This window comes from Solanum dulcamara, chromosome 4 (assembly GCF_947179165.1).
Source record: "Solanum dulcamara chromosome 4, daSolDulc1.2, whole genome shotgun sequence".
Lineage (NCBI taxonomy): Eukaryota > Viridiplantae > Streptophyta > Magnoliopsida > Solanales > Solanaceae > Solanum > Solanum dulcamara.
Genome location: NC_077240.1, coordinates 31596436 through 31668524, shown reverse-complemented (window position 1 = coordinate 31668524; position 72089 = coordinate 31596436). Strand labels below are relative to the sequence as shown.

The following is a 72089-nucleotide window of genomic DNA, read 5'->3' as shown; positions in this document are numbered from 1 at the left end:
AAAAACTCATAAAATGTCCCCTACAAACCCTGAGTTTTCAAGTCCAAGTCTACCCCCAAGGAGGAACACCACGGACTGTGGTGCCCTTCATGAGTCGTGGTGGGTCTCGTGGTGGTCATCCTTCCAATATGCTTTTCAAAAAATTTCAAAGTCCCTCACCACAGAGGGGACCACGGACCATGCTGCCTTTAACGGTTCGTGGTGATGGCCCATTATGGGTTCCGAATTATGTTTTAATGAGGTTTATTTTAGTCTTTTCCCTAGATCTCATTAATGAATGTGGGGGGTTTTAGGGACTAAATTCATACTTATTAACTACCCAAAGTCTTCTAACTATCCTATTCTCTCCATAATTCCCAAAATAATAAAACTATTTCTCTCAAGTCTTCTCTCAAGGTCTTCTTCTTCTTCCACAAGTAATTCAAGGGTTCTTCAAGGTCATGCTTTCAATATATACAATTTAGTAATCATCAAGGTTAAGTTATATGAGGACTGATCCATGGGTTCCTTTCACCCATAGAAGAGTCCCAATGTTTTCTTCAAAGATCTTCTTAAATTTTGTTGGTTTCTAACCCTAGTTTTGATGAATTGGATTGGTCTGTTTCAATTTTGTTTTTAGTTGTTATCAATGACCATTCTAAGAATGTTTTTACATTAATTGCATTATTTCAATTTGAATTATGAATGTCCATCCATTGAACTATTTTAATTATGATCATGAAGTTCAAAGATGAGTTACATGAATTTTGATTATGAAGTTCTATGATTTTCAAAGAAAAACTTTTATGAATGAAGTTGAGATTTATGATTTAATCATGAAATTTATGATGATGATCAATTATGATCCAAGAAAGTTATTATGGTGTGATAAGGATAATTCTCATTTAATTGTTATGGATTTTTACGAATAACTAAAGTTAATGAGCTACACTTATGATTATTTTCATAATAATATTTTGATGTTTTTAATGAATTCCGTTAGGATATTGACTAAGTACCGAGAGGACTTGTAGGTAGGGTTCGGTCCGGTAACGTAGTTAGTTACCCAAGGGAATCCTAGTAGCAACCTAAAGTCCCAAACTATGTTTCTCCCGTAGGTTGCCTTCATAGCTTAGCTAGTGGATCCACATATAGCTCACAAAGTTAAAGTTATTCTCACGTAGTCTACCTTGGCAAGTAGCCGCTCTCTTCTCGATATGGGATTTACATCAGATTCTATGTTATAGCTCGCATGGGATTAAGATTTCGGTTAAACGTCTTATCCCACACAGTTTCAATTGAGTTATGAGTTCTTGTAATGAATATAAGACTATTTTGATGCATTGACCAATGAAATGAATGTTTTTAATGTTTTCATGATTTTATATAAGTTTTAAAAGATATTGGTCTTGCATCCCATGATTCATGTTGATTATACCCTATGTTTATTATTCATGCATATCTCACATACTTAGTAACTTCTATGTACTAACGAATATTTTGCATACATTGTCTCATAATATAGGGACAGACGATGTTCATCCTATTTGTGGCTAGAGTTGACTTAGCATTCTCAAGTTATCATTGGTAAGTCCTCATTTCTCGAGAATGAGAATTATTTTATGTTGGTCATTTTAAATTTTCTCTTATGATTCGATTGATTTAGGATCTTTTCCTAAAGCCCCCATTAAGTATAGAGTTAGAGGCATGTTAAGACGTTGAAAGTAATGTAGTCCATGTTGGACATTGCTCTGAGTATTCCTTAGACTTTCATTGCTAAGTTGTTTCTTTCCCTTCATTTTATTATGTTTAATTGCATTATCTATGCTATGTATGTTAAGATAGCTTTGTTGAAATCCTTCGAGTTTTCGATCATCATGTATGGCTAGGTCCTAGGTTGGGTCGTGACATAAGAGAAGTGAGATAGTCACATGATGCAATGAAAATAAAGTGTCTTATCCTCGAAGCTTGAGAACTCATCAATAATGAAAGTATACAAGCTCAACTCTACTCACGAATAGGAGGTGTGCGATGATCGTCCGTCCCTACATTATGATACAATATAGGCAAAACGTATACATTAGTACATAGAATGTACTAAGTATGTGAGAAGTATGCATAAAGAATAAACATAGGACATAATCAATATGAATTATGAGATACAAGAACAATATCTTAAAACATGAATAAAACCATGAGAACATTAAAACATCATAATCATTGGTCAATGCATCAAAACATCATCATTATATAAAGATTTATAGCTTTTATTTAACTGGTGTGGGATAGGACCTTACTTAAGACCACGTGAGCTATTAATGGAATTCGATGATCTCCACATTGAGAAGGGGGAGGCAATCTTGTCAGGGCATACTCCTTTATGGTACTCTCTTTAACTAGGCTATATGTGGATCCACTAGCTTCGTCATACTGGCATGCTTAAACCTATGTGGAAAATGTAGTTTGGGACTAAAGGTTGCTACTAGAATTCCCTTGGATAGCTACAATGGCTACCAGACCGAACCCAACCTAAAAGTCCTCTCTATGCTAAGACATTATCCCAATAGAACTTTCATGAAAATATAGTCATTAACATCATTCGGAAAGATAATAAGAAATATCAATTCATCTTTATAAAATAACAAAAGAGTAGCTCATCTATTAACTTCATCATGAATGTGTGAGGAAATTGCCATAAAAACCTTTAACTTCTTTAACATGGTTGTGCAAGAATGGTCCTTATTGTACCATAAATTCTTTGCTTATAGCATCATTAAATAAACTTTCATAACTTTTCGCTTAAAAGCATATTTGAACATCATTTCTAAAGCTTTAATTGAAATGACTTGAAAATCATGATCATAACTCATAAATCATACTTGAAACTAGCATATAGCAAAGGTCTTTGAAATTCTTATTAAAATCATGCAATGTAATGTGAATTATCCATAATTAGGCTAATAACATTAAAATATATCATAATTAAGAAGACCCAATACAAATCATGAAATTTGGGCTTTTAGAAGAATAAATCATAAGAGAATTTGAGAGGAAACCTGGGATTTCATGAGTGAAAGGGCCCAAGGATGAATCCCCATATACTTTGACCTTTAGAAGCCCTAAATTGCAAGAAATAAAATCTTGACCTTGACATATGGTAAGACCCCGAAAGTTGAAAAGTTAAAAACCAAAGATAAATCTTCTAAATATTGACTTGACCCAAGTTTACAATCGTCTCTAAGAGTCGTAGAGGTTTCTATGACCCGTAGAAATAAGTCGTAGAGGGAGTCTTGGTAGTTTATTATGACCAATCTCAGAGGAAGGTCCTAGACTCAATTTGATGAGCCATAGACGACCTATAGAAACAACTCGTAGATAGACTTCAGAGGGTAAGTTTCAGAAGTCCCTTAAGGTCAAGTCTACGACTTGATAGGACGGTTAGTATAAGATGTTATGAGTCATACCTATGACTCATAACAAAACTTCAGACACCTATATTTTTGTAGGTTTTGGATACTGTAGAAAGAGTCAAATTTATGGCCCGTAGGAGAGTTGACAAGTCGTAATAATGACTCGTTTGTAAACTTCAGAGACCTGATATTTCAGGCCTTTTCTAAAGCCTGCAGGATGAGTCATTTTGACGACTCATCATTTCTTCTACGACCCGTAGAAAGGGGTCTTGTAGAGTTAAGTTTCAGACTTAATGAGGGTTAGTTACATCATTTCCCAAGTTCGGTTCAATGAACCTAGATACTTTTATGGCCAAGTTAAAAGTCTATATATATTCAATTCTTCAAATTCCCCTCCAATTCAATTCATTCTTGAAAATTTCTCCAAGGCAAGACCAAGGAATTCTCTCAAGGTTTCTTTTTCAATCTACAAGCTAGGGTTCCAGATTTCTTCAAGGTTCTTCTTTAATTCTTAGTGAATTCAGTCAAGGTATGTGGGGATTTATTCGTGGGTTTCTTTCACCCATGAAGTCCCAAAGTTTTTTCAAAGTTTTTATTCAATTTTAATTGATTATGAACCCTAGTTTTGATGAATTGCATTGGGCTGATTTAATTCTAATTTTAGATATTACCAATGACCATTATAAGCATGTTTTCATATGAATTACATGATTTTGAGATGAAATATGAATGTCCATGCATAAAGCTATTTCTAAGTTATGATTATGAAGTTAAAGATGATTTTCATGAATAGATCATGAGTTCAATGATTTTCAATGAAAGTTTCATGATTTAAAGTTGAGATTCTTGATTTTATGATGATGATCAAAGTTAAGATCAAAGATGTTATTATGGTGTGATAAGTAAAATTCTCACACAATCATGTTATAAGATGGTGATAAGGACAATTCTCACCGAAGTTATGAATTCTTATGAATCACTAAGTTAATGAGTTATTCCTAATATATTTGAAGACGGATCGATAGGCAGTTACTATCTTTCCCTATTATGTTATGATCATGTTTTTATGAGGTTTTTGTGGAGATATTGACTAAGCACCGAGATGGCTTCTAGGTGGGTTTCGTTCTGGTAATGCAGTTGGTTACCTAAGAAAATCCTAGTAGCAACCTAAAGTCCCAAACTACATTGCCCACATAGGATTGCCTTCATGGCCTAGCTAGTAGATCCACATATAACACAGTTGAGTTGAGTTGAGATGAGTAACATGATGGAGTATACCCTGCCAAGGTAGCCTCCCCCTTCTCGATGTGGGGATCATCGGATTCCATGTAATAGCTCGCATGGTCTTAGATGTCGGTTAAATGTATTATCCTACACAAGTTAAATTTCAAGTTATGAGTTCATGATAAAGTTTTATGATATTCATTGACCATGAGTTTCATATGTTTTCAAATGCTTTTAAGCCTTGCTTATACTCATTATGATTGGTCATGCATCTTATGGCATATTATTCATATTCTTATTAATTGTTCATGCATACCTCACATACTTAGTTCATTCAAATGTACTAACATATATTTTGCCTATATTATCTCATAATGCAGGGGCGGATGACACACACGACCATCCTATTTGTGGCTAGAGTTTCCCTAGATTCTCAAGGAGTTGGTGAATCCTCATTCTATCGAGGACATGACTTTTATGCTTGTTGTTTACTTCATTTTCTTCTATTGTTAGGGTGATCTAGTAGCTTATCCTAAGCTTCCATCAAAGATTAGACTAGAGGCATGTTTAGACGATTTATGATGTAATCTGTTTTGGACATCTATTGAGTTGTTTTCACTTAGTCTCATTCCCTTGTGATGATTACTTTCGCTTATCTTTATTATGTTTATTTACCTTATGTATGCGATGTATGTCAAGGTGTCTTGGTTGGGTTCCCTCACATCTCAATCACCATATTGTGGCTTGGCCCTAGTTCGGGTCGTGACACATATTCAATACTAGTTCTATAACCACTCTAATACATTAACTTGAAACCCTTAACAAGAAGTCACCCATAACTTACTGCAATAACTCACATAAATACAACCACACATTCAAGCCTATCATTCTAACCACTTTATGGCTCCTTTGGAGTCAACATCGCTTAAGAACTTTCATGTATACCTAGCATATCTTATCTACATTTGCATTAACTCCTACCAAAAAGGCATACCAATATACTTTTACCTATCTTTTGCACACAACAAGATCTCTTCTTGCTCTTCCTCCACGTCTATAACCTTAAATTGAATAAGCAAACCACAATTATCATAATAACAAACACCCACTCTCTCCTCATATTCCATAACTCATCTACTACCTTCAAACTTTTCTATCAATACTATAAAGAAAGGATCACTGAAATATTGAGAGTATGGCTTTACTCAATATCGTTTCCCTTAAGCCATCTACATTGGGAATACATAATCGACCTTGATATCTCAAAACACCATCTCCCCCTTGGGAGAAAGCCTTAATAGCTTTTTCATGATTATTTTCTTTAACTCAACCAAAGTAGGATCATGATCTTGATTAGATTTAACATCTGTCATAAGAGACGATTCAAAACCATTTTGCATAATAACGCCACCCTTATCGAAGTCAACCAATCTAACACCCAAATGAGCTAATCTGTGTATATCTCAAACCAACATCCTTTTTCTCATCGTCAACATGGGCAACACTTACACATAGACAATCTACTAAGAGAGTAAGCTACCACATTCATTTTTCTTGGATGGTAAGCTATCACATTCATTTTTCTTGGATGGTCCAACACTCTCAGATCATAATCCTTCAAATGATCCTTTAACTCTTTCAATCCTACTAGGTCCATTCAATAAGGAGGAATAGATATAGGTTGGGTATCAAGGAGATGGTTGATACCAAATTTTATTTCCCTTTCGATAGGAACAAGATTATCGACTCTCAGAATAGGGCTGATGGTTGTTTCTCAATCAGGCATGTATGTGCTGAGCCAACGGGGATGGGGAAAACTTCCAGAAAGTCATTAACAATTGAAACTGACTCTAGAGTAGGAGCTTCAAAATTAGTATCTCTAACCTAAACTAGGTGATAAATGCAACCTTTTGAAATCAATTTTTGTGCTTTAAAGCATGAGATGAATTGACCCTTAAAATGGAATTACTACCTTTCCATTCTCGGACTGACTTATTTGGAAACTAAAACTTAACCACACTGGTTCTACAATAAATAGAAGCATAACATGCATGAACCCAATTCATATTAAAAATAACATCAAAATTGGTCATATAAAGATCTACAAGATCAACTAAGGCGATTTTATGAAAAATTGAAACTGGACAGTTTTTATAGACTCTTTTAGCCATAATTGAATCACCAATAGGAGTATAGACCAAAAAAGTCTCTACCAAGATCTCGGGACTAACAATGAATCTCATAGCAAGATGAGGAGTAACAAATGATAGAGTAGCACCTGGATGTAATAATTCATAAACATCAAAGTCAAAGACTTTCAACATACCGGATGAAATACCCTACTAGGTCAGGCAAACTAAAGAATCACTAGGCTCAACCTACTGACGAATATCTCTTCCCTTCCTAGAAGGCACTAGACAGTCCCTCTTCTTATGTTCACTCTTGCACAACCACAACAAATTTTTGTACCGGCCAAGCACTCTCTTGGATGATTCCTACTGCACAAGTAGCACAAGGGGTAGGATTTTTCCTTTCCATCCGCTCCCTGGAATATAAGCCAGATGTTTCCCTCTTTGACATCCTATGACGATTAAAGTCATTTCCTCCCTTAACATTTCTTTTTCTCAACCTTTTACTTTTTAAAAAAATTCATGCTCAAAGGAGTTACTATTTTTTGATTCAATTATGCAGTCACCGCTTGATCCAATAACAAGATGGCATTACAGAACTCTATATTGGAGATCCCGGCACTTAAAAGAGGGTTAACCGGAGCGAAAAGGCTACCATATTGATCAATCTTCTGATGGTCCTCTCCTTGATGATACATATTTTGAAACGCGTAGGACACGAGTTAGAAGGAATTCTTATAGAGTTCAACTCTATTGCACGATAAGATAATGAAAAAAAGTGATGTTTTTCCTAAAACTCCTCATAGCTTCCTGTTCATAGATGTGGCGCACTTCACACCGATAAATAAGACTCTACTTCAAGCAGTATGTTAGACTCCCTAGGACTCTTAAATCTTTTGTTCTGATACCAAGTTTGTCATGGCCCATGTAAGGCCCAAGCCGTGACACGACGATTAGAATCTTAGATGACCCCAACCAATCCTCTTAGTATATCCTTCATGAGCATACATTAGGTAAATAAGCAAATAATCTAAATCATAAACACGGAAGAAAAGTCTCAATAAAAGATCATAAGTCTCAAAAGTCGGGATGAAAGAAAAAATATACTCTATAATATACAACATGCCTCTACTAACTAGATGGGGGCATAAGACAAGCTCCTAACTCACCCATGACAATATAAGAGAAGTGAGATAGTCATATGACGCAATGAAAATAAAGTGTCTTGTCCTCAAAGCATGAGGACTCACAAACAATAGAACTATACAAGCTCAAATCTACTCAGGAATAGGAGGTGCGCGATGATCGTCCGTCCCTACATTATGATACAATGTAGGCAAAAAGTGTGTGTTAGTATATGGAATGCACTAAGTATGTGAGAAGTATGAATAAATAATATACATGGGACATAATCAATATGAATCATGAAATACAAGACCAATATCTTAAAACATAAAAAAAACATGAGAACATTAAAACATCATAATCATTGGTCAATACATCAAAACGTCATCAATATAAAGCTTTATTAACTTTTATTTAATTGGTGTGGGATAGGGCCTTAACCAACAATTAAAACCATACGAGTTGTTACATGAAATCTAATGATCCCCACACCGAGAAGGGAGAGGCTACCTTGCCAAGGTATACTCCATCATTGTACTCTCTTTAACTTATTTGTATGTGGATCCACTAGCTTCTCCATATTGGCATGTTTAAACCTATGCGGGAAATGTAGTTTGGAACTAAAGGTTGCTACTAGGATTCCTTAGGTAGCTACAATAGCTACCGGACCTAACCCCACCTTAAAGTCTTCTCGGTGCTAAGTCATTATCCCAATGGAACTTTCATGAAAACATAGTCATTAACATCATTCGAAAAGATAATAATTAATATAAATCCATTTTTATAAAAATAACATAAGAATAGCTCATCTATTAACTTCATCATTAATGTGTGAGGAAATCACCATCACAACCTTTAACTTCTTTAACATTATTATGAAAAAATGGTCCTTATTGAACTATAACTTCTTTGCTTATAGAATCGTTAAATTATCTTTCATTACTTCTTGCTTAAAAGCATCTTTGAACATCATTAGTTGTTATTGAAATAACTTGAAAATTATGATCATAATTCATAAATCATACTTGAAACTAGCATATAGCATAGGTCTTTGAAATTCATCTTAAATCATGAAATGTAATGTGAATTACGCATAATTGGGCTAATACCACTAAAATATATCATAATTAAGAAGACCCAATACAAATCATGAAATTTGGGCTTTTAGAAGATTGAATCATGAGAAAATTTGAGACAAAACTTGGGATTTCATAGGTGAAAGGGTCCAAGGATGCATTCCCACTTAATTTGAACTTTAGAAGCCCTAAATTGCAGAGAATGGAAGCTTGACTTTGAAGAAATGCTTAGAATTCACTTAAGGAAGAAGGAGACTTGGAGAGCACACTTTTAGAGAGAAAATTTTGATTTAGAGAGTTAGGGTGAGAATGAGAGGGTTAGGAGGGCTTAGGGTAGTTAACAGGTTAGAATAAACTCACAAAATCATCCACATTGATTAAAGAAAATATAGGAAATGACTAAAATACCCCCAACTTAAAACTGAAAATCACCTGAATGGGGAACCCACCATGGTCCGTGAACCTCACCACAGCTCGTGAACCTCACCACGGCCTATGGTGATGGTTGTGGATCTGGAATTGGACTTTGGGAAATTCTGAGGGTTTACAGGAAACCCTTCATGGAGACCACCATGGTCCGTGAAGGTCACCACGGCCCATGGTGAGGGTCGTAGTGAGGAACTTGACAGAAGGCTTACAATGGTGTCCACCATGGGGGACACCATGGCTCGTGGTGTGCACCACGGCTCTTGGTTCCCTTGATAGACACCACTTCTGAAATTAGGTGTGCAGGTCTTGGACCACGGTATCCTTTCACGGGTTGTGGTCCACTTAACGCCCCATTAAGGCTCCGTGAAGGCCACCTGGTGCCAAAAGTTGCACTTTTCTAGGAAATCATCCTTTTCTACTTCTCGAGTCTTACATTATCATTAATGAATATGGATGGTTTTTAGGACTGGTTCTAACCTATTTACTACCATTAACCCTCTCATTCTCACCCAAACACTCTAAACCAAAATATTCTCTCTAAAAGTGTTCTCTTAAGAGTCTTCTTCTTCTTCAAGTAATTCAAGGAATTTCTTCAATATCAAGCTTAATTCCCTTCAATTTAGGGCTTCTAAAGGTCAAGGTATGTGGGAATTCTTCTTTGGTCCCTTTTATCCATGGAATTCCAAGTTTTCTCTCAAAATCTCTTATGAGTTCTTCTTCTAAAAGCCCTAATTTCATGATGCTGCATTAAGTCTTCTTACTCATGATATATCATATGATTATTCATTAAACTATGCATAATTCATATCATGTTGCATGATTTCAAGATAAATTTCAAAGACTTATGTTGTATGCAAGTTTCAAGTATGTTTTCAATGAATTATGATCATGAATTTCAAGTTATTTCAATGAAAGCTTTACGAATGATTTTCAAAGGTTATAGATGATTCATGAAAGATTATGAATGATGTTTCAATGATTCTTTAAGCAAAGTTATGGTGAAATAAGAATAATTATTGCACAATCATATTAAAGAGGTGAAAGAACAATTCTCACCAACTAATGGATTCTTATGAATCAACCATGTTAATGAGCTATTCCTATGATTTTCTTATGATGAGGATTGATATCTATTATTTTCTTTCCTAATATATTAATGACTATGTTTTCATGAAAGTTTCCTTTGGGTAATAACTTAGCACCGAGAGGACTTTAAGGTGGGGTTCGATTCGGTAGCTATTGTAGCTATCCAAGGGAATTCTAGTAGCAATCTTTAGTCCCAAACTACATTGCCCACGTAGGCTTATGATGACAATATGGTGAATCTAGTGGATCCACATATATCACAGTTTAAGAGAGTACCATGACAAAGTCTACTTTGGCAAGGTAGTCTCCCCCTTCTCGATGTGAGAATTATCGGATTCCATTTAGTAGTTCGCATAGTCTTAAATGTCGGTTAAGATCTTATAGGTAAATGAAAAGGTATAAAGTGCTCATGACGATGATGTTTTGATGCGTTGACCAATAAGTATGATGTTTAAATATTTTCATGGCTTCACTCATGTTTTAAGATATTGTTCTTGCATCTAATGATTCATGTTAATTATGTCCTATATTTATTGTTCATGCATAGTTCTCATATACTTAGTGCATTTCATGTGCTAACGCATACTTTTTTCCTATATTGTATCATAATATAGAGTCTGAAGATCACGTTCATCCTCCCGTTTGTGGCTAGAGCTTATTACATTTGTATTGGTGGTGAGTCCTTATGTTCCGAGGACGTGATATTTATACTTTCTTATGAGCTTATGACTTTCGTTCCATCTTTTATATTAGGTGAGCTAGGAACTTGTCTTACGCCCCTATCTAGTTAGTAGCGGCATGTTGGATGTTTAGAGTCTATGTTGTCTTTCATTCCAAATTTTTGAGACTTATACTCTTATTGAGACTATGCTTTTATGCCTATGCTTTAGCTTATTTGCTTACTTATGCTAAGAGGCTTGGTTGGAGTCCCTCGGGATTCTAATCGTCGTGTCACAACTAGGGTATAGCCTAGGTCGTGACATAATTACACTATAATTACATTATGGCAAAAAATAGGTCATTATAATTACTAGGTTGTGTAATTAGTAGGCTGATAATTACTACCCTAATAATTACACAAATTCCAATAACCAGATGGCTTTCCAAACAGACCCTTACAGTTATCGGTGTTTGAAAAATAAAAGCATAATACATAAGTGTGTTGTTTAACTTGAACTTAGATGACAGCTATATATCCTTGAACTTTAGATGTGTACAGGCGGGCATTTAAACTATCACAAAGTTGAACAAGTTGATGCACGCATCCTACATAACCAATTGCATGAAATTTGTTATGTAGTACGTGTGTGTCTACTTATTCAACTTATAATAGTTTAAATGTTTACTTATTCACACTCAAAATTAAAGTACATATATATCAAATGAAATCAGATTAAAGAATACGTTTATATATAATGCCAAAAATAAACACTACCACAAATTAAGGGATTATTTTTTATCTATATGACACTTTGTGTCTCATCATTATAACTCCAAAATTCAACCGTCTTTCCCCCTCACCCTTGAATTCATTCTCTCTCTTCTTATTTCCCCCCTTCAAACCCACTACCTCTATCTTCAAAGCTGCAAAAAAGTTGTTGTACCAGTGGTTCAAAACATGCTTTAAGGATGAAAATTTTAATAGAGGTTTTGGTTGGTCACGCGAGAATGGCTTATGAAAAATACTTTTTGGAATTAACTTTAAAATATCAAAGATTATATCAGTAAACATTAATTTTATTTTAATTTTGAAAAAGTTAAGAAATAAAAATATTTCATAGTATTTTAATAGGAAAAAAATTATCGTTGTCTAAATAAAAATTAATGATGAGTTAGTATGACCTTGTATGTATGACCTATATTATGAGTTAAAAAGTACATGAGATTATTCTACTTTAAGTGATAAAATGAGATTAAAAAGAGGGAGAGAAAAAAAAGATTACTTCCAATTTGGTATTAGTTAAAGAAACTTTAATAGAAAATAAGAACGGAATTTTTTAAAAATAATATTTTTATAAAGAAAAAATATATGGAAAAAAAGGAATATATTTATTAGAAAAGTTGCAATTTTTATAAAATTTAGGAACAAAGGGTATTTTAAAATCAAATTATTAATAATAGAGACGTTTTTTAAACTTTCCATTTTGGGATTACTAGTTTTTTTCCCCACCCCCCAAATCTTTTCTCTCGATTTAAAAGTCCTGATATATCCCTCAACTTTGTCATTTAGAACTGATATACCTTGTTATTTAGAACTGATATACCTTGTTATGAAGGTGGCCCATATATACTCCTACCGTTACACAAATGGCTAACATATATCTCCATCATTATAAAAGTTGCTCACATATACTCTCCACTGTTACAAAAATAACTCACATATACCCATTTCATCTTAAGAAAGTGAAAAAAAAATTAAAAAAAAAATTCATGTATGGGGTATATTTTTTTTGAGAAAGTAAAAACATAATTAAAATATATATATATACCCATACATGTGAAATTTCTTTTTAGCAAAGTTTAGGGGTATATATAATGTTTTTCACGCATGAATTATTTTTTGACTTCTTTGATTATCATTATTTGAGTTTCTAATTCTTATTTTATTTTTATTTTTATTTTTTCATTCTTTGGTGTAAATATAAGAGAAATTTAAAAAGTGTAAATGAAAAAAAGAGAAAATTTTAAAAATTATTTTTGCAGCTATAGTGTAAGTTAAAACTATTTTTTTCCCTGCTATATTGTAATTTAGTTTTTGTATCTATAAAAAAAAATTATGCATGTATAATAAATTTTATAATAAAATAATTAAAAAAAAATTGGCCATCAAAATAATAAATTCAAATTAGCCGTTGAATCAAAAAGTCAAAAAATTAATTATGTATGAGAAGGATCAAATATACCCCTATTTGTATTTTTTTAAAACAAAAAACTTTTTAAAAAATAAGTTTAAAATTATTTTTTTTTTCACTTTTGTTAGAAGAAAATGGTATATGTGAGTCATTTGTATAACAGTAGGGGTATATATGAGTCATTTTCATAATAAAGGGTATATCAGCTCTAAAATGACAAAGTTAAGAATTATATCTGATCCTTTTCCAAAAAAAAATATAACCATCCCAATAGATATTAGTTTGTACTACATTATTTTTGGTTTTTAGCTGACAATTATACTTATAAATTTTACTAACTTAATTGATAATATATATTATTATACTCATAATATTATCATACTATTACTGACATAAACAGTAATATAAATTAGATGTGTACATGAGTCCTTCAAAAAGAGAGAAAAAAACATGTACTAAGATATAATAATCAACTGGCAAAAAAAAATAGAAAAATTCGAGAGAAATCTAATTCAACAAATGAAGACTCAGAGAATCATATGTAAAGTGGACACCGAACCCCTGGTTTAGGTGATAACACATTAATTTTATGGTATTTAATAAAAAACTTTAGATAAACAATATTGTGTGACATCGCTTCGACTAATGTACTTTGTCTTTAGTGGTGCCCTCATTGTATTTGATTTTTGATTTATTTTTGGTCCCACTTAGACATAAATTCGATTGTTAAGAGTAAATTTGTCTCGATTTTTAATTTTTGTCCTTTAAAATAAATAACTTTTTTGTAGAGCATAAAATTTATACTTTTATATTATAATATTTCATAGGCTATTTCTATGCCCTTTAAGAATTTATACTCCATTAGACACAAGTTTAATTTTTTAGGGAAAAAAAATTAAAAATCAACTCATTTAAAAGGCAAATATTGAAGATCGGACTATTTGAAGGGCAAATCATGTCATTGAGGTGGGTAACTTCCAAGATTGTTTCATTGAAGTGGTTGGGCCTCTTGTATTTTGTTGGGATAGTTATACATTTTACTGGAAAGCTAAAAATAATTGTATTAGCTAGTCAAATATATATATATATATATATATATATATATTATTTTAAGGAAAATAATAAAAATTATCTCTTAAATATGCACTTAATGATTTTATCACAAGTTAATAAAAAATGGTCTCTTAAATATACACTTAACAATTTTGATTCTTTAAATTTGTCAAAAATCAACACTTTAATCTCCAACAAAATATATCGACTTTATATGTTGAATTTGATGGAAACTAAAAAAAAAAAAATTAGCAAGAACTCACATTTACAGGTACACATTACCCAAAAAAAAAGGTCTAATACTGAGGGACGAAACTGATAGACATTTGTTAGTTATAGGGGAAAATCGAGAAAAAATGATCAACTTCGTAATACCAAAAAAAGTGTATCTCGAAACACAAAAATTGAGGAAGTCCATCAGCTAGATAAAATACACTAATCTTGAGTTTTATTGAAAAATTCATATAAAATAAATTTTCTCATTGCTTTTATTTATGTTTTTCAATTGCATTTTTGCGCTTTAGAAATCTACGCCGGTTCGTTGATTTTCATAAATAATAATAATAATAATAATTATTGACGAACTCCCTCTACTTTCTTTAAAATCACTAAAAAATAATCATAGTTTTAGCGCGAAAATAATCAACAGATTCATTTGTCGTTTTCATGAAGTAAATTTTAAAATATCATTAACTTTCCAATAGTGTACCTCGATTTCTATCCGTTGATTTTTCACTTTGTTTTTAGTAGTAAAATATTTTATATTTTCTGTCATTTCTAATTTATTTTAAATTTGATGTAGTTTTTTGAAGTATAATTTTTGATAATTATTTTAATATCTTTTTAGTGTCTAATAAAGCATTTTGTGTTGCATATGTTAGGATTGATATGACTAATAATTAAATATTTTCTTTTCTTAATTCCAGTCAGATTTAACAGGTAAAGTTTAAAAATATTTTTTCTAAAATTAAAAATATCGACTTTTGACAAATTTAAAGAATTAGAATTATTAAGTACATATTTAAAGGATTATTTTTTTAACTTGTGGTAAATTTAAAAGACCAAAATTGTTACATACATATTTAAAGAATTATTTTGAATTTGTCCTCAAACATAAAGTGATCATTTTTGTCATTCTCTCCACTATTTTATATAAAATACGTATATTTTTATATATTAATTTTAATATATAAAAGAAATTATCGACTATTATTTTGAAGGGCTGCTAGTTACCCCATTTTGTCGGTGTTGGTAATTTCTAAAAGGACCCACATTCATTCATAAATGCTCTCATTCAACAGACAGCTACCACTAGGGTACAGGCCCAACCTCACCTCATAGGCCCAGCAATCTTCTTCTAAGCTTATTTTGTACTTAGATTAAACGTAAAACTATACTAATTGAACCCATGTAAAATATTTATCTAATTTGAATTAAATTTAAAATATTTATTTTAATTGAATTCACGACTCAAAATATTGTCGTCTGCCTCATTTTTCTGTTTCTTCATTCTTAATATCATGGAAGTATATATATATATATTCAGATGATATCTATATATATATATACTCTGATAATATTTATATACTCTGATGGTATTTATATATTCTGATAGTATTTATATATTCTGATGGTATTTATATACTCTGATAGTATCAAGCAGTAATTGAATAATCTTTTCACTGAAACATTGTCTGTTATATATATATATATATATATATACTCTAATGTTATCAAGGAGTAATTAAATAGTGTTCTCTACTTCTCTTTGATGTCATCACAATATATATATATATATATATATATATATATATTTCAATGGTATCAAATAATAATACAAATTAGCAATTAAAAATAGAGGGAGGGGGGTTATGAAAATAAAAATGTAACTATTTGTAAATAGTTTATTTTTTTGAAGTACATGTATTTTTTCCCCTAAATTGAATACCAACTGTCGGTTTAGGCGATTTGGTCGTGTCCCTATCTTTAAAGGGCCAGTTATACATTTGGCAGTCAATAATAGTAATATTTACTAATTAAATATATAATTTTTTGTATAAAAAATATATATTTTACGAAATTTATGTCTTTATTGTCTATTAATTTGATCGACGGCTATTTATATGTGCATCTCATTTTCTTAAATGGTAAAGTCCAAATTTCATTAGGGAGTCCTCCTGTCCTAAATTTGTGTAAGCCATGAAAAGACCTCTGTAAATCTTTATCAGAAGAATTTATTTAGTAATAATTATGTACGGTTAAATGATAGTGACATTTTTCCACGTGTTTTTATTGGGTTGATGTTACATTAAGATGCATTTCCACTTGTATGTAAGGGGTCGATTAGTAGAGCGTATTTGAAAAAATAATTCATGTATTAATTTTGTGTATTATTAATATTTTGTTTAATATATTTTTTAGTTTATATAGTATTAATTATATATTCTACTATGTATTAAGGTGTGTATTTCTAATACCATGAATTTTTATATATTAATAATAGGCCAAACCCATCGGTGGCCTCTTAAAGTTGGCACCAACTTTCACTTAGATACTTCAACCGGGCGATGTTCACTTTAGACACCTCATATAGGGGCCCGCTGTGTCATTTTGACACTTTTTGCTGACATGGCAAAGTGAGTGTGATACACTCAACAATAACGCGTGAAATGCTTTATTTAGCCATTTTTTATTTTATTTTCTCTTCTTCTTCTCCATTTCTCAAGACACCACCTTCCACAATTTTTCCAAGCTTAAACTCCCTCAATGGAGGTCGAATTTTTTATTCAAATCCGTTTTCAAGATATTTTTTTCTTCTTCGTTGTATTGCTTTTCTAAATCTACCATCACCTCCCTCCACCTTTTTCGTCGGAAAAATGGATATCAACACCCATATTTCATATTTCTTCTCTCTTTATTTCTTCCTCTCACTCTTTTCTTCCAACAAAACAACACTAAAAGAAAGAAAAAGAATAGCTATGAAAAGTAAAAGAAAAGAAGAAATTTTTAAAAAAACACAAAAGAGATTTTTGAATGTAATAAAAAAAGATGATTTCCGATGGAAAAGGAGGGTAAGGTGCCATCACTGCTCTCCACCTTTTTCGCTGGAAAAAATGAATATCAATACTCATATTTTATATTTTTTCTTTCTTTCTCTCCCTCCCTCCTCCCCCTCTCTTTTTCTCTCTAAACAACATCAAAATAGAAAGAAAAAAAAACTCTGAAACAACTTTAAAAAGAAGATTAAGAAAAAAATAAAGAAAATTATTGGGTGTAGTGGAGAAGACAACTATCATTGGGGCGGGGAGGAGCGGGGGGGAGGGGGGGGTTGCAATTGATTTTTTTAGAATAATATTTTTATTTTATTTACTAAGTGAATTTTAAAATAATTTTTAACTTAAAATAACACATGTAATCATCTAATTGGTTGTTTGCCACGTCATCAACGAGTGTATTACACTTTCATTCAGTTTTTTGCTTATTGTCAAAAAAGTGTCAAAATGACACAGCGGGCCCCTACATGAGGTGTCTAAAGTGAACATCCCCGGTTGAAGTGTCTAAGTAAAAGTTGGTGCCAACTTTAAGGGGTCACCGATGAATTTGGACATTAATAATACAAAGGATTTCAACACATGCTTGATTAATGATATAATTACCCCTGAATCCCTCTCATGACATTTTCCATTTCCCAACGCTAAAGAGTGTAGAAGATATTTTTATAAATAAATAATTTCTTATAGAAGTTATGCAATGTATTTTATTTTTGAAAAAGGGTCAAAATTATCCTTGAAATATTTGAAATAGCTCACATATATCCTTCAACTATTTTTGGGATCAAATATACCATCGCCGTTATCAAAGGAGACCACAAATACCCCTCATCTTAACGGTTGTCCGTTTAAGCTGACGTGGCAGTGCCACGTAAAAAAAAATCCACATGAACTGCCACGTCAGTCTCTCTCCCTCTTCCTCTTTAGTTAAGGGATATTTTTGACCCCTTTTTTTATAATTTTAATTTTTTTTCTAAATTTCCTACACCACCACATACCCCCTCCCTCCACAACCCCACCCACCTTTTTTTTAATTATTAATTATTATTGTTTAAAATTTTCTACAACACCACATACTCCCAACCCCCCCCCCCCCCTCCTCTGAAATTTTTTAAAAGTTTTTAATTTTTTTTCTAAATTTTCTACACCACCACATACTCAGCCCCAATCCCTCACCCCAAAAAAAAAATCTTAAAAAGGTTTAAAAATTGTTTTTTTTTTAATTTTCACACCACCCACCCCCATGAACCCCCCCTTCCACACCCCACCATCCCTTCCAAAATTTTAAATTTTTAACCACTTAAACTTTTAATTTTTATAATTTTTTTATAAAAGGTAAAGCAAATATGAAGCAGATTGAATTTTGATTTTATTTTTTACCCCACGACCCCCTTCCTCCACGATCGATACCTACCACCCATCCAAAAAAAATGTTGAAAAGTTTTCATTTTTTGATTCTCTATACCACTTCCTGAAAAAAAAAATGTTTTTAAAAAAAATTGGGCCGGGGGGGGGGGGGGTTGGGGTATGTGGTGTTGCATAAAATTTTAAAAAATAATAATTATTAATTAAAAAAGTGTGTGGGGTTGTGAGGGAGGGGTATTTGTGGTCTTCTTTGGTAACGACGAGGGTATATTTGATCCCAAAAATATTTGAAGGGTATATATGAGCTATTTCGAATAGTTCGAGGATAATTTTGACCCTTTTCCATTTTATTTTTAATAGACCAAACCAAACACTATATAAGAAATAATATTCTCATCATAACTAAAGGGTCGTTTGGTAGAGTGCATTTGCAAATATAATGCATGCATTAATTTGGTGTATTAGTAGTACCTTGTTTGGTACACTTTTTTCATGCTATGTATAACTAATACTTGCATTAGTTATACACTATATTGTGTATTAAGGTGTGTATTACTAATACCATGTATTTCTAGGTATTAGTAAAGCAATGATATTTTATGCTTGCATTAGCATGCTTAAAGACTCAATTGTCCCTCAAAAGCTTTTTTACATTTTTTTCACCACATTTGTGGAGGGAATCTTTGTAAATAAATAATTTTAAAAAATGTTATGCAATGCATGCTATTTTTAATATACCAAACCAAACAATACATAAGAAATAATTAATGCAAGCATAACTGATGCAAGCATTACTAATACACTCTATTTAGCATTATTCTTATACACTCTACTAAACGACCCCTCACATTACTAATGCAAGCATTAGGAATGCATGCATTACTAATACACCCTATTTAGCATTATTCTTATAAATCCTACCAAATAATCTCTAATTGAAGTGCCTTAAAACAAAACGACCAAACTGAACTCTCATCCATTTTTACTTGTACATTGTACTAAAAATAGATAATCATATTTATTTGTGTAGTTTGAAAAATTAATAGATAATTTATTACTTAATTTCTTATTTACCCTTATTATTAACTATAATCTTTTTTCAATGCATTTTTCAAAATATTGAATTTATTATACACAAAGAATGATATAAAATAATTATCATTTTATTAATTACTTCTTAAAGAATGTCCAAGTCAAACTTGGAGAAGTAAAAATTAACAGAGGCAGTAATATATAATTTAAAGACGTGGGAGAGCAGAGGTTGATATTTTTATATCTTTTCAGAAGAATCCAAGAACAATGATGGGTTTGATGCAAATTCTTGCATTTTCATTGCAGCTTAGCTGGACTGTGAGAGAATGTGGTTGGGATTTTCTTTGGCAAACGTGTTTCAAGTGGAAGGTACAAGATTTTCAATAAATTCCAGGCATTGTTTTAAATCAGTTTTCCCCTAGCGGATTGGACAAAGCATCATGGAAATGGAGGATGTAAAACAGATTTTGATAAACTTAAATTTAAGAATAATTTAAAATTTCATCATTTTCATGGCTCTTTGAACTTCCAATCCAATTAGTAGTTGTAGCTACTGGTTCAGCCTGACCACTATGGGACTATTTATTATAGTGGAAACAGATCATGTGAAGACAAAAACTTCCTTTATGAGGGGGATATAGAAATCACCATTGAAGAACAATGGAAAGAGAGGCAGTAAATTGAGCTTGTATTAATCTGAGAACTTAACCATGAATAAGGCTAGTTATCTACATAGTGAATTTACAAGAGCAAATTAACTGTTGATAATATATGGCCTACGTTGGTACTAATGCCAGAATTTGGTTCTTGATGATTCGCATGCACTTCTGTATTTCAGCATAGACAGGAAAGTTCTGTGAACAACAGGGTTGTAAGCTTGCTACAGCAGAATCCAGTACTTTTGCCACATCAGCTGGTGGAAACTGTCGTTCCGTACACTTCTGCAATCATGTACAACAAATAATCAAATTGTGTCGAGTATACAACAACAACAACAAACCCAGTATAGTCCCACCATCTTTATGTGTCGAGCATAAAGATGGAAAATAATGACACTTATATGGGTGACCAGAGATATGAACAAAATAAGCAAAGGTGCTTTTTGGAGATATCATGTGCTGCCATAAAACACTTGGTCAGGTTTTCCTTTTGGAGTTGAGTAGCAAGACATATATAGCTTAAACTCATCTCCAAGTTCTCCATGTGTGGACTTACGAAGATGGAGGTCACAACAAATGTATTATATACTGGAAATCATGATAATGTAACACACAGACACAGACTAGAGATCATCTTTTTTCTCCCTTTTACATTAAAATAAAATAAGGAGATATCCTCCTCCAAGGCTATCTGGCAATCTTTGATGGGATAAAACTTGGTGAGGGAAGAGGAATTGTTCCTTCAATCAATCTGTTTGAGTCTTCTCCTTCTCCCTTTATTTATCAGTTATCCAAAATCACAATACATTGCTGTCTTAGTTGATAAAGATGACTCTGTAATCCAGATATTAAGACGAGAAACATCTTCTGGATGTTATGGAACATTTTATGTCATGCAAAAGAGAGGCAACCCAATATGGAATCCAAGGCTGCGAAGGACATGGCACATTACCAAAGCAAAGGTAATTTCCATGCCAAACATTCTATAGCAATTATCCTTTCACAAAAGCTAGTCCAAAGAAACAGAAAAAACTTAGAAAATGTGCTGGAATTATGGAACAAAAGAACTTGCCAACAGAATACAGGAAAAGAAATGAGGTAACCAATCGTATTTACCTGAATCATATGCAAAGTAGAAACGCATTTAGTGATAAGTTCTGAAGGAATTTCTTCTTCATTTTTATCTGACATATTCTTTGACTTAAGATCAGGTGGCTGCAACAGATCAATGCACTAAAAATCAATTGAAATAGAGAAGCAAAATAGCCACTAAGCAAACATGAAGTGGTAAAAAATCTTACAGTTGGCATGCAAGAATCATCTAGTAGAATCCGATCATTCACATAATCAATAGCCTCCTCAATCTTCTCGGTGGTGTTGTCTCTACCAGTAAATGAAAGCATCGCCTACACAGGAAAGCTAATCAGTCCTAAAAGAATCTACAGCAACATGCAGACGATAATGATGAGATCACAAGCATGATAGAGTAACATAAATAAAAATTAGGGCACAATGCAACATGAACTTTTTAGTGATGCAATACTCTGGAGGCATTAAATTGATAAAATCAAGTCTAAACAGATTGCATGATGTCTGTCGTTGATCTGTCCCTATTTTAGCTCTACTGTATGGTGCATGTGCAGGTCATGTGACCTGCTGAAGGTTGTTAGAAAGTCAATTGTAACTAACTTTAGGACCCATTTCCATATTTCGGTTACTTCATTGTATAAGTAGTAACTTTCCCCATCTGTAAAATCAGATATGAAATCTCAATCAATAATATTTCTCTCTTCTCTTCTCTGAATTCTGTGGAACTCAATTAGAGTTCTAAGAGATCACTGTTCAAGAGCAATTCATCTATTTGTTCTTTAGGTAATCTCAGTTGCTTTCCAATTCGAGTTTCGATAGAATTAGGCCTCATCATTTGGTATTAGAGCCATAAACCTCTGACCTGTGCGATGGGAGATCACAATACTAGGATGCAGGAGCTGCGTAAGGAGATTGATAATTTAAAAGGAGCCATGGAAGGCGTCGTCAGAAACAATTGTTGCTATCCAATGGGAATCCTCGAGGAAATATGATGCAGAGTAATGGCGGTCGTAGAGGAAATTCAGCACCGGTGGATTTAACAGGAAATTCAAGGGAGCCTAGGAGTGCAGCTCATGAGGAGTATCGAAATGGTGGTTATCAGCTCCCTACAAGGGGGTATCAGGTTGAATTTCCCAAATTTGATGGCATCGGCTTGAAAGATTGGATCTATAGGTGTGAATAGTTCTTTGATGTAGATGAGACACCAGAGGACTCAAAGGTTAAACTTGCATCTCCCCTCCAGTGGCATCAATCTTTCATGAAGCATCGACCGTCCCGCGATTGGCCTTCATGGGGTGAGTATGTTCGATGTCTCTATGCATTTTCTGGAACTGAACTTTTTGATGATCCAATGGGTGACTTTAAAGATCTCAAACAGTTACATTCCGTCCAAGATTATATAGATGTTTTTGATGAACTTTTAACTAGAAACAAGCCTTCCAAAATTCCTCTATATTACCCAACCCCAGAAATGTTCCCAGATTTTCCCAACCCCAAAACCATTCTTTCAATACTTCCTCCAGTCAACCAAACAAACCAAATCCATCATATCCCAAACCAAACCCATCCTCTTTTACTGCACCAAAACCAAACTACGGAAATGCCAAACTATTGACACCTGCAGAAATGGATGAAAGAAGAAGCAAAGGGCTGTGTTTTAACTGTGATGAACCATATGTTTTTGGCCATGTGTGTAAGAAGAAAAGATCGCTTTACTCTATGGAGGTGGAGAATTGTGGAGACCCAGTTGAAACCTTGGAAGTGGGGGGGGGGGGGGAGGATACGAGGATAGATCCTGCTGAATTTTTGACCATGATTGGTCAGGGGTTAGAAACTGATGATGAAGGATCCATTCTACCTCATGTATCAGCGTGTGCTATGAATGGGATTCATGATTTCAGAACTATGAGAGTTACTGTTTCAGTAAAAGGGAAGACTATTCATGTTCTGATAGATACTGGGAGCACCCATAATTTCTTGGATTTTAACACTGCCAGGAAACTGGGGTGCTTGTTGACTGCTATATCACCTTTTGATGTATCAGTAGCTGACGGGAAGAAAATTCAGAGCAATTATGTGTGTAAGAACTTAGTTTGGAAGTTGCAGGGGGTTTCATTTGACTCTGACATGTTAATTTTGCCTATTGGTGGATGCAACATGGTTCTAGGAATCCAACGGTTGATCACATTAGGGGATATTATGTGGAACTTCAGAAAACCCAAGATGGAGTTCAGTATCATGGGTCACAAGATCTTTTTGAGGGGCCAAGATGATACAGCAACATGGGTTGGACAAGTTGTTGGCTAAACCCTCAGAGTTATGCATGGTAGCTATAGGAAGTTTTCAGCAGGAACCATTTACTGAGGATGCTAGTTTGTTTTCCTTGGAGGCATCAGGAAAATGTGAGGATGATGAAGAAATGCAGTTGACCCTCACTACCTATCAGGACTTGTTTGAACCTCCTACTGACTTACCACCATTTAGAGGGCATGAACACAAGATAACATTGAAGGATGGTACACACCCAATCAATATCAGACCCTATAGATATCCTACTATTCAAAAGGATGAGATTGAGAAGATGGTTGATGAAATGCTGAGTTCAGGTGTGAGAAGATGGTTGATGAAATGCTGAGTTCAGGTGTGATTAGACATAGTACCAGTCCCTATTCATCACCTATTGTGATGGTCAAAAAGAAGGATGGGTCCTGGAGATTGTGTAGACTACAAGGAATTAAACACCAACACTGTCAAGGATAAGTTTCCAATTCCAGTTATTGAGGAATTGTTGGATGAGTTGCATGGAACCAAGTATTTTTCCAAGCTAGACTTGAGATCTGGATACCACCAGATTAGAATGTTTGAACCTGATATACCTAAAACTACTTTCAGAACTCATCAAGGCCACTATGAGTTCTGGGTGATGCCCTTTGGCCTGACCAATGCTCCCTCTACATTTCAGAGCCTCATGAACCAGATATTCAGTGCTCATCTCAGAAAATTTATTCTGGTTTTCTTTGATGATATACTGATATACAGCAGCAACTAGTCTGAACATCTTTCACATCTGCAGCAAACTTTTTCATTTGCTTCTCTTTGATGGAAGTTTGATTTTCCCAGAATGTATCCTAATTTTTGGCCTAATTCTTCTGATGATGATCGATTCAACCTCCAAATCCTTTAGGAACAATGTTCTTTTTCTCAAGAAAAGCAAGTGTGCTTTTGGGGTTACTCAGATTGACTACCTAGGTCATCTTATATCTGCAGAAGGTGTGGCTATGGATCAGCAAAAAGCAGATGCTGTCTTGCAGTGGCCACAACCAAAACAATCAAGAGTTTTAAGGGGTTTTTTGGGACTTGCAGGTTACTATAGAAGATTCATAAAAGGTTATGGAATCACAGCTAGACCACTTCATGATCTTCTGAAGATTGGCAATTTTAAGTGGACTGATGCAGCCTCTATTGGTTTTGAGACATTGACATTAGGCATCACCTCAGCTCCTGTCTTAGCTCTTCCAGATTTCTCTAAGGAGTTTGTCATAGAAACTGATGTTTCAGGGGGTGGAATTGGTGCTGTGTTGGCACAAGATAACAGACCTATTGCTATGTCCCCATTTTAGCTCTACTGTATGGTGCATGTGCAGGTCATGTGACCTGCCGAAGGTTGTTAAGAAGTTTGTTAGAAAGTCAGTTGTAACTAACTTTAGGACCCATTTCCATATTTCAGTTACTTAATTGTATAAGTAGTAGCTTTCCCCAACTGTAAAATAAGATATGAAATCTCAATCAATAATATTTCTCTCTTCTCTGAATTCTGTGGAACTCAATTAGGATTCTAAGAGATCACTGTGCAAGAGCAATTCATCTATTTGTTCTTTAGGTAATCTCAGTTACTTTCCAATTCGAGTTTCGATAGAATTAGGCCTCATCGGTCGTCTGATAATATTAAACCTCGTTAAGAAATAGTAAAAGGTTTTCAATGAACTAAATTTCAAATGTTTTCAAAAGAGTTACTGGAAGTCCAATTTTTCTACTCTTAACTTTGATCCTGATTAGTGCTGGCAAATGGGCGGGTTGGGTCGAATTTGGGCGGGTTGAAAATGGGTCAACATAAAATGGGTAATAATTCAACCCACCCATATTTTCTATCCATAAAAATGGGTTGGGTAAAATACTAGTTTACCCATATTTATCCATATTTTCATGAATAAATAGTACTCTAGTCTAAAATTCAATATGGAGAAAATATTTTAGTCTTTTTGTGGTTGAAAAATGTTGAAAATATTTTATTTAATTTTATTGTATAATAAAATTAAACCAGACACCCAATGCGTAATCCGACTTCTAAATCGGGACCCAACTCCGACCAGAACCAGGACCCGACTTTTAAATTGGGACACGACCCTCGACTTCCGACTCGGGACCCGATATCCAAATTGGAATTCGATCCCGATACCTAAATAAGGTGCCGACCCCGACATCCAACCCGGGACCCAACCTCCAAATTAGAATTAGAATCTGATACCCGATCTCGATGATCGATCCGAAATTCAAATTTGACACCTGATCTAGGACCTAACCTCGACTCTTGGTCCAAAATCCAACATTCGAACTACATCCAAACTGACCTCGACACCGATACCAACCCCGATGACAGATTCAGGGCCTAATTCAGACACCCAACTAGGGACCCGACCCCGACCGAGGATCCGAATCGGGGACCCAACGCAATAGAACGAAGTTCGTTCCTAATTCCCATAGTTTTTGCAGTGCTGCTTCTACCCATCTCGATCAAAAGGCCTTCTTTCCTCGTCCGAGGGATTTTTTCTTTAGAATTTCTTAATAGAAAGAGGAAATCCGCTCTTCGAAAGAGAATACAAAGAATCCGCAAGGAGCTAGAAGAAGACAAACTAGGACCCGACTTTCGAATCAGGATACCACCCCGACATCCGACACAGGACCCAACTTTCGACTCGAGACCTGGCCTCATCACCCGACCTCGATGACTGATTCGGAATCTAAACCCGACACCTGATTTGGGACCCAATCTCGACTCTTGACCCAAAAATCCGATATTCGAATTGGACCCGAATTGACTCTGACACCAATGCTCAACCCCGATGACTGATTCGAATCAATCCCGACATCCGATCGGGGATCCAACCCTGACTCAGGATCCGAATTGGGACCCAACTTTTGAATTAGGATTCGATCCCGACACCTAATATGAGACCCAATCCGGACACCCAATCCCAGACCCAACTTTCAAATCGAGATTTGACCCCGACACTCGGCCTCGATACTTGATTTGAGACTCGATTCCGACTCCAAGGGCCAAAGACTTCACATTTTCAATTTATTTTTTTTTATTTTTTTTTAAAATTATAAAGGAGAATTATTAATTTCAACAAAGAACATAAAAAGGATGGGAAATTACAACATTTTTGGTTATATCATGAATTTTGAATGAATAAAAGTTGGAAACTTAACTCATTTAGCTAGCCTATAGTTTACCCATGAATACCCATATTTCTATTGGTTGAATATGGGATTAAACCCATATTTTACCCTAAAAACTCATTCACACAACTCATTAAAATATAAACGGGTTGGGCAGGTTATCAAAATATGGGCTCACTTTGCCGCCAGGATGTATTTTCTCAGAATATTTTGATCTGGTTATATACCAAAATGAAATAGTAACCACCTTTATGCAAAATCGCATACTATTACTGCATCTTTTCAGGAAATGCACTTCGATATTCCCAATCTGCTGAGGTAAATTAAGGAATAAATCAACCTGACAACCATGCAAATGAGGTTTCTGAAGAAGCTAAATATGACTCCCTCCGTCCCAAATTATGTGATGTAGTTTGACTAGGCACGGAGTTTTAGAACTATGGGAAGACTTTGCAATGTTTCAAAACTACCCTTAAAATAAATGAATTTTTAAATAGAAGAGTACACTTTTGTGGACTTTATGCCAACGAAGTGGACCCAACATGGGTAAAATGTTGATACTTGATAGTGCCATTAAATGTTCGCCAAAAAAGGAAATGTGTCATTCTTTTTGGAACCGACTAAAAAGGAAAGTGTCATATAAAATGGGGGAGTAATATGCTATGCTTAATCATAACCCGCTTTAGAATTTTTTCAAACATAATCTTAAAACCTGATTGGGTCACACCAACAATGCTTTTAAAAGACTCCCAACAGAAATAAAAGTTGAATGTTTACCTGCACGGCTGCATCTACCATAGTCCGGGATTTGATTTTTGAGCTTTCTAATATCTCGTTAACAAGGAATCCTGATTCCTGTGGTTGACTTGCACAGCGATCAAAAGTGCTCGCAATACTAGGATCAGCAAAATTTGGAACTGGCCTTGGCCATGCAAGTGGAATGTTTCCGTGGTAGGTATTCCGCTGTCTCAAGCGAAATAGAGCAGAAGAAACCTGCCAAATCAAATGAACGTTATATCAAACTTTGTGCATCTTAGAAAATTTGAATTCTACTATTGAGGATACACATGCCTTCTCATTGACTTCATTTAATTGTATTAGCACGGCAGCATATTGCTTCTTGAAAGGCTCCGAGTCCTTGAGAGAACAGTCGTCACTCTTTTGGTTTTCCAAGACATCATCATTCATGCGCCTCAACTCTGAAACCACTGCATCCTACACATTCAACCTAATGATATGAGCTCACTGCACATCTCGCACAAGATATGCATGCCTTTTGTATATCTAACATCAACTAAAGAAATGCATCTATTGACACATCCTGAAACACATACATTAAAATACAAGGACAGCCGGAACTAAAAATGAAAGACAAGAAGCAGTAGAAATTTAAAATAGAAGAAACTTGTCATCAGTTTGGTAGCAGCATCTGCTCAGACTAGCCCCCAACCTTACATATTCCCCACTCCAAACAGAACAGTAAGCACAGCTTTTCTTAACAACAATACATGCTCAACGTATACCTCCACAGTTTTAGGAACAACTTATAGATGTGCATATAACTATACTTGGACTAAGTTCTATAAAGCTGCTTCAGCTTCGTCTTCAAAAAGTAAATAGAGCTTTAACCAGCTAGTTCATGAAAGCTTATCCCTTCAATAATTTCTTCTTTTTACGCAAATAATCCTTTCAAGTTCAGGGAGGAAAAGTGAAGAAGATATTTATCCCTCATTTAGCTTATATCGGTAATTTGGACATACATGCTAGTTTTATTCATAAAGGTATTTTATTTGGTTGAATAAACAGATATTGTTGAATTATGCAACAATCTCATCTAACTAGCCTTAACTTTAAATTGTTAGAAAGGGAACATATTTATTTAGTATAGGTTTGCAACATGCTCCCTCACATGCAAGCCTAATTCGTTTACTTGATTCAAGCACGAGAAGTAAGACTTGACTTTAGGATTTGTATCACCATGACACCATGTTGAATTGAATTGGAGAGTGAACATGTTATTTAGGTCTACACTACTTGCATAAGCAGACAAAGATATGAGCATATGTAGAGAGAGAGAGAGAGAGAGCTAGCTTTCATTTGTAAATTTTCATGCATGGATCATAAGAGGTAAAAACTAAGATTAGTTTTGTAACCTTTTTGTCTAGTGCACGAGTCAACTCCGCAAGAGCTTGAACATCAGCTTCCTTTGCTTGAATCTGAGTGACAGCAGAAGGCTTTGAATATGCTATCTGGTGATATGCAGAGGTTTCCATGACTCCAGATTTAGATTGCATATCAGCTTCTGCTGAAGCCACCTGGCCATCAAGTTACTCATAATTTATGTGGAGGGATAACACATTGATAAGCCTACAAAACTGTGTGTTCTTCTTAAAGGAAAGGGGACAGCAAGTCTCAAAAGAGATGGTGGAGAGCAATTCCTTCATGTATTTGGTGGACAGTGTGGACCCAAAGGATTGGAAGGTGTTTTGAGGATAGATTCAATACTATGCAGAAAATTAAGTGGAAATGTATTGTAAATTTTCATTTCTGGTGTAAAGAAGCAAATGTAGAGGATAAGACTTTTTAGGATCTCTGTAATTAGTTTTTGGGTCCACAGTTACTGTTGATAACATTTTGGAGTTGTCTCTGAGGAATATTAATTACCAGTTTTCAAAAATTATGTGTAAAAGAAAATTCACTAACAAAATCAGAAGGGAGTTACGATCAAAACTCTAAAGGGAATTCTCAAGGTATATATCAATATAGACTATATAGTATGACAGAGCTTTTGAGATCCAGGGTAAAATTGGCAATCATGAAATCTACTAACCCCCAAGTTGAATGTCGGCTTTTCCGTTTCTGAGGTAAACCAACTTGAGGTTCAGCTTTCTAGATCAAAAATCTACAAATATACCCTTTCCGTTTATGTGTACTGAAGATATAATTAAGTAGTGTGTTCTCTCTATTAGAGAGGTCCTAAGTTCGAATCCCACTGCCACCCATTATCAAAAAGAATTTCCACGTGCTTGGTCCATAAAAAAGAACCAAACCCTGCACATGAGGGGGGCATTGCATGTTGAAGATACAATTAAGTAGCTAAAAGTAAGTTTTCTCTAACAATTTAAGCTTTCAGATGATATGGTAAAACACTTTAACAATGTGGCCTACTTTGGGTGTGGTATTTCACCTCAATTACCAAAATTTAGAAAACAAGGGCAGGTATGTTAAATTAAAATAGAAATACTATCAAATATTTATATTTTAGTTTTCAAAAGCCAAGTATTTTAAGAATAATTTGATGGCTAAATCTCATAATTTTAACCCCCCCGCCCCCCAAGTCAACCTAGAACAATTAACTTGGCACAGAAGTACTATATTAATGTGGTACAAAAAGTTATATGATACTTATCTGTGTTCTTGCAACAATTTGCATTTTATTTCTTACAAACTATAATGTTACAGTTGATCCAGCAGAGTTTTTCATTCACCAGAAAAGCACTACAAACATCTATTTCGTATGGGTGTATATAGATTCTTTGATCGATTATGAAAATATGTGATAAAAAATCATCAAGTGGGGTTGGTCCAGGGCTTAGTTCAATTGACAGGGTGAGGGGGGCTTCAGACTTAAGCCAGAGATTCAAGCCTTATGTGAACTGAGCTTGGTATTAAGTGGAGAAGAGAAGAGGGGTGGATCCATTATTCCCGAGTTTCGAAAGCTGCATTGGTCCTAAGGGTTGGCCCCAGAAGGATTTATAGAGTCATAAAAAGAATAATCAAGGGGAAATTGAAGAAAAGAAATAACTGCATGAGAAAAAGAAGCATCACAATAAATTCAGAAAGGAAACATCACAGAATTATGATTTGGAATCAGATAAGAAGTCCTCTCCTAAAGCCTAACGTTAATTTGTTTGAACTTTGACCCAAGGTCACTCCAACCTGTTCTAATATTTCAAGCTTGGTAGGTGGAAGCTCTACTAAACCTCCACCCACCGCTTAATGGGACAAACCAAAACACAAAATACTAAACATAGATTACCACACACTCCAAAAGCTAGAAGAACCAAAAGGCCAATATTTATGAGATAAGCACAGATACAAGTAACAACTACTCCAAGCTCCATTGAACCTATGAATCTGTGTTCATAGTTTTTATAGAGAAGTTATAACTTGTAGGGAAAGAGTTAATCTTTCACTTATGTTTTTTTCTTCCTGATAAGTAAATTCTTTGGTTATGTTTTCCCAAGTTGCAACAAAAGGCAGATAATTCCTAGGGGTCATAATTGTTATGATTAGGAACTGGATGGGACATATTGCAATATAAATTTTTAAACCTGGGTTCTTGAGAATCATTGAATCCAAAATATATGAGGTACAAAAGGTATTTAAGGAAGAGTAGAGGAGAACCACTGACCCTTGTCTGCTTTAGGAGATTACTGATGGGACGACTTGGTGGGGAAAAATGAGAGGAAATGTCGCCATTCTCCATGCTGTCACCAGCCGGAAATTTCATAAACTCATTTGCTCGTGCATTCATCTTGAGCTCATTGAAGCTCTCGAAAAACTTGTCAACAGCATCAGCATGCCTTGTAAGTAATGTGGGCATGTTTTCAAATGGATTTAGAGGCATGCAATCAATGTCCTGCCAGAGCATTAAATGTTCTAATTAGTCATCAGGTCCAGAAACCAACCACTGAACAACCAAAACACAAAGTACTGAAATACCGATTCTTTTTACAAGTACAGTACTGAAATACTGATTCATACACACAGTAACTGTTATGAACAAGTAAAAAAGCTAGTTACAAGGACAGAAAAGCTTTGTCTTCCAATAGATAAAAGAGATTACACGCAGGAGTTCAATAATTCAGTTTGGTTGGGATTTGAGTAATCAATTAAATTTAGTAATGCCTTTCTTTTTCTCCTACTTTCTGTCAGAAGCATCCTCGGAAGAAAGATTAGGCTTTCCATGTCTGGAGGATGGCACCCCAGCGTGAGTACAGACATTTGGACTCACTATAACATAACCTGATTCCTAATTTTATTTCTTTCACATTATGGGATAGCTTCGAAAGAGACATAAACAATTAATAAACTACTAAATCCCAAACTAGTTGTACTTGGTTATATTTATCCTATGTATCCGTCTTCTCTATTCAAGCACACACTTCAATCAAATACTAAATAATGTTTTATAAAAGGCAGATAAGGGATTTTCTATATCCATATATGTGTTACTTGCACCTTCGTAATCATCTCTAATCTTGTCCAATCTTTGTGAACCTAAGAGAAACTATAGACTAACATGGTAGAATATCATATGAGCACATTTAAGCAATAATGTATTACCATGACAAATTCAACCCCAAGCTCTGGTCGGTCAAACTGAACACGACATCTAGAGTGATCAACTGTCAGCACATTTCCATCATGTATCTCTCTTGTTTTTGGATGGATTGCAATCACACGTTGCCCTACCGACAAAGGCCTTGCAAGATCTGTGGGTAGCCCTTCCCTGGTACCTTCACGAAGTTCGGTATAATGTGACCTGACAGATTCCCGGTATTGATTAAGTTTCTCCTTTTCTTCATTCAAGAATTGCTCAGAGAATCGTCGTGGTTTGCCAAGAGAGCTACATCAAGGCGAGGATTGAATGGTCCATGATTAACATAAAAATAACAAACTCCAAATGTTTAGGACTTGTCCAGGAAATAGAGTGACTTCTAAATTGAAGGAAAGTTGAGAGGTATACCTTCTTATGACGCCCCATTCAACACGAGTTAACCTTGGAACATGCCCTAATCCAACATGATACAGGTACTCCACAAATTCCCTTTTGGCAAACCAAGGGTAGTCAATTGCGCTGTAGAACCACTCATACGTACACCATCTTCGTACCTGATGGTTGGAAAGGCAACTGGAAATCTTTTTCTGCAATGTATGCAAGTTAACTATTGTTCATATCACGATAATGAACTACAAGATGGACAAAGGTGCATAACTAACCTTAAGACTGAATGCTTTGTCACGAAGTGCAGTGAAAGATGCACTAGTATCATCCAAACTTTTATCAGGAATCTTCAAATCTTTTTGCCTTTGAGGTTTTTTCAGGTCCAACTTACGTCTGCTTCTGACTTTAGTAGGTAAGTTCACCTGGTTTTCCACAGGAATCTGTGCAGTTGATTGAGCTGAATCACTTCGTTCTGTTCTTGGATCTGCACATGATGAATGCTCCTGATCTTTCATTAATTTAGGCGAGACCTGGTAGGATCTTTTACCCTTATTAGTCGACTTCTTTGATGCTTCTTTTGCCTATAGGAGAAAAAATACCATGTCAAATTGAAACAGTGCAGCTGATTGAAGTATCCATTCTCGCAAAATTCTCAACACTGCATCTCAAACATGTCTAAATCTCGAAACAATCACTTAAATTGGACAAAAGTAAGAAAATCACCGCAGCTTCCTGAGATTCAGTAACATCATAGTTCACATGACCTTCAGCTTTTCGAGCCTGCATGATTTTTCTCAGAAATGTTACACATCATTTACACATCAGAATATTGAACAGGGATGCAATGCTGTCTCCTAATACCTTAGACAACATTGCTTTCTGTGCCCTCCTCGCCTGCTTTGTTTCAGGAACAGTATTAACATCAGTAACTTTACCATGCTTTGATGCTGTACTGGAAGCAACTTCAAACTTTGATAAAGGTTGAATCCATCTCGATTTAACCCCCGCCGATCCACGTTTGTCTCTTTGTCTGTGTGCTGAAACGGCTTCCAAGGAGCAAGATTCATTGACATGATCATCAATTTCATCCTTGACCTGGATCATTGACTCTGAAAAGGAAAAAGAGAGAATCTAATCTACTCGCAGTTAAGACAGAATAACAACTGAAAAATCAAATGGAAACACATGAAGTGTGATCAAGATACAGGATATTTAGCAACTTAGCATACCCAACACTTCAATTGAAAACAAAAGAAAATAGTTCAGGGAAAAAACAAACTTAAAGCACCAGAAGTGAAAGGAATTTGAAATCACAAGCAGGAAGAAATATCAATGTCACAACTTTGCGAAGATGGAAGAATTAAACGCTAGTCATATACTAAAAAGGTAAGAAAAATTGTAAGGTAGGAAGCTCTCCACAAGCTATTTGGACAATACAGAGAGCACAAACAAAGAAAAATGGAAAATACTCATCTTCTACAACACAGAAGAAATACACGAAGGAGCAGGCCAGCAGATTATCATGACAAGGAATAGTAAACAAAAATCTTGTTTTATTGTCCTTGAATCACAGTTAGGTCTACGAGTTCCAGGTTCTTCTATACTTGCTAATACATCCTGAATCCATATACTTAGTGATAAACTTACCATCAAAATTCTAAATCAGTAACCTCCTTACATAAACGTACAAAAACAGAGTTAAGAAAAAGCAAAGATTGCTGCTATCTCCATCCAATATTACCAGCTATTTCAGGAATTAGCGCAAGCATGCCTTGGATTTATTTTCTCTCCTACCTGAGGGATATAGCACATGGTGACCCGTGAATGAATGTTAAAAAGTAAGCTTATACAATAATATACTGTCTGCATTGAAATTGATGTCAGGACATTGTAAGCCACATCCTTGCATGCTTTTATTTAGTTACTTGTACAGAAATTTTGAAAAGATAAAATTTCAGAATAGATAAGAAGTACCTAGGCATGTACAACACTTTTTTCCAGCCAAATGAAGATGAGCACATTAGGTAGAATATCACAATCTAAATAATTTCTTCCTTTTGGTTTATTCTAAATAAGGAAACATCCATTTTACTACAAAAAGGGGATGCTTTCGGAATAAATTAATTACCTACTTATATGTCATAAACTGCAGACAGATTTGAGATATTTGGTGCATGTTCTTAAATATATGTGGTTTTCAGTTAGTTAGCAGGATCAGAAGGTTCAAAAATGCTAAGATGCCCGGAGAACTATTCCTATGAGCTTATTATGGATCAAATGGATACACTTTTGAAAGTGAAAAGCGCAAAAAAGAGACAAGGTCAACTAGGCTTGAAGTGAAAAGCAAGAAGTGAAGTGCACAATTTACAGAAGATTAGAAAATACCAAACATGCATGGATTTAGTACTATAACAAAAAAAAATTGAGTAAAGTAATTTTGTATTAAAACTAGTACTTAGGTAGTACTGAAAAAACAATTTACAAATGGAATAGATACAAAATATACCAGATATGAAACCAATCCTAAATGGTGCCTAGGACATCTAGGATTGATTCAGCGTCACTAGAATACAGTTTAGTGCACCAAAAACAGAAAAGCAAAATGCATTTTAGCTTAATATCCTCTACTAAACTCCTTCTATCCTCAAAACATCTATCATTTCTTTCTTTCCAAATAGTCCACCAAATATATGATGGGATGATCCTCCATCTTTCTCTGTTTCCTGCACCCGCTCCTGCTTCCTCCCAGCTAAAAAGAGTGTCAGCAATCTGGCTTGGCATTGTCCAGGCTATGCCTCCTAGATTGATGAAAATCTTCCACAGTTGATCCATAGTACTGCAGTGTAGGAACAAATGGTTTACTGTCTCAGCTTCCTTTTCACAAAGGAAACATCTAGAGCAGAGAGCAATATTCCTTTTGATCAAATTTTCATGTGTCAAAACTACTTCTTTAGCTAGAAGCTAGGTGAAACAAGATACTTTGTAAGGTATCTTAGTCTTCCAAATATGCTTCCAAGGCCAGTTAGTAATATGTGGCTCTACCTGGTTCAAAATCATATACCCTGGCTCTACCTTGTCCACTCCACCAAAAGCAATATGTACCTTCTTGTAACCCTTGAAAACTCTCCAATTGGTTAAACAGTTCCACAAATCTAGGTATCTCCCAATCATTCAACATTCTTCTGAATCTAAGGTCCCACCCTTGTTGTGTCCACATCTCGGCAACTGATTTATGTTGGTCTAAGGCTATAACAAATAAATCTGGGAACAAGTCTTTAAAGCTCCTTGTCTCGATCCATTTGTCTTTCCAAAACCTAGTCTTGTTCCCATTAACCACTCTGATGTGGCAGTGATTTTTGAGAAAAGACCAGTAGCTTCTGATAGACCTCCAAAGACTGGTCCCATATGGAGTATTGACCTCCTTGGAGACCCAGTTGTCCTCTTCCCCATACTTGCTCTTTATGACTTTGCTCCATAGTGATTGAGGTGCCTGTGAATATCTCCAGAGCCATTTAAGCTTCAAAGCTTTGCTATGATGCTTCAAATTCCTGATGCCAAGTCCCCCTGTCTCTTGCTTCTGATGATTTCCTTCCAGTTGACTCGGTGAAAAGCTCTTTTTTCCTTATTTTCTTGCCAAAGGAAGGATCTCCTGATCATGTCCAGCCTTTGAATGACTCCGGAAGAGATTGGGAATAGGGAGAGCATATAAGTAGGCAAAGCATCCAAGACAGCATTAATCAAAGTGAGTCTACCTCCAAGTGACAAATACTGAGATTCCCACCTTGTCAATTTCTTCTCAGACTTCTCCAATACTGAGTCCCAAATCCCTTTGGATTCAGATTTTGCTCCCAGAGGCATACCTAAGTATTTTGTTGGTGGGTTGCCCACTTCCCCACCTAGGATAATAGCTAGCAGCTCCATATCAAGCACCTGATTGATGGGATAAATGTGGCTCTTCTTCTGGTTGATGTGTAGGCCTGAGATGGCCTCAAACAGAATTAGTATCACTCTCAAGTACTTCAATTGTTCCTCTTCTGCCCCACAAAATATTAAAGTGTCATCAGCATACTGAAGATGAGTGATTTCCATTCTTTGGTTATTGTTTCTGGCCACTTCAAAACCTTTGATCCATCCATTAGTATTGGCCACCTTTACTGCTGTTAAGACCTTCCATGGCTAAAATGAATAACAAAGGAGATATGGGGTCCCCTTGTCTGATCCCTCTCTGAGCATTGAAAAAGCCTTAAGGGCCACCATTGACAAGAATGGATAACTTCACTGTTGAGATACAAAACTTCACCCAGGTGACCCATTTAGCACCAAAACCCATTTGCCTTAGGACTTGCAAGATAAATTCCCAATTGACATGATCATAGGCTTTCTCTATGTCAAGTTTACATAGAATGCCAGGTTTCTTTTGAGAAATTCTTGAATCAACTACCTCATTGGCTATCAACACAGCATCCATAATTTGTCTGCCTCCTATATAGGCCACCTGTTGTGAATCTACCAAAGTGTCCATCACCCTTTTCAACCTTTCTGTCAAGACTTTGGAGACCAATTTGTAGAAACTCCCTACTAGACTAATTGGTCTGAAATCTTTCAACTCTTTTGCCCCTTTCTTCTTGGGTATCAAGGCTATATCGGTAGCATTGAAACTTTTTTCAAACATCTCCTTAAAATGGAAGTTTTGGAAAGCTTGCATGATATCATGCTTCAGAACTTCCCCATACTTGATGTAAAAACCCATAGTATATCCGTCTGGGCCTGGAGCTTTGTCTGCTGCACACATGTTAAGACAGTTATAAACTTCATGTTCTTCAAATTCTCCTTGCAAAACTTCTTTTTCAGCTTCTGCAATTCTAGGACAGTTGTTGATGTTTCCAATAGGCCTCCAATCTACCTCCTTTGTATAAAGCTTTTATTCTTGCCGGTTCCACAATAGTCTCCCCTTGCACCTCTAGTTTGTCAATGTGGTTTGCATCTCTTATGGGCATTTACTGATTGATGAAAAAACGTGGTGTTTTTATCACCTTCCTTGAGCCATAGTGCCCTTGATCTCTGTCTCCATACACTCTCCTCATTTTTTAGGACTTCTTCCCGTTCCAAATATAACTCGACTGTTTTAGCAACTTTCCTCTTCTGTCAGGATCCTTGAGTCCAGAATTGAGTCCAGATCTGCCATTTGGTTAAGCAATCTTGACTTTTGAAGTTTCAAATTCCCTTGATCACACTTACTCCATTCCTTGAGCTTTCCTTTAAGGGCTTTAAGTTTGGAGGCTAAGATGTAATCGGGTCTCCCCGAGAACTCAAAAGAATTCCACCCGTCACTAACTTTGTCCACAACCTTCTTTTGTCAACCACCAATTCTGGAATTTGAAATAAGATTTTGGAACCTCCCAGCTACCACATTGAAGTGCAATAGACACATGATCAAAAACTAGCCTCAGCAAAGGCACTTGTTTTATGTTACTGAAGCTTCCATCACATTCGGATGAGAAAAGAAATATGTCTATCCTTGAAGCAACCTCTTGATTTTCTCCCTTAAACCATGTGAATGAGCCATCTTCCCACTATGTGTCAACCAATTCCATATCATTATGAAGTCGAGAACTCCACCATTGCTGAAGTACTTTTGTTGCAGTTTCTTTTTTTAGAGTGAAATCTGCAGACATTAAAATCTCCACAGATTACCCAAGGACCTTTTATCAATCCTCTCACTGCCCCTAGTTCATCCCAAACTAACCTCCTTTCTATCTTTCCATTAGGTGCATATACGCTAGAGATATGAAGAAAATTCCTGTAGAACTGCCTCAAATTTGCAGGTTAGGGAATAGGCTCCTATCTGTAGCACTTCTCCCTTCCAGACCCTACAATCCCACATCATGATTATTCCTCCTCTGATACGACTAGCTTCCAAACAAACAAACCTTGTTCATCTTCCTCCCCCGATCTGTTTAATGTGATCCTGACAGTTTCCTTCTAATTTTGTTTCTTGCAAACATACTATGTCTGTTTTCCAGTCTAAAAGTTGGCTCTTGACGATTCTTTTCTTCCCGTGATCATTCAGCCCCCTCAAGTTCCATGAAACAAGTTTTAGCTTCATTGGTCATTCTAAGTTTTCCTCTTCCTCTTTGATCTACCTCCACCACTTTTGAAATTTACTTCAAAGGTAATCAGATTTTTCAGCTCTAGAGAGCCTTTGCTTCTGATTTTCTTAATATCTGTGATTGGTTCCATTCTTCTTGTTTGCCTACTCACATCACTTTGCATAAGTAGTTGAAGAGTTTCCTTCTCATGGCCTTTATAATCAATTCCGAACATCTTACTGATTTTTAACAAATTTTGTTTAACCCAGGCAGTTGCTTCCGACTCCGTTTCCAGAACAACTTCATTTTGTTCTGCTTGTAGTGGAGATACCTGCTCTACTTCCCAAAGATCCCCATTGATTGACGGCTCAATAATTGAAAATTGTTGTTGTTCCTGCATTGGGCCCTCCCCTTCCGTGTCTCCTTTCCCCTCAGCATTGGAACTCCCTTCTTCTTTCCTAGATACCACTTGCATGTTGCCGTCGATTTCTCTAGCTGGAGCTTTGCCATGTATCAGCACCACCTGCAAATTCCCAGAAAGATTATCGGACTGATTCAAAAGGGGTTTGCTCGACGTGAGTTCTACTAGTAGTATGTCCCTTCTTTCAATAACGGGCTCCTCCACAATATTGTTGTAAATAATTTGGGTTGGATAAGGCCCAATACAATTATTGTTGTCGAAATGGCCCAAAGGATGCAGTGTTTCTCCTAAATAATTCTCATGCTCCTCACATGACCTCACGTGGGTTTAAAATTTGAAATATCCACCCCCATGTGACCCTAACTCCTCCAATCAATAATTGTCAACTATCCAACAGAGTCTATTACCTCATAGGACTCTAAGGACCGTCGGACAAAATTCTTTATTGTGCCATTGAGCTTTCCATCTCCAGGCGCCAGAATCACTATCAGAGCTCTTTCGACACTAGGTTTTCTTTCCACCCAAATTGGAATAAAGAAATTTAGACCCTCTTTCAAGATAGTTACTTCACTTGGAACGTTCCGACCATCCCCCTTTACTTCTATTCGAGCCCATTTCAAGGGATTCTTCAATTCAGTCTCTTCCTCCGTCGATTTCCAGCCGCCACAAAGGTCTCCAATTTGTTGAAAAATTTCATGCGACCATAAGTGAAGAAGTAGCCCAGTCTCTCTGATCCAAGGCATTTTCTCTTCTGTGCCGCCAGTGTGCACCCAGCTATAGGGTTCCACCATTCCAACCAAACCCTAGATTTCTTCCCGGTCGACCCTCCTTGAAGTATCTGCTCAGCCGTATTCCTATTGGGGAGTTCAAAAAGGAAAGAACTACCTATCATCTCGTAGACATTAACCCCAAAAGCTTTCTTCCAAGTTGACGATGCCCATTTTATAACCTCGGAGAGGGTAGACACCTCATAGCCAAGATTGCCAAAGTTTCCTCTAATACATCTTCCAAGTAAACCTCTGTCATACTCAATTGTAGCAGTAGTGGAAACCTCCTGCTTTTTGCTTTCTAGAACTTCAGTTGTATATGACTTCCATTTACTGTCCTCAACGAACTTGGCAACTGGGTGGTTAGTATCAACTATTCTGTGTGGAGCTTTTAATGTTCTTGGCGGTGAGTAGTTAATGAAGTTTCCCATCTTGAGTGCAATGTCTTTCCAACCAGCATTGAATACTTCTGGCATTATAACTAATGCTCTATCATCTCCTTTTAGAGACAAAAGAATCATAAATCTTCTGTGAGCATTAAACTTCATTGTACTAAAATACTCTACCATTTGGTCTCCATCTCCTCACAAGATTCTTGCTGTTGTTTGAGGCTTATTTCAGGAAAAAACAAATCCACTCCATCACTTTTTTGCTGAGAGCTATTCTTCTCATCATGTTTTTACTTCGCTCCACCTAATCAAACCAGACGTCCTCGCCAAATGTCCATATGGTAATATCGAACGACTTGAAACCGACGTTGAAATAAATCCTATTTTCCCATGTCTTTGGAAAGAAACTGAAGTGAAGGAAGGGAGAAAGCTATCGCAGAAGGAGATAGCTGAGGGAAGGATGAGGTTGGTAGTTTTGAGGCGGCCTATCGGAAAAAGGGTACTCTCTCTCCTAGGAAGTAGGAGAGGGTGTTTTGGGGAAGTGTGCCTGAGAGCATTTTTCTTGAGCCTATAATAATTGACTTTCAACTAAAATAACTAATTCAATATCAAATATACAACAGCATTAATATTAATCCAACTCCTCAAAGTTGAGTTTCACGGACCGACTGCTTCTTGTTGAGGTCACTTTGTGCTTCATTATTTGAAGATCACAATTCACTAAAGTGCATGGCTTTGGCCCGTGGAGAGACAACCCTCACCTTCCCTCGCATCACATTAAGCAAACAAGTGATAGCTTATAACAACGATGACCAGATAGGAATCATTTAACAAAGAAATAATATAGCTATCGTGAAGTTCAAAGGTCTACAGAATTTGAATTTTGGTGTAGGTTGAACATAGTAAATAGTATAGAGGATACTGTGTTACTAGATCTCAAATATGCTCAGTATCTTTTGAATCTTTCCAAAGCACTTTCTAGGTGCTGGTATATAAATAAAATTACTTAAATTATCAAAAAAGAAAAATTACCCATGTGTCTGTGTTTGGCCCAAAGAATTACATCAAAGTTAAAGTGATTGTTTTGGCTTCCATAGACCAATTGGAGTAATTTAGTCATATGAAACACAATAGACAGGTCACAAACTCTGCAAGTGAACTCATACAGGGACATGCAAGCAGCTGTGAAGATTATTAAGGAAAGAGATAGAAGCATAGCACAGTCCGAAAGCAAATGCACAAAGATAAGCTAAACAGAAATCACTGTTCTTATACAATTTTTAGATGAAGTTAACTTTTCAGTAAATAATTCACAGAAAAAATCTGACCTCCAAGTACAGGAGTAAATTCAAAGATTGAAATTTCAAATAACAAGAGAAAATACCGGAATGAATAAAGGCCAAAGTGGCTAGAATATTAGGCTAAGACTTGGTGAATGTGAAAGGGGTCAGGAGAGACACTATCAACACCCAGCATATCCCAAATAGCCATACAAGCAAGCTTTCATGCAAAGATCTATAGAAACAGAATTTTGTACCCTTACCATCTTCATTTTCTGCTGTTGGCATCATTAGAGACAAATCAGCCAAAGTTTGTAGAGCATCAAAAGCTGAGCTTTCATCTACATGAAGGAAAAAGTAAATCAGCAGATATATCCTCTACTTTCACTCAGTCTACCAATATATAACAGTTTCTATCACATAATAACAGGTTTAAAGTCGAATTACTTTACCAAAAGTAGCAAGCTACTTTGCATTAAAATAACAGAACTCAGAAAGAACTCTTGCTTTACAACTTGAAAAACAAAGCCAAGCTAATGACAAAAGGAACAGTTTCTCAAAATATAACAGAACTTTTGTGATGTCCTAAGCCCTAAGTTGCTGAAAACTTGTAATTCTGAGTCCATCCATTCTCTACCTTTTCCTGTCTGTCTAAGACTTTTACAGATAAAGCACCTCCCTAAAGATTAATGTTATGAAGGTAATGTTCTCATCTATTGCCTGCCATAGTAAAGCCTTGTAAGGAGAAAAACTGGAGAAAAGGAAAATATCCCCAAGAATGGAAATAGCAAAGCTTAGCTTACTATCATTACAATGGCAAAGAAGTAACGGACACTTAGAGTCTTGAAGGTAGACTTGGGAAACTTGATTTGATGATTAAGCACTTGGGAAACCTATTTATGTTTCCTTTTGTTTCTTATTTTATTTGGGTTATTTGTGAAAATCTTCTCTGGCTTTCGACTCTTATTCTGATGCTGTTCACATTCTGAAGTTCCCAACCACTATGAACTTGTTAAACATTGACGGAGGGATATTTCGTATGTCAATTGTGGATCAATTCTTGAGTTGCTGCTTCTGTAAGTAACTTGTTTCCATCAATTCTATGACATGTCATGTGAAAAGAAATGGACCTCAGCCTAAATCAACCTCAAAAGCTAGCTCATGATGTGAGGATGGGCCAGTGATGACATCTAGACATGGGCTTTATACCAGATAGGAAAAGAAAAGGGGAAGGGGAGTTAAGGAGATAATATTTGAGGTTTACGTAGCCTTTTGCTAAAACAAAACAGATACTGTCTTATATACACTCATGTATTTCAACATTGTAAGAATTAATGGTCATTGTGATGAAACAAAAACATTTTCTCCTTCGAAGAGAATTAGCCCTCGTGTAGGTTAGTGCAGTAGTAACACCTCATACTTACTGCTCAGCACTACTTTCAAACTTGGATGCATGTTCAAATCTTATTGTGAGAAATATAGGAGAAAAATATTATTCAATTGTGTCTCTACATAATTACACAGAAACCCTATTTATACACACTACAATACAATCATTTACCAAGTAGGATACTATTTACTATTTCTATTCCTATTAATATTCTTATTTCTATTCCTACTCTAAGTAGGATCATATATACTTATTCTTATTCTAACACTCCCCCTCAAATTAGTGCATACAAGTCATATATCCCTAACTTGTTGCAAATGTAATTAATACGAGGACCGATCAGGGGCTTGGTGAGATATCTGCAAGTTGATCACTCGACTTCACAAAATTGACAGTCAATCTCAATGTGCTTAGCCTTCTCATTAAATACTGTATTTGATGCATAATGTCAGTCAATCTCCATGTGCTTGTTCTTCTCATGAAATACTAGATTTCGCGGCATAATGTCGATAAAACACAGTGATAATTCCTGAATTGTAGTGTTGAACTTCCCAAACCAAGTTTGAGAAGATTGTTTCAGACCATAGAGTGACTTACATAATCGATATGCAAGGCTACCAAACTCTCCCTAAGCAACAAAATAAAGTGATTGCTCCATAGAGACTTCTTCCTAGAGATCACAATGGAGAAAAACATTCTTAATGTCCAACTGATTAAAAGGCCCATGGAGAACGACAACTACAGATAGAAGAAGGCAGACATATGCTATTTTAGCCACGGGGGAGAAAATATCACTGCAATCCAACCCAAATATCTGTGTATACCTTCTACTTCTTTTTTTTTGCAAAAGTAAATTTGAAATAGAAAGAAAACACTGCAGGAAAGCTTAGATTTCTCGTAAACAATGCAACGGTCGCTGAAAAGTGCTCAAAATCTGGTATAAAATATGTGGAATGTCTCAAAATCAAGAGATGAGTAGATCTTAAACAAGAAAGTCATCGTAAAACTAGCCGAATCATACTCATGCATCAGAGTATTAGATTTGATTGCTGAAAGTGGTCACAATTTGAGAAATAAAATTATATGGATAGGGTCGGAATGATGACACGATCTTACTGGAAAGAAAATGATATGGGTAGGGTCGGAATGATGGCACGACCCTACTGGAAAATAGAAATTATATGGTTAGGGTCGGAATGATGGCACGATCCTACACAAATAAGAAAGTAGTCACCGAAAAAATGACACGGTGCTACGAAAATCGAATATGAAAAAGTAGTCACCAGAAGGATGGCACGGTGCTACACAAATAAAATATGAAAAAGTAGTCACCGGAATGATACATGGTGATACAAAAATCAGATATGAGAAAGAAGTCCGGAAAAATGCACGGTACTACGCAAATTAAATATGAAAAAGTAGTCACCAGAAAGATGCACGGTGCTACGCAAATTAGATATGAGAAAATAGTCACCAGAAAGACACACAGTGAACTCGACTTTTGCTAACATAATCATTGGCCAGACGGGCGGCATATATGGGTAATAGCCGCCCGCCGGCAGCGAAAGCTCTTTGATTCTCTACGAAGATCATAGAGGCTCTAATACCATGTGAGAAATATAGGAGAAAAATATTATTGAATTGTGTCTCTACATTATTACACAGAGACCCTATTTATAGACACTACAATACAATCATTTACTAAGTAGGATACTATTTACTAATTCTATTCCTATTAATATTCTTATTTCTATTCCTACTCTAAGTAGGATCATATATACTTATTCCTATTCTAACACTTAATAGGGACTCAACTTTGCTTATGTTTCCAAAAATGCATCCCCCTTCCCCCTCTTAACTCGTGGCAAAACGATACAATAGAACAATCAAAGAGGACCAAAGGAACATTAAAATGTTGTTAAATTATTAAAAAGGGAAATTCTAAAGAACAGTAATCTACAAAACTTTGTAATACCTCTCCCGAAAAGAACCTTTTTGCTCCTCTTTCTAGGGCCTTGTAACAAGGCCCTTGAATTATTTTCATTCGTGGCCTCCATTTCAAGTTTACCCCTCGCCGCACCCAACCTTTGACCTTCTTCTGTACCACTACATGCCTCTTTGATATCATCAAAATGATTGTCACCACTGTCATCGACTTCAAACTTTTTACCATAAGGTCTTTTTCGCTTCTGTGTTGTTCGACAAACAGCTCCAGTTTCCCCCAAATCATTCTTATACCGCATCAGCTCACCAGTGTCTGCTTCCATGCTTCCCTCTTCTTCATCCACTTCATTACTAAGAAGCTTGGCATTGCCCATATCCATTTTAACACGCTAGTTGGAAGAAAAATCAAATAGTTGATCTGTTCAGGAAATAAAGTCGATGCAGATAATCTCAATGTGAATCGAAAGTTAAGTAATACCTTTCTTTCAGCAGTCCCAACAGGTGAGGTCATAGCACCATCCGTCCTACGATTTGGTGTCTTAGAGACCTGAGGTGAACCACCTCTTTGTGAAGCTTCTGTTAAAACTAATGCTATCTTCACATCATCATCAGTGTCATCTGCCTGCAGTTTCAAACTCTGCCTACTTGGAGAAAAATACATCTCACCCTTGGGATTTTCGTAAGAAAAAGAAACAGGAAAGCGTGGGGTTCGTTTTCCAACAGCTCGAGGCCGGCTTCCTGAAAGGCAACTCCATAGAAAATTCATTAATATTATCACATGACAAGTGCTCAATCGTAAGATAAAGAAAAAGGGAGTAGGCTTCTATCTTTAGTTACAGATAATAAATGAAAAGAAAGATTTAGTCTGTTAACATTCAAAGAGGTCAAGCATCAGTTATCTGTAAATAGGTAATATGGAAGGCAGCTAAACAAAATGACATCTCAGGAAAAGCTACTACTGCATGAAAGTACAATGCACTGGTGACAATAAACTCTATGCAAGAATAACAAGCACGAAAGATTCTAATATAGGCCCAGCTGGAAAACTTTTACAGATTCTTTTTTGTCAGAATAATAGTAAATACTAAATTTAATTTATCACTTATTGTTGTGGGAGGGATACAAGGGACAACGCACCTCCCGAACGCTTCTTCTTCAACAAAGTTAAACAACCATGACTAGCTGCTAATGCTGAGGATGTCATCTCAGATGTTTTAGATATATTAGGGTGAACTTTACCCCGTGCACGTTTCTGAGGTTTTCGAGATGTTCCAGCATCCTCATTACTTTCTTGCTCACTGTCACTTGCTGCCTGACATCCCATGATCAAGTTATTCATCAGAAAATACTGACAACTAAGACTCAGCTACAATATTTAAACACTAGAATTCAGGAACCATAAATAAGTATAAGTGATAGCACTGAGCATATATACACTTCTCTTTTCAAAAAGGTTTTCTTGTCTACAGTAAGAAAAATGCTTTTACTATGACCTAATGCCTAAAGTCATCATTCCTGCTGTTTATTTAATAAGGGGCTCGTTTGGTATGAGGTACTAAGAAAATAATTCAAATATAGAATTTGGTGTTATTTTATCTCATGTTTGGTAGGCTTCTTTCAACTCCGTGTTAGTTAATACATGTATTGACTTGTACCATAATTTTGGAAAACTTTATATCTAGTTCAAGGTGGAATAACAATATTTGAAAAGACAGCAATGCTCATTATTATTATTCTCTGTCCCTTCGAAATATAAAGATAAGTGTTATTGCTTTATGAATTGATGTATTAATTTTTAATACAACAAGCCAAACATCTACTAAGATATAATCCCCGCATTACAATTCCTGTATTATAATCTTTGCATTATTGATCCATGCATTATTAATCCCTGAATAACTCGTCTTGGTACCAAACAACCCCTAACAGCTTGCAAAGACCTTTATATTCAAGACAAGCTGCATTTGCAATTGAAGAATTTAGGAATTCCATCCATCAGATTGCCACGAAGCTCAAATTCAAGGATCTCATGTGCAACACTACTCCTTAAGCTTGAAACAAATATGAAAGAAATATATAACCCTGGTGGATGGGGAAACTCAATATGTCTTAAGTCTTACCAAGTTGCAGTAGTGATCAGTCATCATGGCAATCAGCCCAGCAACAGACGCAGTCCCCTCTGGAAGAGATAAATAAGCCTGAAAATACGGTACAATGAAGTAGATAATGAATTGCATCATCATTATATATGACTTAAGTACAATATATTCAATGCTGATTAATTACTCAGTGGAGTTTATTCTAAATTTAAAATCGTATAATAATAACACCATAGAAACAATCATCACATTGTAGTTGACCTGTTACTGGCTAAAATCACAAGACCATGATTTATGATGATTTTTTTGATAAACACAATGGTTATGATGATTAACATGGCATTCCATGTTTTCTATGTATATAATCATCTAAAAGGCAAAAAAGATCATAAGTGAAGTGATTACTCTTTTTTCGACCAAATGTTGGTCAAGAAGATGATTGGTATGCTCTCCAAAAAAGAGATTGCTCTTTCTAAGTGAATGTGCTTCACCAGGAAATGACAGTTTTCTTTTAAAATTGCAATGGAGTTTGAAGGGCTGTTTCACGGTACCAATGCAACATAATAGCACCAAAAGGAAAAGGAAAATCATATCCTCGTAATGCAGATTTACGAATGTGAGGATCAGTTTTGATGCAAATCTTCAACTAATATCAATTACCCACAATATGACATTGTTCCATATCAGAATCCAGAAAAGGAAAATAAAGTAGCACTAAAAGTCTAACTAAGCTGATTAAGATGACACAGAGACGCCACATACACAAAAAGCAGAGCAATGGAATCTGGAAACTGCTCAAAACAGACAGAAAAAGAGAAGAAGAGGATGATATTATAATAACACACTGTAAGGAAACTCAATCAATTAAATATATGAAATTGCTAGTTACAACAAAATAGAAATGTCTTATTTATTAAAAGAAAACAAGGAAACACTATAAGTTTCATATTATTGCTAAGGATATACAACATCCTAGATCCTACTGCAAACACTGGGAACTATGTTCTTTCCTTTTAACACAATCCTTCTCCTTTCCTACAATTCTTCAGTGGGGATGTCATTTTTACAAGGTGCAAAACGGAAACTTGTGTGTGTGAAGGCTTTGATATGTGGCAATCTCAAAGTATTCATGGAACCCTACTTTGGACACCTGAAAGGTGAAATCTATCACGCTGGTGAGTACAAAAAAGCAAATCACGCATACACAACAGACCAGCTGATTATGTACAGAGCACTCATGGAGATAGGAGATTGCAGTTCATGTTAATAACATCCAGAGGCACATATGACCATATTACCAATAATAACCATGTAAGAGAAAAGGTTAAATTATTTCCAAGAGTAAGAAAGAATCAAAGGCTCTGTGGCAGAGGGCAAGCGATGTTAATTGATTGCCTACTAGTACTAGAGAAACTGAACAACAGATGAAAAAAGACCCTCGAAAATTGACAACCCCAACCAAATTTCTTTGTGAAAAAGATCTGACTTATTGGAGTATTTTGCTCCTCAAAGAGCTTATATTGAATAAAATGTTCACAAGCCAACAACATGAAGCATTAGAACAAGATTCCAACAAAATGGACTCACTCACCATGATATCAGTATAGATGACATTTAAGACCAGGTAAACATCAGCAGGAATATGAATAAGAAGATGAAGAGAGGTATTGCCAATCAAGATACATTGTTAGAAGATATCATAAGCTAAGAGGATTCAATTATAAAGACATGTTTCACTTTGTTGTCGGCATTCAGAGCCTACCCTATTCATCATATAAAGAGCTTCCACCATTTCTGCAGCTCGGGATTTTACTGCAGATGCAACCTGCAATAAGTACAAAGCAGATCTTAGAGGCAAGGCATCAGAGATCAATCATCAGAAGACATATGCAAGTTACAGGGTATATTCAAGAAACTTCAATTAATGGATATACTTTGAATTTGAACTTGACCTTTTTCCAATCTTTACCATACTTGCGGTATGCTTGATAGAAGCGTGTAAGGTCTTCCTCACTCCACTGGGGACCAAGCATGTCAGACAACTTCCTCTTCTGCAATTTCGAACAAAGAACCGTGTCAAAATGCAAACATAATGCCTTGCCCTCCCCCAGTCTTCATAGAATATGTTACATCAAACCTAAGAAACTAGATGAAATATTTTTCCATTCCAACTCAATTATTACCACTTTCGTTTTAAGAAACCATTGGTGTGAAGAATGAACCTTGGCGGTTTGGCTAACTCAACTCCAAAACCTAGATCATGATGGGAGGAGAGGACTGCCTGGGACCATAAAAGGAAACCATAATCCATCCCCTCAACCAATGTCGGATTTGACACTTTCGCCACGCCCAGGACCGGACATTGGAGTGTTGATAAACATAATGCGGGGTCCCAACATTGAGAAACACAACAACAACAACCAATGGACCTAGCTCTGATACCATATGAAGAAATAAACTTGGGCCTATCTCAACACCAAAAACTAGCTCACGAGGGTAGGATTTCCCAAGTATATATAAGGAAACAACAACTCTTTCCCTCAACCTGAGTGGGACTTGATTGTTGACAAGAATAAAAAAGGGAAATGTTGGAAATTTAACTTTCCAACATATTCTCCACCTTTAGTAAGAGGAAAGTTGTGGGAAAATAATTGGAAAACTTCCCCACAAAAATAACTTCCATAAAAATAGTGTGATGAAAGAATTACAATATCTTTTTAAGGAAAGTTGACAGTAAAAACCAGACATCCTCTTCCATTCAAAGAAAAACATGCAGAAAAATGTCTTGACTTCTCTGACACATTTCTAGCAACTACCTAACATCCTTGACGAAATCATTCATCTCTCTCCTTGCACACGTATCTCTTTTCAAGTTTCTAATATTGAAAAGGTAACATGCACCACCTATGCTGTCAGGAAGCTCCACTTCTCAAACAAAAAAAGAGCATGTTATCATTTCCAAGAAGACACTAATTTATCCTAGATTCCAAAATAAAATTAAAACATAAAAGAACTCACTCACATGCCTCATCATGGAATATTACAAAAACAAACAAAAGTATACTAAAACTCACCCGTTGCAAGCTTTTCTTTGCACTGTCCCCATTGACATCTTTACTGGGAGAGATTTCAGTTGTAGGAGATAGTCGCTTGTTAACGATTCTAGACTTTTTTGCCGGAGCCATGCCTAAAATCTTGGAAAACCTATACCAAAAAGCAGAATCAAGTAAGCACAATGTAAGATTCTGTTTATGACAATATGTTTTGGGAAGTGATAAAATACATCGCTAATAAGCATGATGTGCACGGCATAGTTTGTTGATCAATATATAAGCAAATGGTAAATATTCTATAAGCAAACAAGTGGCTTATTAGCAACTAGTAACTTTTTTTGACCTTCAGAACTCACATAGTCCTTCTAAATGGTTATCAAAGATATGCATGCATAATTTGTATAAACAGCTTTAAATTGTAGCTGCACCTTAAGTACTTTTACCGTGCTTCCGTAGGTTTAAACAACATCTTCCATATAAATTTATTCTGCGCACACACCAAAAAAAAAATTACTTGCTTTTACCTAGTAAATCCAGCAAATATATGGAATTATGCCTACCAATAATTCCTATTGATAAGATCAATAAATTTTCTTGCATGAGGAACAAGGGTTTATTAACATCTCTATACCCTTCAATCATGCCAAAAGATACCATTACCAACTCTCAGCACTCAACAGAATTAACAAGAAACACTTAACAGATATAAAAATGGCGATCTGATAAACTTTATGAAAGACCCAGAAAGAAAAGATTGAAACTTTCAAAATCATAGTTAAAAACCCCTTTTTTGCACCAATTTGTTGGGTAAAGCAAAAAAGAAAAAGGTGAGTTTGTTTACCTATCAAAACTGTTTGAGCTTCTCAGTCAAAATTCATAACCATGAGCTGCGATACAAATGAGAGAATTTGATAGGTGAATTTTGAAGCGAAGGTGAGAAATTGCAGAAATTTGCGGTAGAGAGAATGGGAGAAAAAGATGAAAATATTTGGGGGTATTAGCCGCGAAACTCTGTATTTGTATTTTCTGCCAGCAAAATTGTTTTATTTTGTATATTATACTTTTCCTTTACGAATTGAATTTAAAATAATTTGTCTTTTTCTCATTCAAGAATTGTTAGTGTTTAAATAGGATACTGAAACTTTTGAAATAAAAATTACGGGAACGATTTTTAGGTAGGGTTGTTCACAGTTTTGATTAAAATTAAAATTAAATTGAAAATTTAATTAAATTGAATAAAAAAATAATATTTGGTTTGATTTGGTTTTAAATTTAAAAAATCGATAATATTTGGTTTGGTTATGATTATAGTAAAAAATAACCGAACCAAACCGATAACTATACACATAAAATTTATAATTATTTATATGTATAATATTAGCTTTTCATAAATAATTAAAGATATTTTATACCTTTTAATTATTAATTTTCATAATTTAATTAAAGATAAAATTGATTATATTATGAATTCTCTAGTTAGTTTAGTTTAAATATGTAATTTTTTTCATTTTAATGGACAAAATTATTTGTATTTTGGAACCTCTGTTTGACTTGTTTTTTTAAATCTAAACTGCGTTGTAAGTTTGGTCCACTTGATTTGCCATCAGCATGTCTTTTCTTCAATATGTAGCAAAGTTCGCCTTCGTGGGCTGTGAGGAAAAAAGAATTTCATAAGAAATTTGAAGAATGTGGAGAGAGAATATTTGAATTGTCCCGGCTAGTCATAAACCAAAAAACTGAACTAAACCGACAATAACCAAACCGGTGGTTATTATTTTACTTGGTTTGGTTATGGTTTTAGACATTTAAAAACCGACTAAATTGGTTTGATTATGATTTTAATCAATAACCAATCCAAACCGAATCATGAACACCCCTACTTTTAGGTTTTAACTTAGGAATTAGCTAGTAGGTATAAATTATAATAGTGAATTTTACGATAAGATTTTAAATTAGGAACGATATTTTCTTCTCAAAAATTTTGTTTTCTGGAAAAAAATAAAATAAATAAATTTAAAGGCCCCACCTATTCATTGAAAATATACTTTTTCAACTACGTAAAAGAATATGGCTCTTTTGGTATGTGATTATTTTTATCAAAGACATTTTATTTCTATGTTAAATAAATATAAACAATTAAAATTATTGCTAACAATGTTTTGTGAACGATAATTTAAAATAATAATATGACGATTTAATTAAAAGGTAGAAAACATAGAGTGAATAAAAACCAACATAAAAAAAGCTTATTTTTCGGACATTTTAAATAAGTTTATCTTGAATTTTTTTTTTGTTATTTATCTATATATTTTTTCAAAGAAAAACTTTAGAATAGCTCGTAGTTGTTTGTGTTGACCACATCATTTGATTAAGCACATTTATTAGTATTAGAAAAATAATTTATGCTTGGTCATATTTTTTATCAAAGAGATTCTTAAGATTCAAAATTGTATTAAGAAAAAGGACATTTATGAACTTGGATAAAAATAATAGGAAAAAAAACACTTATACTCCAAAAAAGTAAAGTATAACCCTTGAAGGCTCATATCTTTTTTTTAAAAAGACATACATCTATTTTTATTTACGCATGTCGTTAGCACCCATTCTTTTTTTCCCTCTCTAATACCATCACAGTATGTTACAATATATGAATATACTTTAATGATATCAAAGAGTAATTGAGCGATGTTTTCATTGAAGGATTGTTTTTTCCTCCTTGATACCATCAAAATATAATATATTATATTGGTATCAAAGAGGAACTGATAGTGTTTTCATTGAGGTTTGCTTCAGTCCTTCGATGAGATTACTCAATCATACCATTACAGTATATTTACATATTGTCATGATATCATTGATTTATGATACCAATAGGGTATCAATATACCGACGAAGTAACACAATGATTAAGTTTAATCCTATATGATACCGATATAGTATAATATATCGACAGAGAATCACAAAAGATTAATTTATAGTAGTGATACTGATGTCATGCTGACATCATGCGCGAAATAAGAAAGAAAAAAGTGTGGTAAGAAGGTAAATAATTTGGGTCGTTGGTCCATTAAACCTAAATAGATTGGATTGGGTCCATTTTTGATAAATAGTTTCACAATCCATTTTTTGTAGTTTATGTTAGTATTATTGTATTCCTCTATTTTATAGCTGATATTGTTTCTTTTACTCTAGTTATCTCTATTATTTTTTTGTTGTCGATATCATATCCCTCTTCAGTTCTTTTTTCAACATAGCTTTTAACTTTATCTTTTGTCAAATCTGCTTTGAAAATATTTTCCTCAAGTTGGAGGTCTTTTCGAAAATAACATGTCCCCCCTTCCCAAGGCAGGGTAAGAGTTAGTACACCTCACTTTTCGTAGACTTTATTTATGGGATAACACTAAATATATAGTTGGTGTATAATATGTTAGCTTCGTTAGAAATTTAGTGAGACCAACAAAAAGAAAGAGTTAGCAAGATAATGAAAAAAATATCATAGTGAAAAATGAAATAGAACAATATTTTAATGGTTGATTTAAAAATCAATAAGAACAAGCTTATAAAAGACTATAACAAAAATATTTTTGTCTTGAGAATTAATTCTCTGTTTTTAGAATAAGCTTCAATTTGTGATTTCTCCCTTATAAAAAAATTATTTGTACTTATGCTCAAAAGTAAATATCATAAATACCCTTTGTACTTTTTTGTGCACTTTGCGTGGATCTTATATTTATTTATTTATTTATTTATTCATTTTTAATTAAATCATGGTTCATAGACCAATTTTAATAAGAAAACACTACACAGCACAACAAACATATACTATTGTTTATGATAATCAGCTATAGTTTAAAATTATTATTGTTCATAGTTATACTATCAATTTTATAGCAAAAGAATTTGTTTATACGCAATTACCTTACTACATGGCGTATATCAAGCAAATGTCCAATCACATTCTGTAATGACCTTGAGGGTTATTTTCGGAAATTTACACAAAATTACCATTTTATCCTTATATTAGTGTCCCTGAGTATTATTTGTTTAGTTTGTGTGACTGAATGTGTTAAAGTCTTAATAGATAATGAAATGGGCATATTCTTGAGTTCTATAGAGTTAAGAGATGAAAAAGTAGTTTTCGATACCAAATGGAGCTACGGGTCTCAAAACGGGATTTTGTCAGTTCCACCAGCTCCGAAATGGGGAATTTGGTCTAAAAGAGTCGTCGAAAATAGATTTTTGATTGATATGTGAATTTGAGGTCTTGAATTGAAAAATGAAGTTTTAAATGAGCTGGTTTGACTTCAGTCAATGTTTTGAGATCCTAGCGTCGGATGAGAATTTTATCAATTTCATTGTGTCCAAAATATTGAGTTTGGTCTAGATGAACCTTGACTTCCAGCCATGGGATCTTAATCGTCATTTTTGAGTTTTAGGCCAAAAAATTGAATTTTAGGCCAATAAGGGGTCTGGGAAGATATTTTGGTCAAAACAACTTCTTTTCAGAAATATGACGATTTCATTGCGTTCGAAATATCGAATTCAGTGTAGTAGCATATCCGGTTTATTTTTATCAAACTCTGAATGATTTTCGAGGGTCTAATCGAGGGCATTTTTGGATGGTGTTTTAGCTGTTGTTTTTGGTTTCTGGTGCAGGTCCATTTGTTCTTCGTGATCGCGAAGAGTTCATCGCAATTGCGACCTGTTTAGATTTTTTTCTACGTGATCGCGACTCGTTCCACGCGATCGCGATGAGTCTTTTTCTAGTGCCTCGCAATTGCGAGAATAAGTTGCTCGCGATCGCGATAGCGATAGGTATTTTGTGGGTGAACAATGTTAAGTAGTGAAAACAGTCCCATTTCTAAAATACCACCATTTTTATTGATTTTGATCTTTGAGTAGGCGGTTTTTGGTCAAGTTCTTGAAGGTTTTCGTGTGGGTAAGTTCCTTTTTCAATTTTCCAACATTTATCTATGGGTGGTGTTTTGATGCAAAAGGGTAGAGTTATAGCTTATGCTTCTCGACAGTTGAAGGTACATGAGAAGAACTATTCTACCCATGACCTAGAGTTGGTGACAGTGGTGTTCATTCTGGAGTTGTGGAGGCACTATCTCTATGGTGTGCATTGTGAGGTCTTTACTGACCACCGTAGCCTTAAGTATATCTTCTCCCAGCCGAATCTGACCATGAGGCAGCGTAGGTGGTTGAAGTTATAGAAAGACTGACATCACCATTATTTATCATCCGGGCAAAGCTAATGTGGTAGCGGATGCTTTGAGTTGCAAAGCACCTAGTATGGGTAGTTTGGCCTTTCTTAAGGCGAATAAGAGGCCTTTGGCTTTGGAGGTTCAATCATTGGCTAGGCAGTTGGTCCGACTTAATATTTCTACACATCCTAGCATTTTGGCCTTTGTGGAGCTAGGTCTACCTTGATGGGCCATATTTGGGCACACCAGTTGAGGATGACAAGTTGAGGACCATTCAATACAAAGTATTGAGTGGTGAAGAAAAATTAACCTCTCTCGATACGGAGGGAGTTTTGAGGATTAATGGTCGTATTTGTGTACCCAAGGTTGGTGATTGGATACGTATGATATTGGAGAAGGCTCATTGCTCCAAGTATTCAATTCACCCGAGAGTAGCAAAGATGTTTCATGACTTGAAACAATACTATTGGTGGTGTGGCATGAAGAGGGACATTGTTGATTTTGTGGCTAAGTGTCTGAATTGCCAATAGGTGAAGTATGAGCGTCAAAAACTGGGTGGTTCTATGCAAAGGATGCCCATTCCCGAGTGGAAGTGGGAGCGTATTATTATGGACTTCGTGTTTGGATTACCCATGGCATTGGGTAAGTATGATTTTGTTTGGGTGATTGTGGACCGATTGACCAAATTGGCTCATTTCCTTCTAGTGAAGACTAGCTACAATGCAGACCAGTTAGTTAGGATCTACCTTCGGAAGATTGATAGGTTGCATGGGGTGACTATCTCTATTGTGTCAGATCGGGGTTCAGTGTTTACTTCTCACTTTTGGGAGGCATTACAGCGTAGTTTGGGCATGCCACTAGAGATGAGTTTAGCATTTCATCCCCAGACCAATGGCTAGTTCGAGCAGACTATTCAAGTGTTGGAGGATATGCTTAAGGCCTGTGTGATTCCTTTTGGTGATCTATGGGACCAACACTTGCCCTTAGCGGAGTTTGCCTATAATAACAGTATCACTCCAGCATTCAGATGGCACCATTCGAGGCATTGTATGGTCGTAGGTGTCGGTCACCCATTGGGTAGTTTGATTTAGTGGCGGTTGATACATTGGATACTGATTTTACTTAAAGATGCTATGGAGCGGGTGCGTTTGATTCAAGGTTGACTATTGATAGTCCAGAGTCGTCAGAAGAGCTATGCTGACAGGAGGGTTCGACCCTTAGAGTTCATGGTGGGTGATTGCGTGTGCCTTAAAATATCGCTCATGAAGGGTGCAATGAGGTTTGGGAAGAAGGGCAAGCTTAGCCCGAGGTTTATTAGCCCATTCGAAATTTTGAGGAGAGTGGGTGGGGTGGCTTATGAGTTGGCCTTATCCCCTAGATTGTTGGCTGTCCATCCGGTGTTACATGTCTTCATGCTTTGCAAGTACATATCGGACGAGTCCCATGCGATCTCTTATGATGCGATAGAGTTGGGTTCGAATTTAACATATGAGGAGGAGCCGGTAGCCATCTTAGATAGACAGATTCGTAAGCTCAGGACTAAGGAGATCCCTTCGGTCAATGTTCAATGGAGGCATCGACCTGTTAAGAAGGAGAGTGGGAGTTAGAGTCAGATATACGGCCGGTACCCTCAGCTTTTTGAGGCTCCAGGTACTTTCCTTTATCTTATGTTCGAGGACGAACATCCTTTTTAGTGGTGGATGTTGTAATGACCTTTAGGGGTTATTTTTGGAAATTTTCATAAAATTACCATTTTACCCCTATCATTAGTGCCCCCGAGTATTATTTGTTTAGTTTGTGTGCCTGAATGTGTTAAAGTCTTAATAGATAGTGAAATAGGCATATTCTTGAGTTCTATAGAGTTAAGAGGTGAAAAAGTGGTTTTCAGAACCACATAGAGCTACGGGTCTCGGAACGAGATTCTTTTAGTTCCATCAGCTTCGGAATGGGGAATTTGGTCTATGAGAGGCGTCGAAAACAAATTTGAGATTGATATGTGAATTTGAAGTCTTAAGTTGAAAAATAAAGCTTTAAATGAGTTAGTTTGACTCCGGTCAATGTTTTAAGATTTGAGCGTTGGATGAGAACTTCTGTCAGTTCCGTTGCGTCCGAAACATCGAGTTTGGTCTAGATGAACCTTGACTTCGAGCCCCGGGACCTTAATCGTCATTTTTGAGTTTTAGGCCAAAAAATTAAGTTTAGACCAATAAGGGGTCCGAGAGGATATTTTGGTCAAAATAACTTCTTTTCAGAAATGTGACAATTTCATTGAGTCTGAAATATCGAATTTATTGTTGTAGCATATCCAGTTTATTTTTATCGAACCCTGAATGATTTCTGAAGGTCCAACCGAGGGCATTTTTTGATGGTATTTTAGATGTTGTTTCTGGTTTCTCGTGTAGGTCCATTTGTTTTTCGCGATCGCGAAGAGTTCATCGTGATCGCGACCTATTCAAATTTTATTCTACGTGATCACAACTCTTTCCACGCGATCTCGATGAGTTTTTTTCCAATGCCTCACGATCGCGAGAATAAGTTGCTCGCGATCGCGATAGCGATAGGTATTTTATGGGTAAACACTACTAAAAAAGGTAAAAAAAACTACGCAAAAAAAGTTCAAAAATCCTAAAGTGCAAGTTCATAACTTGAATATCTTCCAAACATCAAAAATCATTCAACCCAATGTTTTTCTAACTTGAATATCTTCCTGACTTAAAAAATTCTAAATTCTAATTTCTAATTACTGCATGTTCTAACCGTAATTTTATCTTCAAAAATACTTCAAGTCCAACTAACACAATACCCAATTCACAATCTAATTAAACAAACAACAATTCAAACTAAAGCTCTAAAATTTTCATTCACAATCTAACTTCAAGAACTAACCAACTTAACATAACATTTGAACATCAACAATACTTTAATTCCAACTTCAAAACATATTCAATTCACAATTTAATTTTTAAAAAAACTCCAACTCAAATAATTAAAAGACCTAAAATCTAATTTCTAACATTCACCAATTCTAAATCACATATACAAATTAACTATGTTAATAACATAGATTAATCAAATTAAATGAAATAAATAACTAACAAATCAACAAATTAATTATTTTTTTCAAAATTAAAACCCTAAAACTAACTAACCTTAACAATAGTAAGGAGAGAGAGGCTGACGGTGGGGAGTGGCGGCGGCAACAATGGTGATGGGGGAGGGCATGGCGGCGGCAACAACGATGAACGGCGGAGAAGGGGTGAGGGGTTGGAATTTTTAGAGAGAAGGGTGAGGGTTTAGAGAGAGAGAGAGAAAACGCAGAAATAAGAAAAAGTAGCCTACATGTTTCAAATATTTGACCAAAAAGCGACGGACTTGAAGACGTTGTCCGTCGCTTATTTAAAAAAATTAAAAAATAAAATGTATTAAAAAACGACGGACGGAGATGCAATTATTAAATATTATTTAATTATTTTAAATTAAAAGCAACGGACTCCATCATTAATTTTATTTTATAATTAATTTTTAAATATATTTATATATGACGCAAAAATCCGTCAAAAAAGCGACGGACAAATAGTCCCTGTCCGTCGCTTTTTATTAAAAAAATTTAAAAAATTTTAAAAAAATAAAAAAGCGACGTACAACATCTCAAATTTTATTGCTTTTTTGAGCGATGCAGTCCGTCGCTGTTTTTTTCATCATTTTTTTGGACAATTTTTAGTAGTGAAACAGTGTTAAGTCGTAAAAACAATTCCATTTCCAAAAAACCACCATTGTTATTGATTTGGAGATTTGAGTTGGTGATTTTGGGTCAAGTTCTTGAAGGTTTTCATGTGGATAAGTTCCTTTTATAATTTTCCAATATTTATATATGAATTTCCTTCCTTTAATCCTTGATTAAACCTAGTTTTAAGTGAGAATTGTCAGAGGTTTTAGTGTTTAAATTTCAATTCGATTTTATTGATTTTTACCTTATTTATTGGCCTATTTTTATGGGGTTTTCACCCACAAACTCCCCTCAATGAGTAGAACATGATTTTTCAATAAAATTCCAAATTTGAACCTTTTCGAAATTAATTAATTTTTGGACTATTTTACCCCGGTTCTGAAACCTATCAATATGGGTGTCATTGGACTCCTTATGACGCATATGTTTCATTCTTGATAGTGGGTTACCATCTCGGGCATTGAATTCAAAGGTCGTTTGTCCAGTAGAGCGATAAAGTGCGGTTTCGGCAATTGAGGTAGGTTTGACTATCTTTCTTGGGGCTGAGTTGGGGTGATTAGTCAAGTTCTATGCTGTAGACTTTGGGATGGGGTCGTAGTATAGTTTGGGACTGATAATTGATATTGTGATGCCCGTGTGAGGGCTTATATGTGTTGTGTAGCCCGTGTGGGGGCCTTATATGATATTTTATTTGTGGTTGAGACTGTGTAATCTATGACTTGAATGAATAGAGATGAATAGAGGTTATTTGACTGGTAATGCCCGTCTGAGGGGTTGAGTTGAGGGTTTTGAGCATGCCTGAGTAGTGGTATATTGCTGAGAAAGGGGTGAACACTTAATTGATGTATTTTTCCTTCACATTACTATATATTGAGGGTTAATATCATGCTTAGGTTAAGTTTTGAGAACTTTGAACCTGATACTCCATGTTGAGTTGAATATTACGTCCATGGCCTATACATTGTGATTGCATTCATCCTCATTCATACTATTATTGATCATTGGGAAGTTGAGAACTGTGGAAGCCCTTTTGAGAAAGAAAATGTGACATCTTTTATATCCTTAATCACGAAATAGATGGCAAGTGAATGAGACATTAGTATCATGAGTCCTTGGCCATAAGTTGGGTGAAAAAGTAGTTGATACATTGAGATTGTGATGAGGTATATTGTCTGCGAGACCTCATAGGTCCTGCTTGGTAGCACAGCTCAATAGGTGTATACGACAGGTTGTGCGACAACCTTGATACCACGGTATCATTACATCGTCATATTGCATTGCATTGCATTGATACCTGTGATTCTTGACTTATCTGTATAACTACGATATTAAACTATATTTATGTATTTTCTTTACTCGCATTGTTCTATATAAATTGGCGGCAGCATAGCTGGAGTGGGACTTTTCTGCGTGCAGGTGAAAGCGTTCCTTAGTCTATTTCATAGCTTTTGATTAATTCCTTATACTCAGTCGGTTAAACCTACTGAGTACATGTGGATTATATTCACTCCTACTTCTTGTCCTTTTTTGATGCAGACACTAGCCAGGGTGTTCAACGGTAGTTTATTCTAGCGGATACATTACCATTGGATCAGTGGTGAATCTTGGGATCCAGATCGCCGCTAGTCCATCTTTCATTTTTAGTCTTTTTCTACATTCAAAGACTTAAACTGTGTATTCAAACTTAGATTTGTATTTAGATTTTATTTACACTTATGACACCAGATTTTGGGAATTTATTTCATTGTTGTTGCCTTTTTATTGTATATATTATGGACTGACTTCCCTTTTGAGAGTCTCGTATGGTTTTAATTTTTGGCTTACGCATCGAAATGAATTTTGGGATGCGTGTCATCATGACCTCAGTTTTTGTATAGTGACTTAGAGCCCGTTTGGATTGGCTTAAAAAAGTAACTTTTATGTATGAAGTGCTTTTAGAACTTTGAAGTGCTGAAAGTTATTTTTATAAATAAGTAGTTGAGTGTTTGGATAAAAGTGCTTATGATGTGAATTTTAGGGTTAAAAGAATAAAAAAAAAAGGTAGTTTGGAAATTTAGTTAAAATACAAAGGATATAAAAGTAATTTCCATGGTCAAAGAAAATGACTTTAAGCACTTTGGAAAAAAAAAGTTAGGAATTCTAACTTTTCATTTTTGACTGACTTTAAGAACTTTATGGCTTAAAGTCAACATTAGGCAAACATGTCTAAAAACTAAAAAGGGGCTTTAAGTTGGTTTTGACCAACTTAAAGCCAATCCAAACGGGCTCTTAGTTTTATTCTCTCTCTTTCCTTACCTTTTCTCTCTTTATTGATTTCAAATCAAATCAAACTCTAGTTCCGTTTTCTTCCCAAAATTGTGACTTTGACGGTGTATCTCCATCAAGTGCAAAATTCCATAAAACCTTTCATGTTCCGAATCCAGGTGTGATGGCACTTATCCTTTTCTATCGGACAAGTCAGCGTAAAACCCAATATTTACAAAAAGTAAACTGGAAATAATTTAAATAGATAGATAAATATATAAAAGCAGAAGTCTTAGTCAACTACATACCTCCAAAGGGCTGGTTGTCACATGTACAAGCCTCTACTCATAACAAAAATAAAAGTAAATACAAGTCTCAATATTTTTGTCACTCGAATAGAACAAAGTATAATAAAAGGACAAGAAAAATCGTCGACATTGAACAACTACCTCGTAAGTCTCCTATAAAAGCCTCGGATGAAAGAAAAGAAAGACTGAATCATCGTCCGGGCTCGGAACCTACACAAGTGTAGTTAGCAAGGAATTAGTACCAAACAACACGCTACTCAGTAAGCCTACTAACAAAGCCAAATAAATCTAACAGATATTAGAACATTTTTCCTTCCAACTGAACCTCCTCAACTACAGTCTGGACAAAAATCAGCCCAAACTACTCTACATTAGGGGTGTGTATCGATCGGTTTGGTTTGGTTTTAAATATTATCGATTCAGTTTATCGAATTTTAGTTTTTAAATATGCCAATATGATAACCAAACCAATAAGATATTTATTATCGATGTTTAGTTTATCGATTTTTAGTCTTTAATGATTTGGTTTTCGGTTTAACCAATAAGAAAATGCTTTCAAAATAAATATACGACTTGTCCATTAATTTGACGCGATAGAAACATACAGCGAAACAAGCAAATCAAACGTTCTTGTTGTGAATACTCACAATTCACAACTAGTCATCACCTAACCTTTGCCATTGTTGTTGCAAACCGTAGCCACCGCCGTTCTTAGTTTTTTAGATTTTGAAATTGTGAACCTAAAGTAGTATTAACAGCTAAAGGGTAAGTACAGTGTGAATTGTGTAGGATAATAATAATCTGATGCAATAATTATATTAATATATTTTATTTGATAGTTTGATATTTATGTATGAGTAAAAATTAAAATAATAAATTATTATAATCTTAATGGGTTATTGGTTTACCCAATAATCCAATATTAAAAAATTAATACCGAACGAATAATCCAATAATTTTTTTATAAAACCATTAAATAACTGTTAACTCAATAACCCAATAGCAATAAACCAATAACATTGTTTTTGCAGTTTATCGATCGGTTTGATTTTTGCACAACCCTATTCTACACAGTTCATGTAGCACATAGATCAACAATCATATGGCATATCAATCTTAAATAGATCAATCTCGAAAATACAAAGGGCATATACACAATTTCATGATAAAAAATAGGATGCAATGCAATGCAATGTGTTGTCATGTAGTATGATACATGTCTTTCCTAATGATACACATCTGTTGTATATCAGAGCAGAACCCATGGAGGCCTCACAAGGATCATGTATCCACCACGAACGTGTGGCCTGATCCCTATTTCATCTCAATATGAATCCACTAGAATTATTTTCTATCGGCATACGTGTCAATCAAGTCTCATCACAATGTTCAAGAACCAATGCAAATAAGTATGTTCACATAAATAATGAGAGAATGATAGTGTTCACAGTCACAACGCAATTCATATTAATGCAATTCATGTCATACTATCAATAACATATCAACATCAACAAGTACACCATTTACATCATATAAGTCTTCAAGTCTCTTTTCAATATCCCTTTACCATATTTAGGATCAATCGGTGAGAAAGTATATCCAAGTAAATTTCCATAATGAAGAATGAGTAAATGACAATTTCATCAATTCGTTATCACATTTAGGCCAGCATAGCATTTCATCAAGTTCATGTCTATTTCAAGTCATGGTGTTCACAGTTTTAATCAAATCATAGTATACATAGTCTATTTTTATTTACCCCAATCTTTCATTAGCATATTTCACATCATTATCATCCCAAATCTTACTCCTATTTAACCTAACACATATACGGAAGCAAGTTCAAATATTCTACAAGATTTATGGGGTTTTAAAAGTTCACTTGCCTTAATCAATACTAGGTCAATCACTAACTTGAACCTTCCCTTTTTGAATCGAATCCAAAATACCACAATCTATCCAAATAGTGATTCACAATCAAATTACGAAGCTAATAACACCAAAATTATGTTATTCAGGTAAAAGGGTCAAAATGGCTCAAAATTTCAATTTCAAAAATGGGGTTTAAATACATAAATTTTTGAATGAAAATGATTCTCAAAGCATTAGGAACTCATAGCGAAAACCATTTTGAAAATGGAGTTCAAAACAGCCCACATCCTCATTTTAAGAAATTTGAAATTCTTGAAGAAATTCCCAAACTCGAGGGTACAAAATCCTTAATTCAAAATTAAAATCATGATAGAATGGATGGGTAATGTAGATTTTAGCTTAAGAACACTTACCCAATGAAATATCCTCAAAAAGTCACTTCTCAAATCGCCCAAACGAGTTCCCAAAGTCTAAAAATGGAGAAATGGCCTAAAAGCCTTGTCAAAACCCCTCAAGTGTCACTTAAGCGACATAGGGATTACTTTTGCGAGCGTCACTTTCGCGAACCCTACTTAAGTAGCACTCTTAGCTAAAGCGGTATCCCTCTCTCTAAAGTGGAGGTTCGCTTTCACAGCACCCTCATCGCTAAAGCGAGGGCTGCACTAGATATCAGCAAATACCCAAAAATATAAGTTTCAAAGTTCTCAAATTGACCCTCGAAATTCGTTCAGAATTCCGTACACACAAACCATATATGGTACCATATTAAATTCGATGTTCCAGACTCAATGAAACTATTGAAATTTAAGTTTGAGGTCTTCTTGACCTAAAATCTAACAAGTCACAATCAAACTAACTCTAAGCCTTAAAAAGACCAAAATGCCCTCGGAGTTTTCTAAAAATACACAAGAATTCTTTCTAGGCCTAAAATCATCCTCCGAATCCAATAGTCATTGAAATTCAATTTCGAGCACCCAAACTCCAAATGTTGACCAAAGTCAATCTAAACTCAATCACTTCCAACTTAGGACCTCAAATCCTTGATATTAACCCAAAACGGATTCCATCAACTCTCCTAAACTAAATTCTATATTTCGGAGCTGATGGAATCGATGAATTTCCATTCTAAGACTCAAAACTTTGAATGATCTCAAATGCCACTTTAAGCAACTTAAACTTCTAAAACTCGTCTTTTCCAAAAATCTCAATTTGTCGTAGAATTTCACAAAATTGACTTCGAATACTGATCAAGCATGACTCGTGGCAACTACTGAGAGAGGTAAATGGTCATTTTATAAATTTACCAAATATGACCTTCAGGGTCATTACAAAGTCAGATATCTTCTATTTAGTTGTTTTGGGTTTCTTTTTTTTCGAGAGAAACTTTTTCTTTTGTATTTGTATCATTCAATTCCATTCAAATTCTTCAATTTCAATTAGGATTAACCAAAAGAAAATTTTAAAATTCATACTTTAATGACAGAGCAGAGGAGGGTTACAAAAGGTATACAATACTATTCCTTTTCAATCACCATTGCTTTCGCCTCTTCCTCCATCATCATCTTTGCTGCCTCCACCTCCTCCTCCTAATCCACTATACCATAGACATCAGCCTTACAAAGTGAATTTTGATGGCTGAACGGTGGAAAATTGGGATCATTCATGGTGGATGATGAAGGTAGTACGATGGGTGTGTATCTTTTTCTCCCTGAGATCAAATGAGTTCCTAATAGACTATGTTTATATATGTGTTTTTAATTTATATATGTATTTTTTTTTGGCTAAAACAATAGGTGAGTGGGTGTTTTTTTGAATTCATTTATATATTTTTATGGAAAAAATTTAGATCTCGATGTATTATTTGTGTTTCGAGAGAAATTTTTGTGTATCAATTCATTTTTAGGTGTTTGTATCAATATGATCAAGTATATCAGTTCACTATTTGTAATTACCCTCCAGATCATTTCTTTCATCTCCCAACCTTTACAATTTTTAGATCTTTCTGTAGTGACTCCAAGTCATTTATGACTTGCTGGCACTAACTGTTCAGTCGTTTGATCGTTCATTTGGGTTTTAGGCTTGTTTCCCTATTTTAGAGCATTTATAATTTGAAAAGTTGACTTCATAACTTCAGGTAAATGATCTTAGAATGGAATTCTGACGGTTCCATCAGCTCTAAAATGGCCAAATTAGGCTACTAGCATGATCGACATGAGTATCGAGGCAATCGATACAAGTTTGGAAACATTTGGCGCTTTAGCCTTTGAAATTTGGCTTATGATTGAATTTGATCAACATTCTTAGAAAATGTGTTTGGATGAAAATTCTTTTAGTATGGTTAGTTCTGAAATATCGAGTTTGGTCTAGAACGACCTTTCATTCACTTCCCGAGGCTTCCGGTCTAATCCCGTAGTCGGTTGTAGAATTTGGCTAAAAATGACATTGGAAGTAGGAACCACATTTAGTCATAACAACCTTGTATAGAAATTTTGACTATGCCATTGAGTCTGGAATGTCGAATTTGGTGGGGTAGCATAGTTCATTTGTGCACACAAGATTCCAAATGAATTTTGAGAACTCCATCAGAGTATTTGAAGTAGTGAATATCAGCATTTCAGCTAATATATGGTGCCCAACAATTTGGCCTTCATGATCGCGGTGAACAGTGCCACCTTCGCGAAGGGTCTGCTTGGTTACTCTCTACATTTTTGGTGGTCTAGCTCATTGCAGAGATCTCAGAGTTTATGCTCCGCGATCGCGAAGTACTGTTCACCGCGATCGTAGAGAACAATTTTGCCCGATCCTCTTTAGTTATTTATATGTCGTGATCAACTATTGCAAATTATTTCAAAGGAATATATATACCTCATTTCAAGCTCAAATTTGGTGATTTAAAGGTTCAACTTTAAGGAAATTTCATGGAGAATCTGTTGATGAGCTCGGAATCTCGATTAGAAGCTTCGTGTGAGGTAAATTTATAGATTTACCTACTTTCTTTAGCATTTTCGAGTTGAGATTGCTATGAATTTTGGAGTTCTACTTCATGACCATTTTAGCTCCATTTGCAGCTATTCAAGAGTACATATGGTGGTTTTTTCCACAAGGATCATCTTGATGTAATTAGTTTCATCCGTTGAAGTGTCGTTTGAGATAAATTCTGTCCTAAAGGGACTACCTTCTCTTTTATTGAGGCTTTAATGGTGAAAATTATGCATGACCTGATTTCAGTGTTTTCAAGCATCGAATTGTGTAAAAAGATAAAACAGAAGTTCATTAAACTTAAATATACCTTTAATGGAGTCAAATTCGAGATTCCCCAAGTGGGTCCAACAATCCTATTTTAGACCCGATTTTGGGTCTATCTCCGAAAAATATGAATTAAATGTCAAAACATTCGTATTGAAGAGGTGATCAATATTTTATTAGCGTGGCGGCGATTGGAGGTGATTCAGAGGTCAAGAGCTTTATTTTAGTGGATTCGAAACACGCGTGTTTGGCTTCAAGGTAGGCTACGGTCTTCTTTTTTTACTGAGTTCTTTTAGATATCGTCTTATATTTATTGCATATGATTTAGGCTGGTATTGGATGGGATAGGGCCTTCCTCCTCTTATTTTATTTCCTTGACTCTGGTTGGACCTTAGATAAAGTAGTCTCTTGAGATCCTTATTTTAGGCTGGTGGATTCGGTTATATTCTGGTTGGGTGAGATTATCCTTCTTAGGATAGGTATTGATGGCCTTAGGCTGAGGTTGAGCCTTAGATACTTTAGTTTGTGTTGCAGTGCCCTTATAGCTAGACGTAGCTTCCGATAGGGCTTGTGATGGCTGGTGTAACTTAGTGCTAGTGCTGGAGACCTTTGAGGCTTATCGTAACAGTAGGTTTGGCTTAGCTGTGCTTGTTGAGAGCTGAGATGGTATATTTTGAGGTAGGGCATCATTCCTAGAGATATTTCTCCCCTTATCTAGTTCTAATCCATGTCTCAATTATTTCGATTTAGTTTAGAGGTAGGCTTATGATGCCTGCTTATTTATTATTTAGTGTTTGGCCCGAGGCTGTATTCGAGGAGTGATTAAACCCTAGGTTAGTTACTTTGCCTTGTTAGTATGCTATGACTTGATGCACTGTTTAGACTGTGTGTACCTTTTTTGAATACTGATGATGACATGCTTGCATTGATTGAGCATATTCACTCATTTATGGTACGATCCCGGATTCTTTATGGATTTTTACTACTGTTTTGAGAGGACATTCTCTCGCTTTTACTACTTTTAAACTAGGTTTTAACAAGAGTCGTACCATCTAGATTACTTGATCACTGGTTTTGAAACTTATGAGGCGTTGAGGACATACTCCATTTTTAATTTAAGGCATTTGGGATTTGCTCAGTTTTACTTGGTTATTCAGTGCGTCAACATCCTTTTTTGACCTGTGAGTTAACTCTTGCTAGCTGGGCTATGCCCCTAGGAGTTTACTGGCTGGCTGAGCGGTCCCTTTTCAGGGTGCTCATAGTTTAAGGTTTAGTTTATTAATTTCCGACACGGCGTCACTCTTTCTAGATTAGCTTGGCTGCTCACTCTCCGATATCACTATGGGGATACTATATGTCTATACAAGACTTGGTTCTGTCCCAGGCAATGTATACTAACTTCTCGCATCCCCTATGGGCCCCTCTGGACAGTGTACTACTAAACTAGATGAAGAGGCTTCATGGGTCCAACCTGGCAAACAGGGGGCCGGGGTGGGTCTATACACTTATTGTTGTCGATTGGTGAGAGCCACCGATGATGTCACTTGTTTTTTCTACAGACTTGTATTCATCAGCATCGCCCATCACCAATATACTTATTTGCTATTTGGTCCCTCGATATTATGGAGGCTGGGGGTGTGTTTGTTATTGTTTGTACCTTTCGGGGGTATGGACATTCGGTCGGTTATTATTTGATCTTACTTGTACTTACCTTTGGTTGTATTGGTAGTTGGTCTACATAGTATTTGAGTTATATTATGGTTGGTACTTCCTGTTAGGTTCAGTCGGAATAGTTCCTAGGTGATTAAGTGGTTAGCGTTGCCTGTTAGCACTATATTTTCATTAGTAGACTCCTATGATGCCTTCTTCCTGTTAATAGGTTGTTGGATAACATTTCAGGTATGCTTTTTGACCCTACTCCTTTATCTATGTCCCAGTCTCCTTATCTTATTTCATGTCGTTATTTTGATAATTGCTGATTAGTTACTTGTGCAGTATTTACCTTATTATATATTATTTATACTTGCTTTATCTTTGGAGTTCAGTCGGCCTATGCCAACTGAGTACCATTCGTTTGGTACTTATACTACACTTCTACCTCTTGCAGATGATAGTGCTGGTTTTGCCATTGATTTGGACTGGTTCAGAGCAACTTTTGGTTTATAGATTTGGTAATCTCCTAGCATTCAGTGTTGCCGATTTCCATCTATGACGGACTAGGACTAGTCTTTACTTGCATTCAAAAATTGTCTTTACTTATTTTGTATTTTAAAATCCTTATACTCCTATTTGGATTTAGATGCTCAATTACTAACTAATGCCAGTCTTGGGGTGGTTTCTTGCATTTGTTTCAGTTGTTCTCTTTTTTCTCATTATTACTTACTTTCCACTTATTGTTCATCTTCCGCTTGATTGTTCGTTGCCTCTAGTTTCGGCCTAAGGGTTAATGGTTAGGCTTACCTGCTGGTGGATGTTAACAGGTTCCATCATGGCTGAGAAATCGGGTCGTAACAAGTTGGTATCAGAGCTCTAGGTTGATCGACCTCTTTGGTATGAGGGCATTGTCTAGTAGAATCCTGCAGATCGATGTAGAGATATCCGTATCCTATTTTCTGGAGGCTATAAGGCATATTTTTTAGGGAGCTCTATTCTTGACTCTTGTCCTTGATTTGAATTACCTTTAAACTGATCATTTAGAATCCATTCTTTCTGAGTTGGATAGCACGAGTTTTCTAGTAGACACGGTCGAAGCGTTAATAGGCTCTACCAGAGCTTCAGCGAATTGTTCTCAGACCAAAGATGGGTTGGTGGTTCCTCAATAGGTTTCATAATCAGTATCAGAGTATGTCGTGGAATTTCTTGAGTGGGATATGAGTAACCCCACATTATCCCCTACAAATTTGGATATGAGTTGGGAGTTCATTAGGGAATTGTCTTTGCCACTCCGATTGGCATTAAAGTGCTTGATAGAGGCTAGGTCTACGTTTCCTCAGGTGGTTGGTCATGCAAGAGCCATGGACCATACATGTCTTGAGGCTTACAGAGATTGTGGCAAAGGGCCTCTCCATCTGCATAGTTGTGACCTGCATTGAGGTGGTTCTCTAGGCATTAGATATAGACCAAATTTTGTTAGGGGCCACCAGATGAGTTCACCACGTTCTTCACACTGGGCTTCAGACTTTAAGGATGCTATGATTATGGGGGAACTTGACCACATGTCCCGAGAGTGCCCCATGCGAGAGTCAATATTTTAGACTTCTTCTACTCATTAGGCTAGAGCAGTTGGACCTTACCATACCTGTAGAGAGCTTGGTCATTGTTCTAGAGAGTGCCCCTAGTGTAGGACCTATGCGCAGTTTACTCAGCCAGGTCAGCATCATGGTTTTATGCCACCTCTAGGTAGAGGTTGTGCTTAGAGTGTTACTGGTGATGCTTCAAGTGTTCAGATCGAGGTTAATCACGATCCATTCCATGCTTCAATGAGTTAGCCTGAGGTCGAGGATCTAAGTATTCGTGGTATTTTTCTTGATTTCCTTGTTTTGCCCTATATTTCTCATTTTTGTGTGGTTTTGGGGTTTTCATACCCATACATGTCTATTTGGCTTGTTAGTTACCTCTTGAATGTTGTGTCTGCCTGTAACATCCCTCAAAATGTTCACAAGTGCCTTAAGAATGCCTTGGAAATAGGCCGCTCAAGTAGTGTATTATCCTTAAACTTTTTGAAAAATCTGAGTTCGGAATTTCGATCAGGGGGTCAAAACCTGCAGGAAAATAGTTTTGGTGGATTTTTAGAACTCATAGATCAAAAAATAGATTTTTCAAGAAACTGCACAAAATAAAATGGTCCGTGACAAGTCCGCATCGCGGACTTGGCAAGGTTCTTTGGTCATTTTGTATTTTTAGTAAGGGTATTTTAGACTTTTTCCCAAATTATTAGCTAATGAATCTAGACCTTTTTAGGACCTAATTCATCTCTATAAATTAACCTAAACCTCTAATTCTATTCATTCTTCTATAATTCACCACTTAAATATTTCTCTCTCTACAAAAGACTCTCAAGGAATCCATTAAAGACTTCAAGTAAATTCACTCAATCTCTCCATCAAAACTCTCAAGTTCTTCCAAATTATTTGGTGTTCTGACTTAAGGTATGTGGGTATTGATTCATGGATCCTTTCATCCATGAAACCCAATTAATTTCTCAAGGTTTTCTATCAAATTAAAGTTTGGTATTTTATGGGTTTTATAATCTCTAATCCTATTGCATGAATTTTGATTCAAAGTATGATCATGAGTCTATTTTAATATAAATTGATGGTTATTGCATTAAATTAAAGAATTTTTCTATGAATTCTCCTATTTTGATCTCTAGGGTTAATGATGAATATTATGAGTATTTTCAATTGTACTTCCTAATGCTTTATCTATATGAATTATGTATGGACTGATATAAAGTTTATGATCATGCATGTTTTCAAGTCAATTACATAATTTTCAAATCAATTGATAATGCAATCATGCCTTACCTAAATTTCAAGTATAAGCTATGATCATGAATTTCCAAGTATGAATTATGATTATGTATTACAATTATGATCATGGACTATAAGTATGTTTCGAAGGATGATTTTCATGCAAGTTATGAAGTAAGGTGACTTAGGGCCCTATGTGGTGACCTAAGGCTAAACGATATGAATTATGCAAATATGATTGTAATGACGAAATGACAATTCTCATATTACAAGCATGTTATGAAAATGAGCTACTCTATAATTTCAAACCTATGATAATGATTATGATATATGAAATTATGATTTCTATGCTATGTATGTATTCTGTGGGATTTGACTTAGCACCGAATGTGGACTTGAGGTAGGGGCTCGATATACAAGGTCCTTATATAATGTCTCTTTTCTCATAACTACGTGCCACCGTAGGATTGCCTTCATGTCCTAGCTAGTAGATCCACATCTAGCATATGCATGACCCGTTTAGCGGGGTAGAGTCTACCTTGGCAAGTAGATTTCCCTTTTTCTTCATTGTATGGGGAGACAACGGGATTCCATATTATAGCTCGCATGGTCTTATTGTCGGTTATGATTCCTATCCAACATATGTGTGATCTCTTAGGTATGCTATAACTTTAAATTATTCTTCTTAAATGCTTTGATCAATATGATTTTCTCATGTCTTTACTTACCTCATCTTACCATGTGATTTGGTTGACCATTCCATTTTATATTTACGTTGCATGTCACTCCTACATACTTAGTAAATTCCAACGTACTAATGCATACTTTTTGC

At 35.4% G+C, this 72089-nt stretch overlaps 1 protein-coding gene across 2 annotated transcripts; it reads right to left on the bottom strand.

Moving 5' to 3' along the window:
• Positions 1-20479: 20479 nt before the first annotated feature.
• LOC129887260 (protein ALWAYS EARLY 3-like) lies at positions 20480-51185 on the bottom strand. 2 transcript variants are annotated; one of them, XM_055962288.1, is made up of 22 exons: positions 51023-51185; positions 50610-50668; positions 50203-50332; positions 49081-49179; positions 48891-48953; positions 47150-47227; positions 46167-46341; positions 45508-45767; positions 45061-45418; positions 41959-42036; positions 33611-33858; positions 33473-33529; positions 33025-33330; positions 32771-32949; positions 32368-32650; positions 31433-31660; positions 29172-29333; positions 28090-28233; positions 27796-28011; positions 21771-21875; positions 21586-21684; positions 20480-20751 (listed from the first exon to the last, which is right to left on the bottom strand). In XM_055962288.1, exons 3-22 carry the CDS (start codon positions 50311-50313, stop codon positions 20587-20589), a joined length of 3414 nt encoding a protein of 1137 aa, XP_055818263.1. In that variant the 5' UTR covers positions 50314-50332; positions 50610-50668; positions 51023-51185; the 3' UTR covers positions 20480-20586. The 2 variants fall into 2 exon arrangements, with proteins under 2 accessions (XP_055818263.1, XP_055818262.1); XM_055962287.1 differs by lacking the exon at positions 50610-50668.
• Positions 51186-72089: the final 20904 nt, after the last annotated feature.

What these genes read in the sequence shown, in the direction of transcription:
- LOC129887260 (XM_055962288.1), bottom strand. Translation starts at nt 50,313, where the DNA reads ATGGCTCCGGCAAAAAAGTCTAGAATCGTTAACAAGCGACTATCTCCT. An exon ending in CTGATCACTACTGCAACTTG is followed by an intron (nt 46,342 to 47,149) that starts GTAAGACTTAAG and finishes ATGGGATGTCAG; the next exon opens with GCAGCAAGTGACAGTGAGCA. An exon ending in AAAGGTTCTTTTCGGGAGAG is followed by an intron (nt 42,037 to 45,060) that starts GTATTACAAAGT and finishes TCCTTCATGTAG; the next exon opens with ATGAAAGCTCAGCTTTTGAT.